The following is a 72,089-nucleotide window of genomic DNA, read 5'->3' as shown; positions in this document are numbered from 1 at the left end:
ATTCAGCTAAAAACTCAAAATGGAGAAGATTTTGTGTCCATTTGGAAAAAAGTCCCCATTTTAGACACTTTAATGGCTACTGGGAGCAAACCTATAAAATCTCAAATGCTCTTTAAGGGGTTGTGAGTTCTTGAGGTTTGATGAGGGATAAGGGGCCAATATAAGGGCCAAGCACCAGCTCCCATCGCACATCATGTCCACACACCCCTCGGCCCCCCCAATCGTCGGAACCCCTAATGTCGTCGGTTAGGTTCTCTGACGATGCTCTGACGATGGTGCCCCGGGTTAAAAAAATGTGGCACCAGCACATGCCCGAGCCCAGCATGTGCATCGTGGCTCAAAATCAAACTTCGGCCAAGGCCTCGACCATCAATGGCACATGATGGTGCATGGTGATGGCACATGATGGTGCATGGTGATGGCACATGCATCGACCATCATCGGCACAGGCTGCCCTTTGGTATGGGCACTTGCCTCAACCGCCATCGACACAAGCTGGGCCCTGGTGTGGGCAGTTACCTTGATCACCATCGGTACATACCGACCCTTGGTGCGGGCGATTGCCTCGACCACCATCGGCACAAGATGGCCTCTGGTGCGGGTGGTTGCATCGAACACCATCGGCACATGTTGGGATGTGGTGCGAGCGATTGCCTCGACCACCATCAGCACATGCTGAGCCCCGATCGGCCCCCGAAATGAGCGTACGAGCCCTGAACTGACCGTTAGGGGTGGGATGCGCGAGCCGACCAAGGATCCGGCTGCTGGTCCCCCTCGGTTGTTGCCACAAATGTCGTCGATAACCTCTGGCCCTTGGTTGGTCGAGACCAAGAATGCACTACGTATGCCTAAGTCAACCCATGAAATGAACGTGTGGGCGCTTAGTCGGTCTAAGAGCCAGAATGCACAAGCCGAGGTTTGACCTGATCCCCCTTTGCGTGCTGTCGATCCTGCTGTAGGTCTCTCGGTCCAGTTGGGGCTTAGATCAGGAATGAACTCTGCATGCCTATGTCAATCGACGAAACGAGCGTGTGGGCACTCAACCGACAGGAAAGGCAGGATGCGTAAGCCGAGGATCAGCCCGGTCCCCCTCTGCTTGCTGCTGTCGGTTTGATCTTAGACTAAGAATGAACTCTGTATGCTTAGACTGGGAATGAACTCCGTATGCCTAAGTCAACCCACGAAACGAGCATGCAGGTGCTAAGTAGGCCAGAGAGGCATGGTCCCCCTCTACGTGCTGTCGGTCCCGCTACCACAACCCACGGTCTGGCTGGGGCTTAGACATGGAATGAACTCTGTACGCCTAAGCCAGCTGATGAAATGAGCATGCAGGGGCTCAACCGACCGGAGAGGCAGAATGCGCAAGTCGGGGATCGACCCAATCCCCCCCTGTGTGCTGCCGATCCTGCTGTCGCAACCCTCGATCCGGTCCGATCTTAGACTGGAATGAACTTCGTATGCTTAGACTGGGGATGAACTCTGTATGCCTAAGTCAACCCATGAAATGAGCGTACTACTGTAGGTCCTACTGTGGTAACCTTCGGTCCGGTCTGATCTTAGACTGGGAGTGCACTACGTATGCCTAAGTCAACCCACAAAACGAGCATGTGGGCACTTAGCCGGCTGGAGAGACGGGATGTGCAAGTCATGGATCGATCGAGTGGTAGGTGGGTTCAGGCACATCTTCATATTTCTTCCCTGCCAATGCCATTTTTATGGCTTGTAAATTCATACAATGGGCCCCTAAGCCTTCTTGTGAAGTTTCGTGGCAAGACGACCCGTTTTCTATTTTTCATGATTTTTGAAACTTTTTACGGTTCGGGATTTTTTAAAATTTTTTTAGAAAGAGTTTTGGCCCCAAATTTGGTAGACGTGATTATTTTTGTTGGCATGCACAAACAAATTCAACTAAAAACTTGAAGTGGAGAAGATTTTGTGATCGATTGAAAAAAATGTCCCCATTTCAGACACTTTAATGGCTACTGGGAGCAAACCTATAAAATCTCAAATGCTCTTTAAAGGGGTGTGAGTTCTCAAGGTTAATGAGGGATAGGGGGCCAATATAAGGGCCAAGTACCAGCACCCATTGCATATCATGTGGGCACACCCTAATCATCAGAACCCCCAATGTCGTCGGTTAGGTTCTCCGGCGATGCTCTGACGATGGTGCCTCGAGTGAAAAAAATGTGGTACTAGCACATGCCCGAGCCCAGCATGTGCACCCTGCCTCAAAATCGAACTTCGACCAAGGCCTCAACCATCAATGGTACATGATGGCACTTGGTGATGGCACATGCATCGATCATCATCGGCACATGCTGCCTTTTGGTACGGGCACTGGCCTCGACCACCATCGGCACAAGCTGGGCCCTATTGCGGGCTGTTGCCTCAATCACCATCAGCACATGCCGTCCCTTGGTACGGGTGATTGCGTCGACCACCATCGGCACAAGATGGCCCCTGGTATGGACGGTTACATCGAATGCCATCGGCACATGCTGGGCCATGTCTGGGCGGTTGCCTCAACCACCATCGGCACATACCGAGCCCTGGTCGACTCTCGAAACGCGCATCCGGGCATTGAACCGACCGCTAAGGGTGGGATGCGTGAGCCAACCAAGGATTCTACTACTGGTCCCCCTTGGTTGTTGCCCCAAATGTCGTCGATAGCCTCTGGCCCTTGGTTGGTCGAGACTGGGAATGCACTATGTATGCCTAAGTCAACCCATGAAATGAGCGTGCGGGCACTCAATCGACCGGAGAGCCAGAATGCACAAGCCGAGGATCGGCCCGATCCCCCTCTGCGTGCTGTCGATCTCACTGCGGGTCCCTCAATCTGATTGGGGCTTAGACCAAGAATGAACTCCATATGCCTAAGTCAACCCATGAAACAAGCGTGCAGGTGCTCAACCGATCGGAGAGGCAAGATACGTAAGTTGAGGATCAGCCCGGTCCCTTTCTGCGTGCTACTGTCAGTCCGATCTTAGACTGGGAATGAACTCCATATGCCTAGACTGGGAATGAACTCCGTATGTCTAAGTCAACCCACGAAATGAGCGTACGGGTGCTGAGCTGGCCAGAGAGGCATAATGCGTAAGCCGATGATCGGCCCGGTCCCCTTCCGCATGCTGTAGGTCCCGCTGCCACAACCCTCGGTCTGATTGGGGCTTAGACATTGAATGAACTCCGTATGCCTAAGCCAACCCACGGAATGAGCGTACGGGTGCTCAACCGATCGGGGATGTAGAATGCGTAAGCCGAGGATCGGCCCGATCCCCCCTACGTGCTGTCGATCCTACAGCTGGTCCTGCTACCGCAACCCTCAGTCCGGTCTGATCTTAGATTGGCAATGAACTCCGTATGCTTAGACTGGGGATGAACTCCGTATGCCTAAGTCAACCCATGAAACGAGCATACGGGCAGTCAGTCGACAAGAGAGGTAGAATGTGCAAGCCGGGGATCAACCCGATCCCCTCTGCATGCTGCCGATCCCACTGCGGGTCCTACTATCACAACCCTCGGTCCAGTCCAATCTTAGACTGGGAGCGCACTACGTATGCCTAAGTCAACCCACGAAACGAGCGTGCGGGCACTTAGCCGGCTAGAGAGGTGGGATGTGCAAGTCGTGAATCGATCGAGTGGTAGGTGGGTTCAGGCACATCTTCATATTTCTGCCATGCCAATGCCATTTTTATGGCTTGTAAATTCATACAATGGTCCCCTAAGCCTTCATGTGAAGTTTCATGGCAAGACGACCCGTTTTCTATTTTTCACGATTTTTGAAACTTTTTACGATTCGAGATTTTTTTAAATTTTTTTAGAAGGAGTTTTGGCCCCAAATTTGGTAGACATGTTCCCTGTATTTTTTTTGGCATGTACAAACAAATTCAGCAAAAAACTCGAAGTGGAGAAGATTTTGTGACCATTTGAAAAAAATGTCCCCATTTCAGACATTTTAATAGCTACTGGAGCAAACCTATAAAATCTCAAATGGTCTTTAAGGGGGTGAGAGTTCTCGAGGTTTGATGAGGGATAGGGGGCCAATATAAGGGCCAAGTACCAGCACCCATAGCACATCATATGCCTACACCCCTCGACCCCCCCAATCACCAGAAGCCCGAATGTCGCCGGTTAGGTTCTTTAGTGATGCTCCGGTGATGGGGCCTCGAGCACAAAAAATGTGGCACCAGCACATGTTTGAGCCCAGCATGTGCACCGTGGCTCAAAATTGAACTTCGGCCAAGGCCTCGACCATCAATGGCACATGATGGCACATGGTGATGGCACACGCATCGACCATCATCGGCACAGGCTACCCTTTGGTACGGGCACTTACCTCGACCGCCATCGGCACAAGATGGCCAATTGCATTAAACACCATCGGCACATGCTGGGCCGTGGAGCAGGCAGTTGCCTCAACCACCATCGGTACATGTTGAGCCTCAGTCGGCCCTCGAACCTAGCGTGCGAGCACTGAACCGATCACAAAAGGCAGGATCCACGAGCTGACCAGGGATCCTGCTGTTGGTCCCCTTCGGTTGTTGCCCTAAACATCGTCGATAGCCTCTGGCCCTTGGTTGGTTGAGACTGGGAATGCACTACGTATTCCTAAGTCAACCCATGAAACGAGCGTACGGGCGCTCAGCCGGTCGGACAGCCAGAATGCGCAAGCTGAGGATCAACTCGGTTCCCCTCTACGTGCTGCCAATCCCGTTACGGGTCCCTCAGTCTAGTTGGGGCTTAGACTAGGAATGAACTCTGTATGCCTAAGTCAACCCACGAAACGAAAGTACAAGCACTCAGCCGACAGGAGAGAAAGATGCATAAGTCGAAGATCGGCCCGATCCCCCTCTACGTGCTTGCTGTCTATCCGATATTAGACTGGGAATGAACTCCGTATGCTTAGAGTGGGAATGAACTCCATATGCCTATGTCAACCCACGAAACGAGCGTGCAGGTGCTGAGCCAGCTAGAGAGGCATAATACGCAAGCTGGGGATCGGCCCGGTCCCCCTCTGTATGTTGTCGGTCCCATTACCACAACCCTCGATGCGGCTAGGGCTTAGACATGGAATGAACTCCGTATGCCTAAGCCAACACACGAAACAAGTGTACGGCCGCTCAACCGGTCGGAGAGGCAGAATACGCAAGCCAGGGATCGACCTGGTCCCTCCCTACGTGCTGCCAATCCTGCTACTGGTCCTCCTGTCGCAACCCTCAGTCCGGTCTGATCTTAGACTGAGAATGAACTCCGTATGCCTAAGTCAACCCACGAAACGAGCGTACGGGCGCTCAGCCGGCTAGAGAGGCAGGATGCGTAAGCCAGGGATCGACCCTGTCCCCTCTGCATGCTGCCAATCTTACTGCAGGTCCTACTGTCAGAACCCTCAATCCGATTTGATCTTAGACAGGGATCGCACTATGTATGCCTAAGTCAACCCATGAAATGAGCGGGCGGGCACTTAGCTGGTCGGAGAGGCGGGATGCGCAAGTCGTGGATCGATCGAGTGGTAGGTGGGTTCAGGCACATCTTCATATTTCTGTTGTGCCAATGCCATTTTTATGGCTTGTAAATTCATACAATGGTCCCCTAAGCCTTCATGTGAAGTTTCGTGGCAAGACGACCCATTTTCTATTTTTCACAATTTTTCAAACTTTTTACGGTTCGGGATTTTAAAAATTTTTTTAGGAGTTTTGGTCCCAAATTTGGTAGACGTGATCCTTGTATTTTTGTTGGTACGCACAAACAAATTCAGCTAAAAACTCGAAGTGGAGAAGATTTTCTGACCATTTCAAAAAAATGTCCCCATTTCAGACACTTTAATGGCTTCTGGAGCAAACCTATAAAATCTCAAATGCTCTTTAAGGGGGTGTGAGTTCTTGAGGTTTGATGAGGGATAGGGGGCCAATGTAAGGGCCAAGTGCCAGCACCCATCACACGTCATGTGCGCACACCCCCCGGCTCCCCCAATCACCGGAACCCCCAATGCCACCGGTTAGGTTCTCCGGCGATGCTCCGACAATGGTGCCTTGGGCGAAAAAAATGTGGCACCAGCACATGCCCGAGCCCATCATGTGCACCGTGGCTCAAAATCAAACTTCCGCCAAGGCCTCGACCATCAATGGCACATGATGGCGCATGGTGATGGCACATGCATCGACCATCATCGGCACAGGCTGCCCTTTGGTACGGGCACTTGCCTCAACCACCATTGGCACAAGATGGCCCCTGGTGTGAACGGTTGCATCGAACACCATCGACACATGTTGGGCCGTCGTACGGGCGGTTGCCTCGACCACCATCGGTACAAGACGAGCCCCAGTCGGCCACCGAAATAAGCGTACGAGCATCGAACCAACCTCTAGGGGCGGGATGCGTGAGCCGACCAAGGATCCCGCTGCTGGTCCCCATCGGTTGTTGCCCCAAATGCCATCGATAGCCTCTGGCCTTGGTTGGTCGAGACTGGGAATGCATTACGTATGCCTAAGTCAACTCATGAAACGAGTGTGCGGGCGTTCAACCGGTCGGAGAGCCAGCATGCGCAACCTGAGGATCAGCCCGATCCCCCTCTGCGTGCTGTCAATCCCGTTGCGGGTCCCTCGATCCAGTTAGGGCTTACACTAGGAATGAACTCCATATGCCTAAGTCAACCCACGAAACGAGCGTGCGGTCCCGAAGAGGTAGGATGTGCAAGTCGAGGATCGGCCCGGTCCCCCTCTGCGTGCTGGTGTCGGTCCGATATTAGACTAGGAATGAACTCCGTATGCTTAGACTGGGAATGAACTCCATATGCCTGAGTCAACCCACGAAATGAGCATGCGGGTGTTGAGCTGACCAGAGAGGCATAATGCACAAGCCAGGGATTAGCCCGGTCCCCCTCTGCATGCTGCCAGTCCCACTGCCACAACCCTCGGTCCGGTTGGAGCTTAGACATGGAATGAACTTCGCATGCCTAAGCCAACCCATGAAACAAGCGTGCGGGCGCTCAACCGACCGGAGAGGCAGAATGCGCAAGCCGGGAAACGGCCAGGGGCCCCCCTACGTGCTGTTGATCCTGCTCCTAGTCCTGCTATCGCAACCCTCGGTCCGGTCTGATCTTAGATTGGGAGTGCACTATGATGCCTAAGTTAACCCACAAAACGAGCGTGCGGGCACTTAGCCGGTCGAAAAGGCGAGATGCATAAGCCGGGGATCGATCGGGTGGTAGGTGGGTTCAGGCACATCTTCATATTTTTGCCCTGCCAATGCCATTTTTATGGCTTGTAAATTCATACAATGGTCCCCTAAGCCTTCATGTGAAGCTTCGTGGCAAGACGACCCGTTTTTTATTTTTCATGATTTTCAAAACTTGTTACGGTTTGAGATTTTTTAAATTTTTTAGAAGGAGTTTTGGCCCCAAATTTGGTAGACGTGATCCTTGTATTTTTGTTGGCATGCATAAACAAATTCAGCTAAAAACTCGAAGTGGAGAAGATTTTACGACCGTGTGAAAAAAATGTCCCCATTTCAGACACTTTAATGGCTACTAGGAGCAAACCAATAAAATCTCAAATTCTCTTTAAGGGGGTGTGAGTTCTCGAGGTTTGATGAGGGATAGGGGGCCAATATAAGGGCCTAGTACCAGCACCCATTGCACATCATGTGCGTACACCCCCCGGCTCCCTAATCACCGAAACCCCCAATGCCGCTGGTTAGGTTCTCCGACGATGCTCCAGCAATGGTGCCTCAGGCGAAAAAAATGTGGCACCAGCACATGCCCGAGCCCAGCATGTGCACCATGGCTCAAAATTGAACTTCGGCCAAGGCCTCAACCATCAATGGCACATGATGGCGCAGAGTGATGGCACATGTATCAACCATCATCGGCACAGGTTACCCTTTGGTATGGGCACTTGCCTCGATCGCCATCGGCACAAGCTGGTCGTTGCTGTGGGCGGTTGCCTCGATCACCATCGGTACATGCCAGCCCTTGGTGTGGGCGGTTGCCTCGACCACCATCGGCACAAGATGGCTCCTGGTGCGAACGGTTGCCTCGACCACCATTGGCACATGTCGAGCCCCGATCGACCCTCGAAATGAGTGTACGGGCACTGAACCGACCGCTGTGGGTGGGATGCATGAGCCGACCAAGGATCCCGTTACTGGTCCCCCTCGGTTGTTGCCCCAAACGCCATCGATAGCCTCTAGCCCTTGGTTGGTCGAGATCAGGAATGCACTATGTATGCCTAAGACAACCCATGAAATGAGCGTACGAGCGCTCAACCGGTTGAAGAGCCAGAATGCGTAAGCCGAGGATCGACCTGGTCCCCCCTGTGTGCTGTCGATCCCACTGTGGGTCCCTCGGTCCGATTGGGGCTTAGACTGGGAATGAACTCTGTATGCCTAAGTCAACCCACGAAAGGAGCATGTGAGGGCACAGCCAATCGGAGAGGCAGGATGCGAAAGTCAAGGATCAGTCCGGTCCCCCTCTGCGTGCTACTATCGGTCTGATCTTAGAGTAGGAATGAACTCCATATGTTTAGACTGGGAATGAACTTCGTATGCCAAAGTCAACCAACGAAACGAGCGTGCTGGTGCTGAGCAGGCCGGAGAGGCATAATGCACAAGCTGAGGATCGGTCCGGTCCCCCTCTGTGTCTTACCAGTCCCGTTACCACAACCCTCGGTTCGGCTGGGGCTTAGACATGGAATGAACTTCGTATGCCTAAGCCAACCCATGAAATGAGCGTGCGGGGGCTCAATCGATCGGTGAGGCAGAATGCGCAAGCCAAGGATCGGCCCGATCCCCCCTACGTGCTATCGATCCTGTTGCTGGTCCTACTACCACAACCCTCGGTCTAATCCGATCTTAGACTGGGAATGAACACCATATGCTTAGACTAGGGATGAACTTCGTATGCCTAAGTTAACACACAAAACGAGCTTGCGAGTGCTCAGCCAGCCAAAGAGGCAAGATATGCAAGTCGAGGATCAACCCGATCCCCTCTGCGTGCTGTCGATCCCGCTGCGGGTCCTGCTACCGCAACCCTTGGTCTGGTCCAATCTTAGACTGGAAGCACACTACGTATGCCTAAGTCAACCACGAAATGAGCATGCGAGCACTTAGCCGACCGGAGAGGCAGGATACGCAAGTCATGGATCGATCTAGTGGTAGGTGGGTTCAAGCACATCTTCATATTTCTACCGTGCCAATGCCATTTTTATGATTTGTAAATTCATACGATGGTCCCCTAAGCCTTCATGTGAAGTTTCGTGGCAAGACACCCATTTTTTATTTTTCACGATTTTTGAAACTTTTTACGGTTCGAGATTTTTTAAAATTTTTTAAGAAGGAGTTTTGGCCCCAAATTTGGTAGACATGATCCTTGTATTTTTGTTGGCACGCACAAACAAATTCAGCAAAAAACTTGAAGTGGAGAAGATTTTGTGACCGTTTGAAAAAAATGTCCCCATTTCAGACACTTTAATGGCTACTGGGAGCAAACCTATAAAATCTCAAATGCTCTTTAAGGGGGCGTGAGTTCTTGAGGTTTGATGAGGGACAGGGGGCCAATATAAGGGCCAACTACTAGCACCCATCGCACATCATGTGCGCACACCCCCCGGCCCCCCAATCGTCGGAACCCCTAATGTCGTCAGTTAGGTTCTCTGATGATGCTCCGGCGATGGTACCCCGGGCGAAAAAAATATGGCACCAGCACATGCCCAAGCATAGCATGTGCACCATGGCTCAAAATTGAACTTCGGCCAAGGCCTCGACCATCAATGGCACATGATGGCGCATGGTGATGGCACATGCATCAACCATTATCGACACAGGCTACCCTTTGGTACGGGCACTTGCCTCAACCGCCATCAACACAAGCTAGGCCCTGGTGCAGACGGTTGCCTCGACCACCATCGGCACAAGATGGCCCCTAGTGTGGGCGGTTGCATCGAACACCATCGGCACATGCTGGGCCATGGTGCGGGCGGTTGCCTCAACAACCATCGGCCCATGTCGAGCCCCGGTCGACCCCTAAAACGAGCATACGAGCACCGAACCGACTGCTGGGGGTGGAATGTGTGAGCCGACCAAGGATACCACTGCTGGTCCCCCTTGATTGTTGCCCTAAACTCCGTTGATAGCCTCTGACCCTTGGTTGTCGAGACTGGGAATGCATTATGTATGCCTAAGTCAACCCATGAAATGAGCGTGTAGGCGTTCAGCCGACCGGAGAGCCAAAATGTGCAAGTCGAGGATCGGCCCGGTCTTCCTCTACGTGCTATCGATCCCGCTGTGGGTCCCTAGGTCCAGTTGGGGCTTAGACCGAGAATGAACTCCGTATGCCTAAGTCAATCCATGAAATGAGCGTACGGATGCTCAACCGGTCGGAGAGGCAGGATGCACAAGTCGAGGGTTAGCCCGGTCCCCCTTTGAGTGCTGCTGTCGGTCCGATCTTAAACTAGGAATGAACTCTGTATGCTTAGACTAGGAATGAACTCCGTATGCCTATGTTAACCCATGAAACGAGCGTACAAGCGCTGAGCCGACTGGAGAGGCATAATGCGCAAGCCAGGGATCAGCCCGATCCCTCTTTGTGTGCTGTCGATCCCACTGCCACAACCCTCGATCCGACTAGGGCTTAGAGATGGAATGAACTCCGTATGCCTAAGCCAACCCACGAAATGAGCATGCGGGCACTCAACCGACCGGATAGGTAAAATACGTAAGCCAGGGATCGGCCCGGTCCCTCCTGCATACTGTCGATCCTACTACTGGTCTTGCTATCGTAACCCTCAGTCTAATTCGATCTTCGACTGAGAATGAACTCTATATGCTTAGACTTGGTATGAACTCTGTATGCCTAAGTCAACCCACAAAATGAGCGTGAAGGCGCTCAGCCGGCCAGAGAGGTAGGATACGCAAGTCGAGGATCGACTCGATCCCTTCTATGTGCTGTCAATCCCGTTACGGGTCCTGCTACCACAACCCTCGGTCTGGTCTGATCTTAGATTGGGAGCACACTACGTATGCCTAAGTCAACCCATGAAATGAGCGTGCTGGCACTTAACCGACCGGAGAGACGGGATGCGCAAGCCGTGGATCGATCGAGTGGTAGGTGGGTTCAGGCACATCTTCATGTTTTTGCCATGCCAATGCCATTTTTATTACTTGTAAATTCATACAATGGTCCCCTAAGCCTTCATGTGAAGTTTCGTGGCAAGACGACCTGTTTTCTATTTTTCATGATTTTTGAAACTTTTTACGGTTTGAGATTTTTTAAAATTTTTTTAGAAGGTATTTTGGCCCCAAATTTGGTAGACGTGATCCTTGTATTTTTGTTGGCACGCATAAAAACATTCAGCAAAAAACTCGAAGGGGAGAAGATTTTGTTATCGTTTGAATAAAATGTCCCCATTTCATACACTTTAATGGCTACTGGGAGTAAACCTATAAAATCTCAAATGCTCTTTAAGGGGGTGTGAGTTCTCGAGGTTTGATGAGGGATAGGTGGCCAATATAAGGTCCAAGTACTAGTACCCATCGCACATCATGTGTGCACACCCCCCGGCCCCCCCAATCACTGGAACCCCCAACGACGCCGGTTAGGTTCTCTGACGATGCTCCAACGATGGTGCCCCGGGCGAAAAAAATGTGGCACCAGCACATGCCCGAGCCCAGCATGTGCATCATGGCTCAAAATCAAACTTCGGCCAAGGCCTCAACCATCAATGGCACATGGTGGCGCATGGTGGTGGTACATGCATCGACCATCATCGGCACAGGCTGCCCTTTGGTACGGGCACTTGCCTTGACCGCCATCGGCACAAGTTGGGCCCTGGTGCGGGAGGTTACCTTGATCACCATCGTTACATGCTGACCCTTGGTGCGGGCGATTGCCTCGACCACCATCGGCATAAAATGGCCCCTTTTGCAGGCGGTTGCATCGAACACCATCGGCACATGCTAGGTCGTGGAGTGAACGGTTGCCTCGACCACCATCGGCACATGTCGAGCCTCAGTCGACCCCTGAAATGAGCGTGCGAGCACTGAACCAACTGTTGGGGGTGGGATGCACGAGCCGACCGAGGATCCTGCTACTGGTCCCCCTCGATTGTTGCCCGAAATACCGTCGATAGCCTCTGGCCCTTGGTTGGTTGAGTCCGCGAATGCACTACGTATGCCTAAGTCAACCCATGAAATGAGCATACGGGCGCTCAGCCAGCTGGAGAGCCAGAATGCACAAGCTGAGGATCAGCCTGGTCCTCCTCTACGTGCTACCGATCCCATTAATAGTTCATCGGTCTGGTTGGGGCTTAGATCGGGAATGAACTCTGTATGCCTAAGTCAACCCACAAAATGAGTGTACGAGTGCTCAGTCGATTGGAGAGGCAGGATGCGCAAGTCGAAGATCGGATCGGTCCCCCTCTGCGTGCTACTGTCAATCTGATCTTAGACTTGGAATGTACTCTATATGCTTAGACTAGGAATGAACTCCGTATGCCTAAGTCAACCCACTATGCTGAGTGTGCAGACGCTGAGCCAGCCGGAGAGGCATAATGCACAAGCTGAGGATCGGCCCGATCCCCCTCTACGTGCTATCGGTCCCGCTGCCACAACCATCTATCCAGCTGGGGCTTAGACATGGAATGAACTCCATATGCCTAAGCCAACGCATAAAACGAGCGTGCTGGTGCTCAGCCAAGTAGAGAGGTAGATTGCACAAGTCGGGGATCAACCTGGTCCCTTCCTGCGTGCTATCGATCCTGGTCCTAGTCCTGCTATCGCAACCCTCGGTCCGGTCCGATCTTAGATTGGGAATGAACTCCGTATGCTTAGATTGGGGATGAACTCCGTATGCCTAAGTCAACCCATGAAACAAGCGTGCAGGCGCTCAGCCGACCAGAGAGGTAGGATCTGCAAGTCGGGGATCGACCTGAAACCCTCTATGTGCTATGTGCTGTCGATCCCACTATGAATTCTGCTGCTGCAACCCTTGGTCCGGTCTAATCTTAGACTGGGAGTGCACTAAGTATGCCTAAGTCAACCCACGAAACGAGCGTGCGAGCACTTAGCCGGCTGGAGAGGCGGGATGAGCAAGCCGTAGATCGATCAAGTGGTAGGTGGGTTCAGGCACATCTTCATATTTCTGCTATGCCAATGCCATTTTTATGGCTTGTAAATTCATACAATGGTTCCCTAAGCTTTCATGTGAAGTTTCGTGGCAAGATGACCCATTTTCTATTTTTCATGATTTTTGAAACTTTTTACGGTTCGAGATTTTTTAAAATGTTTTTAGAAGGAGTTTTGAACCCAAATTTGGTAGACGTGATCCTTGTATTTTTGTTGGCACGCACAAAAAAATTCAGGTAAAAACTCGATGTGGAGAAGATTTTGTGATCGTTTGAAAAAAATGTCCCCATTTCAGACACTTTAATGGCACTGGGAGCAAACATATAAAATCTCAAATGCTCTTTAAGAGGGTGTGAGTTCTCAAGGTTTGATGAGGGATAGGGGGCCAATATAAGGGCCAAGTACCGGTACCCATCGCACATCATGTGCGCACACCCCCCGACCCCCCCAATCGTCAGAACCCCTAATACTGCCGGTTAGGTCTCCGATGATGCTCCAACGATAGTGCCCCGGGCGAAGAAAATGTGGCACCAACACATGCTCGAGCCCAGCATGTGCACCATGGCTCAAAATCAAAATTCGGCCAAGGCCTCGACCATCAATGGCACATGATGGTGCATGCATCGACCATCATCGGCACAAGCTGCCCTTTGGTACAGGCACTTACCTCGATCGCCATCGATACAAGCTGGGCCTTGGTGCAGGTGGTTGCCCGATCACCATCGGCACATGCCGACCCTTGGTGTGGGCGATTGCCTTGACCACCATCGGTACAAGACAGCCTCTGGTGCGGGCGGTTGCATCGAACACCGTCGGGACATGCTGGGCCATGGTGGGGTGGTTGCCTCGACCACCATCGGCACATGCTGAGCCCTGGTCGGCCCCCAAAATGAGTGTGTGGGCACCGAACCGACCGTTGGGGGTGGGATGCGCGGGCTGATCAAGGATCCCGCTGCTCGTCCCCCTCGGTTGTTGCACCAAACGCCATCGATAGCCTCTGGCCCTTGGTTGGTCGAGACCGGGAATGCACTAAGTATGCCTAAGTCAACCCATGAAATGAGCGCACGAGCTCTCAACCTATCAGAGAGCTAGAATGTGCAAGCTGAGGATCGTCTCTGTCCCCCTCTGCTTGCTGTCGATCCCGTTACGGGTCTCTCACTCCGATTAGGGCTTAGACCGGGAATAAACTCCGTATGCCTAAGTCAACCCATGAAACGAGCGTGCGAGCGGTCAGCCGACTGGAGAGGCAGAATGCACAAGTCGAGGATCGGCTCGATCCCCCTCTGCGTGCTGCTGTCGATCCGATCTTAGACTGGGAATGAACTCCGTATGCTTAGACTGGGAATGAACTCCGTATGCCTAAGTCAACCCATGAAACGAGCATGCGGGCACTGAGCAGGCTGGAGAGGCATAATGCACAAGTCGGGGATCGACCTGATCCCCCTCTGCGTGTTGCCAGTCCCGCTACGATAACCCTCGGTCCGACTGGGGCTTAGACATGGAATGAAACTCCGTATGCCTAAGCTAATCAACAAAATGAGCGTGCGGGGGCTCAGCCGTCCGGAGAGGTAGAATGCATAAGTCGGGGATCGGTCTGGTCCCCCCTATGTGCTGTCGATCCTACTGTTGGTCCTGTTGCCACAACCCTCGATCCGGTCCGATCTTAGACTGGGAATGAACTCCGTATGCTTAGACTAGGGATGAACTCCGTATGCCTAAGTCAACCCACGAAACGAGCGTACGGGTGCTCAGTCGGCCAGAAGAGCAGGATGCATAAGCCGAGGATCGATCCGGTCCCCTCTGCATGCTGTCGATCCCGTTATGTGTCTGCTATCGCAACCCTCAGTCCGGTCCAATCTTAGACTGGGAGCGCACTATGTCACGCCCTGGGCTGGCGCGCCAGGCACATCAAGCAGACTAGCAGGCGAGCCAGAGGTTAAGGCCCGCAGACTAGGTGTGCTGGCGGGTATCTATGCGCAAAGTCTAGCTAATGAGTTCAAAACACCCGCCCAACTTGCAGGCCAGCCTGTAAGACCAAGGCCTGGCATACAAGCCGCCCGTACCACATCCAAAAGGGCCCAAGGTGCTGCACACACAAGAGAAGCTTCTGGAAGCAGGCAGGATCAGTAGAAGCATCCTGGCAGATTTGGTTGACCTTGAAAATCAGGAGTTAGCATCCTGATTAATTATAATCCCATGATTTTAGCCTTTATTCTAGGGACATTGCCATTAAGTTGTAGCTGGAGCCTCAACTATAAATAGAGGGTTGCACCACCCTCATTTGTACATCATCAAACACTTCTGTTTCAGTGAATACAAGAGCATTTCCAGAATTCTGTCTTGTTATCCTGTTTCTCTTTAACTTGCGTAATCAGCCCTTCCCATTGTTCTAGTGCCTGCACGCTTGTGTTTTAGGCTAACTTAGGAATAAAGGAAGAGATTCCAAGCCTAAGGCCGCATGAATTCTGAGTCTAAGGTCAAAGCCCATGACAGTTGGTATCAGAGCTAGTTCGATTCTGCGTGTTTGTGTTATGTATGTTAGATCGTGATTGAAGAGATGGCATCCAAAGTGATGTTGCTAGCCAACAACCAGAGGCCTAGGAGCATGGGCATGGAAGAGACAAGAAAGCCAATTCTAGAGATATCTGGTCTACCATGGATGGTAGGCCAGCCAAGGTGGAGGTGATCGTGGGTGACATGGGGGAGAAGCTTGAAGAAGTAGAGACTCACATTGCATCACTAGACTCCATGGGGGAGGAGATCTAAAGTGAGCTGGAAGCTGCTGTCAACAAAGGCATGGACGTGATCACCCAAAAGAATAAGGCCTTGGAGGCTGAAGCGCTGACCTTGCATGATGGCATGGAGGCCATGCTCCAGCAGATGGAAAAGCTTACTAGTGAGTTCATTGCTTGCAAGACTGCCATTGGGAATGGCATGTTTGTCAGAGTGTCCAAATCTAGATTGGAGGTCCCCAAGCCTAAGGAGTTTAAGGGGACTAGGGCAACCAAAGAAGTAGACAACTACCTTTGGGGTACGGAGCAGTACTTCCAGGCCATAGGCATGCAAGACGAGGCGATAAAGGTAAGCACCGTTGCTATGTATCTCACTGATGTAGCCTTATTATGGTGAAGGCATAGGTGTGATGATGTCAGGCATGGGAATGCCAAGATTGGAACCTGGGCAGAGTTCCAAAAGGAGTTTAGAGAATAATTTTACTTGGAGTATGTCGATGATGAGGCACAGGCAAAGTTGCATAGGCTGAGCCAACAAGAGGACATAAGGGAGTATGTCTAGAAATTCTCTGAACTGATGCTACAAATCTAGGATCTAGGTGAGAAGGATGCCTTATTTGCTTTCATGGATGGGCTGAAGTCGTGGGTTAAGCATGAGCAACAAAAGAGGGGAGTTCATGACTTGGCTAAAGCCATGACTACTGCCGAGGCCTTGATAGAGTTCAAGCCTCTGAACAAGTTCGAGTCTACCAAGCCCAAGGGTAAGGGTAGGGATGATAAGGACCGGAAGAAACAGTCCAAGGGAAAGGACCGTGACTGGGAGTCCAAGGATGGAGATCGAGACCGTTCAACCAAGGATGACGAGAGGAAGCCACCAGCAGGCAAGTGGAAAGCAAAGGGGGACCGAAAGCCACTAGCATGTTACCTATGTGGAGGGAGCCACATAGCGCGCAATTGCCCATAAAAAGGCAAGCTGGCTGCTGTAGACAAGGAGTCTGATGAGGAGCCAGAGTTAGAGGCAGCAAAGCTTGGGTCGTTGGTGCTCAATGCTATCCAGAGTAAGGGTAGCCGCAAGCCAAAGGGCTTGATGTTTACGGATCTGATGGTTACGAGTCAGAAGGTGAGCGCACTGGTGGACACAAGTGCCTCACATCTTTTTATTTTAGGTGATGGAGCCTGAAAGCTCAGACTAAAGGTGCTGAAAGGGACTGGTACCATCAAAATGGTGAACTCCAAAGAGGTTTCAGCCATTGGAGTAGCGCGAGAAGTGGAGTTAGAGCTTGGAGACTGGAAAGGCAAGGAAACCATAGAGGTAATACCCCTTGACGACTATGAGTTTGTGATTGGGTTGGATTTTCTTGTTCAGATTAACGCCCTCTTTGTGCCTTTTGTCGATTATGTTTGCATCTTGGATGCACGGTGCCAATGCCTAGTACCATTGAGGAGAGAGTCTGGAGTTGGGTCACGGGTGGTGTCAGCCATCCAATTTGCCAAGGCGGTAAGCAAACAAGAAGACACTTTCTTGGCAACCCTGAAATATGATGAGCCAAGGGGCAAAGAGATCGTGTCACCGTTGGAGGTGCTAAAGGTGCTGAAGACTTTTAGTGATGTGATGCTCGTAAAGCTACCTAGCAAGCTACCACCTAAGAGGGAGGTGGACCATAAGTTAGAGCTGGTGTCCGAGGCCAAGCCACCAGCTAGAGCCCCTTACCGAATGTCTCCACCAGAGTTGGAAGAGTTGAGGAAGCAGCTCAAAGAGTTAGTTGATACTAGCTTCATCAGGCCATCGAAGGCACCCTATGGTGCACCGGTTCTATTCTAGCGTAAGCATGATAGGTCGTTACGGATATGCATAGACTACCGGGCTTTGAACAAGCTGACCATCAAGAACAAGTACCCCATCCCACTCATTATGGACTTGTTCGATCAACTTGGAAGCGCAAGGTGGTTCACCAAGTTGGATTTGAGGTCAGGCTACTATCAAGTCAAGATTACGGAGGGAGATGAGCCAAAGACAACATTTGTCACTCAGTATGGTTCGTATGAGTTCTTGGTGATGCCTTTCGGACTCACAAATGCCCCAGCAACATTCTGCACCCTTATGAACAAGGTACTTCAGTCATTTTTTGATTAGTTTGTTGGGTTTATTTGGATGACATTGTGATCTACAGCCAGACTTTAAGAGAGCATGTAGACCACTTGAGACAAGTGTTTGAGGTGTTGCAGGTGCACAAGCTATTTTTCAAGAGGGAGAAGTGCTCATTCGCCCAGTAGGAGATCCCGTTCCTTGGCCACATAGTGGGAGGTGGCAGGATACGCATGGATAAAGGCAAGATACACGCTATCCTGGAATGGCAACCACCAGCCAACGTCATTGAGTTGAGATCGTTCCTTGGGCTAGTTAACTACTATTGGCACTTCATCAAAGGTCACTCAGCAATAGCCACGCCATTGACTGACTTGCTCAAGAAAGGGAGAGCATGGGAGTAGAGCGCAGGGTGCCAGGAAGCCTTTGACAGGTTGAAGCGGGCTGTGATCGAGGAGCCAGTCTTGGCCTTGCCAGACCATACCAAGCCGTATGAGGTGCATACAGATGCATCAGACTTTGCCATAGAGGGCATGTTGATGCAAGAGGGACGTCCAGTCACGTTCGAGAACAGGAAGCTGAATGAGACTGAACGTAGATACACGGTCCAAGAGAAGGGATGACTGTAGTGGTGCACTGCTTGCGCACTTGGCACCATTACCTGTTGGGGTTGAGGTTCGTAGTGAGGACAGACAATGTGGCGACCAGCTACTTCCAAATGCAGAAGAAGTTGTCCCCCAAGCAGGCGAGATGGTAAGATTTTCTTATAGAATTTGATTTCCAGATAGAGTACAAGCTAGGATGGGCGAACCTAGTGGTAGATGCCCTGAGCAGGAAGCTTAACCTTGCTGTCATTAGCCAACCAGAGGGGTCACTGGTGCCGCGCATCAAGGAGGGACTTACGCATGATCCTACAGCCAAGGCTTTGATGGAGTACACCTAGTAAGGTAAAACTAGGCTGTTTTGGTTATAGGATGGCTTGCTGTACACCAGAGGTAGTAGACTATTTGTGTCACAGCACGAGAAGCTCCACAACGAAGTTTTGCAAGAATGCCATGATTCAAGGTGGGTTGGACATCCCGGAGTGAGCTGTACTTTGGCACTGATCGAGGATCGATACTACTGGCTGCACATGAGGGACGATGTGGAGGCCTATGTGAAAACTTGTCTTGTGTGCCAACAGGACAAGGTGGAGGCGGTCTCTTGTAGCCATTGCCAGTGCCAGAGTGACCATGGGAGAGTGTTTCTTTGGACTTTATAGTCGGTCTACCCAAAGCAGAAGGGTTTGAAAGCATCATGGTAGTGGTGGATAGGTTTTCCAAGTATGGAATCTTCATTCCAACAACCAAGGAGTTTTCAGCCAAGGAGGCAGCTCGATTGTTCCTGAAGAACATGGTCAAGTACTGGGGAGTGCCGAGGACCATTGTTAGTGATCGGGATGGGCGGTTCACGGGCAGGTTCTGGACTAAGTTGTTCAAGCTGTTGGGGTTAGACTTGAACTTTTCCACCAGCATGCATCTGCAGACCGATGGGCAGATAGAACAAGTGAATGGACTATTGGAGGTCTACCTCAGGCACTATATGAGGGCCATACAAAGGGACTGGCCAAAGCTGCTAGATATTACGCAGTTTTCCTACAACTTGCAAAGGAGTGAAGCAACGAACCAGAGCCCATTTGAGGTTGTGATAGGGCAACAACCACTAACACCCGGTTCGATGTCTGTAGGTTATACAGGGCCGAATCCAGCAGTATACAAGTTTGCCAAGGCATGGCAGGAGCAAACTGATTTGGCCAGAGTCTGTCTACACAAGGTGACCAAGAGGTTGAAGAAGTGGGCAGACCAAAAGAGGCGAGATGTGTAGTTTCAGGTTGGAGACTTGGTGTTGGTGAAGCTGCATCCCATTGTACGCCATAGGGGGCTACACAAAGGCCTAGTCTGGAAGTATGAGGGACCTTTTCGAGTAGTCAAGAGGGTAGGCAAGGTTGCCTACAAGCTAGATATGCCACCCAAGCTGAGGGTACACCCGATGTTCCATGTGAGCATGCTCAAGCCGTTCCATGAGGATGAGGAAGATCCAAGATGGGCAGAGTCAAAGCGTGTGCCATTAGAAGTAAGGGCCTCATATGAGAAGGAGGTCCATAGCATCATAGCTGATCGGGAGGTGAGACGGAAGAACTATCAACCAAGACATGAGTACTTGGTGTGCTGGAAGGGACTTCCAGACAGTGAGGTAAGCTGGGAACCAGCAGAGGACTTATAGCAGTTCAGGGACCAGATCAGGTAGTACCATGCAGAAGACATAACGAGGGCATTGCACAATCAGGTGAGGGAGAATGTGACACCCTGGGCAAACACGCCAGGCACATCAGGCGGACCAGCAGGCGAGCTAGAGGTTGAGGCTCGCAGACCAGGTGTGCTGGCGGGTATCTGTGCACAAAGCCTAGCAAACGAGTTCAGAATGCCCGCCCAACTTATAGGCTAGCCTATGAGACCAAGGCCTAGCATACAAGCTGCTCGCACCACATCCAGAAGGGCCCAAGGTGCTGAACATGCAAGGGAAGCTTCTAGAAGCAGGCAGGATTGGCAAGAGCATCCTGGCAGATTTGGTTGACCCTGAAAATCAGGAGTTAGCATCCTGATTGATTATAATCCCATGATTTTAGCCTTTATTCTAGGGATATTGCCATTAAGTTGTAGCTTGAGCCTCAACTATAAATAGAGGGCTGCTCCACCCTCATTTGTACATCATCAAACACTTTTATTTCAGTGAATACAAGAGCATTTCTAGAATTCTATCCTGTTATCCTCTTTCTCTTAAACTTGCGTAATTAGCCCTTCCCATTGTTTTAGTGCCCGTACGCTTATGTTTTAGGTTGACTTAGGCATAAAGGAGGAGATCCAAGCTAAGGCCGCATGGATTCTGAGTCTAAGGTCAAAGCCCGTGACACACTATGTATGCCTAAGTCAACCCATGAAACGAGCGTCCGGGCACTTAGCCGGTCGGAGAGGCGGGATGCGCAAGCCATGGATCGATCGAGTGGTAGGTGGGTTCAGGCACATCTTCATATTTCTGCCATGCCAATGCCATTTTATGGCTTGTAAATTCATACAATGGTCCCCTAAGCCTTCATGTGAAGTTTCATGGCAAGACGACCCGTTTTCTATTTTTCATGATTTTTGAAACTTTTTACGGTTTGGGATTTTTTAAAATTTTTTTAGAAGGATTTTTGGCCCCAAATTTGGTATACGTGATCCTTGTATTTTTGTTGGCACACACAAAAACATTCAGCTAAAAACTCGAAGTGGAGAAGATTTTGTGACCGTTTGAAAAAAATGTCCCCATTTTAGACACTTTAATGGCTACTATGAGCAAACCTATAAAATCTCAAATGCTCTTTAAGGGGGTGTGAGTTCTTGAGGTTTGATGGGGGATAGGGGGCCAATATAAGAGCCAAGTACCAGCACCCATGGCACATCATGTGCGCACACCCCCCGACCCCCCCAATTGTCGGAACCCCCAATGCCGCCGGTTAGGTTCTCCGACGATGGTGCCTCAGGCAAAAAAAATGTGGCACCGGCACATGCACGAGCCCAGCATGTGCACCGTGGCTCAAAATTGAACTTCAGCCAAGGCCTCGACCATCAATGGCACATGATGGCGCATGGTGATGGCACATGCATCGACCATCATCGACACAGGTTGCCCTTTGGTATGGCACTTGCCTTGACCGCCATCGACTCAAAATGGGCCCCCGTGGGGGCGGTTGCCTCAACCACCATTGGCACAAGATGGCCCCTAGTGCAGGCGGTTGCATCGAACAGCATCGGCACATGCTGGGTTGTGGTGCAAATGGTTGCCTCGACCACCATCAGCACATGCCGAGCCCTGGTTGGCCCCTGATACGAGCATGCGAGCACCGAACCTACCGCTGGGGGTGGGATGCGTGAGGTGACCAAGGATCCCACTACTGGTCCCCCTTGGTTGTTGCCCCAAATGCCATCGATAGCCTCTGGCCCTTGGTTGGTTGAGATCAGGAATACACTATGTATGCCTAAGTCAACCTAAAAATTGAGCGTACAGGCGCTCAGCCGGTCGGAGAGCCAGAATGCGTAAGCCGAGGATTGACTCGATCCCCTTCTAGGTGCTGCCAATCCCGTTGTGGGTCCCTCAGTTCGGTTGGGGCTTAGATCGGGAATGAACTTCGTGTGCCTAAGTTAACCCATGAAACGAGCGTACGGGCGTTCAACCGACCGGAGAGGCAAGATGCATAAGCCGAGGATCGACCTGGTCCCCCTCTATGTGCTGCTATGGTACGATCTTAGACTGGGAATGAACCTCGTATGCTTAGAGTAGGAATGAACTCCGTATGCTTAAGTCAACCCACGAAACGAGCGTGTGGGCACTGAGCCAGTCGGAGAGGCATAATGCGTAAGCCGGGGATCGACCCGATCCCCCTCTACGTGCTATCAGTCCCGCTACCACAACCCTCGGTCTGGCTGGGGCTTAGACATGGAATGAACTCCGTATGCCTAAGCCAACCCACGAAATGAGCGTATGGGGACTCAGCCGACCAGAGAGGCAGAATGCGCAAGTCGAGGATCGACTTGGTGCCCCCTGTTTCATGTCGATCCTGCTGCTAGTCTTGCTACCACAACCCTCGATCTGGTCCAATCTTAGACTAAGAATGAGCTCCGTATGCTTAGATTGGGGATGAACTCCGTATGCCTAAGTCAACCCACGAAACGAGCGTGCGGGCGCTCAACCGACCAGAGAGGCAGAATGCACAAGTCGGGGATCGACTCGGTCCCCTCTGCATCCTGTTGATCTCACTGCTTGTCCTACTTAGACTGGGAGCACACTACGTATGCCTAAGTCAACCCACGAAATGAGCGTGCGGGCACTTAGCCGACCGGAGAGGCAGGATGTGCAAGTCGTGGATTGATTGAGTGGTAGATGGGTTTAGGCACATCTTCATATTTCTGCCATGCCAATGCCATTTTTATGGTTTGTAAATTCATAAAATGGTCCCTTAAGCCTTCATGTCAAGTTTCATGGCAAGACGACCCGTTTTTTATTTTTCATGATTTTTGAAACTTTTTACGGTTCGGGATTTTTTAAAATTTTTTTAGAAGGTGTTTTCACCCTAAATTTATTACACGTGATCCTTGTATTTTTGTTGGCATGTATAAAAAAATTCAGCTAAAAACTCAAAGTGGAGAAGCCGAAGTGGTAGGATGCGTAAGCCGAGGATCAGCTCGGTCCCCCTCTGCGTGCTACTACCGATATGATCTTTGACTGGGAATGAACTTCGTATGCTTAGAGTAGGAATGAACTCCGTATGCCTAAGTCAACCCGTGAAATGAGCGTGCAGGTGTTGAGTCGATCGGAGAGGCATAATGCGCAAGTCGAGGATCGGCCCGATCCACCTCTTTGTGTTACCGATCTCACTGCCACAACCATCAGTCCGACTGGGGCTTAGAGATGGAATGATCTCCGCATGCCTAAGCCAACCCACGAAACGAGCATATGGGCGCTCAACTGGCCGGAGAGGCAGAATGCGCAAGCCAGGGATCGGCACGATCCCCCCCTGCGTGCTACCGATCCTACTGTCACAACCCTCGATCCGGTTTGATCTTAGACTGGGAATGAACTCTGTATGCTTAGACAGGGGATGAACTCCGTATGCCTAAGTCAACCCATGAAACGAACGTGCAAACGCTCAGTCAGCCAGAGAGGCAGGATGCACAAACCGGGGATCGACCGATCCCCTCTGTGTGCTGTCGATGCCGTTACGGGTCCTACTGTCGCAACCTTTGGTCCGGTCCGATCTTAGACTGGGAGTGCACTACGTATGCCTAAGTCAACCCAAGTAAGAGCGCGCGGGCACTTAGCCAGTAGGAGAGGGGGGATGCGTAAGCCATGGATCGATCGAGTGGTAGGTGGGTTCAGGCACATCTTCATATTTCTGCCATGCCAATGCCATTTTTATGGCTTGTAAATTCATACAATGGTCCCCTAAGCCTTCATGTGAAGTTTCGTGGCCAGACGACCCGTTTTCTATTTTTCATGATTTTTGAAACTTTTTGCGGTTCGAGATTTTTTAGAATTTTTCTAAATGGAGTTTTGGCCCTAAATTTGGTAGCAGTGATCCTTGTATTTTTGTTGGCATGTACAAAAACATTCAGCTAAAAACTCAAAGTGGAGAAGATTTTGTGACCATTTGAAAAGAATGTCCCCATTTCAGACACTTTAATTGCTACTGGGAGCAAACCTATAAAATCTCAAATGCTTATTAAGGGGGTGTGAGTTCTCGAGGTTTGATAAGGGATAGGGGGCCAATATAAGGGCCAAGTACCAGCACCCATCGCACATCATGTGCGCACACCCCCCGAGCCCCCCAATCGTCGGAACCCCCAATGCCGTCAGTATGGTTCTCTGGCGATGCTCCAGCGATGGTGCCCCGGGCGAAAAAAATGTGACACCAGCACATGCTCAAGCCCAGCATGTGCATCGTGGCTGAAAATCAAACTTCGGCCAAGGCCTCGACCATCAATGGCACATGATGACGCATGGTGATGGCACATGCATCGGCCATCATCGGCATAGGCTGCCCTTTGGTACGGGCACTTGCCTCGACTACCATCGGCACAAGCTGGGCCCTGGTCTAGGTGGTTGCATCGAACACCATCGACACATGCTGGGTCATGGTGCGGGTGGTTGGCTCGACCACCATCGGCACATGCCGAGCCTCGATCGACCCTCGAAACGGGCATACGAGCATCGAACCCACCGCTAGGGGCAGGATGTGTGAGCCAACCAAGGATCCCACTGCTGGTCCCCCTTGGTTATTACCCCAAATGCCATCGATAGCCTCTAGCCCTTGGTTGGTCGAGATCGGGAATGCACTAAGTATGCCTAAGTCAACCCATGAAACGAGCGTTCGGGTGCTCAGCCGATCGGAGAGCCAGAATGCATAAGTCGAGGATCAGCTCGATCCCCCTCTACGTGCTGTCGATCCCACTATGGGTCCCTCATTTTGATTGGGGCTTAGATCGAGAATGAACTCCGTATGCCTAAGTCAACCTAGGAATCGAACGTGCGGGCACTCAGCCGGTCGGAGAGGCAGGATGCGCAAGCCGAGGATCGACCCGATCCCCTCTGCGTGTTGTTATCGATTCGATCTTAGACTGGGAACGAACTCTGTATGCTTAGACTGGGAATGAACTTCGTATGCCTAAGTCAACCCACGAAACAAGCGTGTGGGTCCTGAGCCGACCGAAGAGGCATAACGCACAAGCCGAGGATCGGCCCGATCCCCCTCTGTGTGCTGCCGATTTCACTGCCACAACCCTCTGTCCGACTGGGGCTTAGACATGGAATGAACTCCGTATGCCTAAGGCAACCCATGAAACGAGCGTGTGGGGGCTCAGCCGATCGAAGAGGCAGAATACGAAAGCTGGGGATCGACCCGGTCCCCCTTACGTGCTGTTGATCCTGCTACTAGTCCTACTGCTGCGACCCTCGGTCCGATCTGATCTTATACTGGGAATGAAGTCCGTATGCTTAGACTGGGGATGACCTTCGTATGCCTAAGTCAACCCACGAAATGAGCGTGCGGGCGATTAGCCGGCCGAGAGGTAGGATGCGCAGCCAAGGATCGACCCGATCCCCTCTGCGTGCTGTCGATCCCGCTACGGGTCCTGCTACCACAACCCTCAGCCTAGTCTGATCTTAGATTAGGAGCGCACTACGTATGCCTAAGTCAACCCACGAAACAAGCGTGCAGGCACTTAGCCCGTCGGAGAGACGGGATGCGCAAGCCGTGGATCAATCGAGTGGTAGGTGGGTTCAAGCACATCTTCATATTTCTACCGTGCCAATGCCATTTTTATGGCTTGTAAACTCATACAATGGTCCCCTAAGCCTTCATGTGAAGTTTCGTGGCAAGATGACCCATTTTTTATTTTTCACGATTTTCGAAACTTTTTACGGTTCGAGATTTTTTAAAACTTTTTTAGAAGGAATTTTGGCCCCAAATTTGGTAGATGTGATCCTTGTATTTTTGTTGGCACGCACAAAAACATTCAGCTAAAAACTCGAGGTGGAGAAGATTTTGTGATCGTTCGAAAAAATGTCCCCATTTCAGACACTTTAATGGCTACTGGGAGCAAACCAATAAAATCTCAAATGCTTTTTAAGGGGGTCTGAGTTCTCAAGGTTTGATGAGGGATAGAGGGCCAATATAGGGGCCAAGTACCAGCACCCATTGCACATCATGTGCGCACACCCCCGACCCCCCATTCGTCAGAACCCCCAATGCTGCTGATTAGGTTCTCCGATGATGCTCCGACGATGGTGCCCCAGGTGAAAAAAATGTGGCACCAGCACATGCCCGAGCCCAACATGTGCACTGTTGCTCAAAATCAAACTTCAGCCAGGGCATCGACCATTAATGGCACATGATGGCGCATGGTGATGGCACATGCATCGACCATCATCGGTACAGGCTACCCTTTGGTACGGGCGCTTGCCTCGACCGCCATCGACACAAGTTGGGCCCTGGTAGGGGTGGTTGCCTTGACCACCATCGGCACAAGATGGCCCCTGGTGTGGGCGGTTGCATCGAACACCATCGGCACATACTGGGCCGTGGTGTGGGCGGATGCCTCACCACCATCGACACATGTCGAGCCCTGATACGAGCGTGCGAGCAACAAATCGACCGTTGGGGGTGGGATGCACGAGCCGACCAAGTATCCCGCTGCTGGTCCCCTCGATTGTTACCCCAAATGTCATCGATGGCCTCTGACCCTTGGTTGGTTGAGATCGAGAATGAACTACGTATGCCTAAGTCAACCCATGAAACGAGCGTGCGGGCGCTCAGCCGATCGGAGAGCCATAATGCGTAAGTCAAGGATTGGCTTGATCCTTCTCTGCATGCTACTAATCCTGCTATGGGTCCCTTGGTCCGGTTGGGGCTTAGACCGAGAATGAACTCCGTATGCCTAAGTCAACCCATGAAACGAGTGTACGGGCGCTCAACCAGTCGGAGAGGCACATCTTCATATGCCGTGCCAATGCCATTTTTATGTCTTGTATAATCATACAATGGTCCCCTAAGCCTTCATGTGAAGTTTTGTGGCAAGACGACCCGTTTTCTATTTTTCACGATTTTCAAAACTTTTTGCGGTTCGGGATTTTTTAAAATTTTTTTAGGAGTTTTAGCCCCAAATTTGGTAGGCGTGATCCTTGTATTTTTGTTGGCACGCACAAACAAATTCAGCTAAAATCTCGAAGTGGAGAAGATTTTGTGACTGTTTGAAAAAAATGTCCCCACTTCAGACACTTTAATGGCTACTAGGAGCAAACCTATAAAATCTCAAACGCTCTTTAAGGGTGTGCGGGTTCTCGAGGTTTGATGAGGGATAGGGGGCCAATATAAGGGCCAAGTACCAGCACCTATCGCATATCATGTGCACACACCCCGGCCCCCCAATCATCAGAACCCCCAATGCCGTCGGCTAGGTTCTCCAGCGATGCTCCGGTGATGGTGCCCCGGGAGAAAAAAATGTGGCATCTGCACATGCTCGAGCCCAGCATGTGCACCGTGGCTCAAAATTGAACTTCGGCCAAGGCCTCAACCATCAATGGCCCATGATGGTGCATGGTGATGGCACATGCATCGACCATCATCGGCACAGGTTACCCTTTGGTACAGGCACTTGCCTCGACCGCCATTGACACAAGCTAGGCCCTGGTACGGGCGGTTGCCTTCACCACCATCAGCACAAGATGACCCCTGGTGCGGGCGGTTGCCTCGACCACCATCGGTACATGCCGAGCCACGGTTGGCCCCCGAAATGAGCATGCGAGCATCGAACCGACCGCTGGGGGTGGGATGCGCAAGCCGACCAAGGATCCTGCTGCTGGTCGCCCTTGATTGTTGCCCTAAACGCCGTCGATAGCCTCTAGCCCTTGGTTGGTCGAGATCGGGAATGCACTACGTATGCCTAAGTCAACCCATGAAATGAGCATGCGGGCGCTCAACCGGCCGGAGAGCCAGAATACGTAAGCTGAGGATCGGCCTGATCCACCTCTACATGCTATCGATCCCGTTACGGGTTCCTCATTCTGATTGGGGCTTAGACTAGGAATGAACTCCATATGCCTAAGTCAACCCAGGAAACGAGCGCGAGGGCGCTCAGTCGACCGGAGAGGCAGGATGCGCGAGCTGAGGATCGACCCGGTCCCCCTCTGCATGCTGCTGTCGGTTCGATCTTAGACTGGGAATGAACCCCGTATGCCTAGACTGGGAAAGAACTCCCTATGCCTAAGTCAACCCACGAAACAAGCGTACGGGTCCTGAGCCAACCGAAGAGGCATAATGCACAAGTCAGGGATCGACCCGGTCACTCTTTGCGTACTGCCAGTTCTGCTGCCACAACCCTCGGTTCGGCTGGGGCTTAGACATGGAATGAACTCCGTATGCCGAAGCCAACCCATGAAATGAGTGTGCGGGGGCTCAACCGACCGGAGAGGCAAAATGCACAAGCCAGGGATCGACCCGATCCCCCTTGCGTGCTATCAATCCTACTACTGGTGCTGCTGTTGCAACCCTCGGTTCGGTCCGATCTTAGACTGGGAATGAAGTCCGTATGCTTAGATTGGGGATGAACTTCGTATGCCTAAGTCAACCCATGAAACGAGCATGCGGGCGATCAGCCGGCCAGAGAGGTAGGATGCGTAAGCCGGGGATCGACCCGATCCCCTCTATGTGCTGTCAATCCTGCTACGGGTCCTACTCCTTAACCCTCGATCTGGTCCGATCTTAGACTGGAAGTGCACTATGTATGCCTAAGTCAACCCACGAAACGAGTGTGCGGACACTTAGCCGATCGGAGGGACGGGATGCGCAAGTCATGGATCGATCGAGTGGTAGGTGGGTTCAGGTACATCATCATATTTCGGCAGTGCCAATGCCAATTTTATGGCTTGTAAATTCATACAATGGTCCCCTAAGCCTTTATGTGAAGTTTTGTGGCAAGATGACCTATTTTCTATTTTTCACAATTTTCGAAACATTTTGTGTTTCAAGATTTTTTAAAATTCTTTTAGAAGGAGTTTTGGGCCCAAATTTGGTAGATGTGATCCACGTATTTTTGTTGGCATGCAAAAAAAAATTCAGCTAAAAACTCGAAGTGGAGAAGATTTAGTGACCATTTGAAAAAAATGTCCCCATTTCAAACACTTTAATGGCTACTGGGAGCAAACCTATAAAATCTCAAATTCTCTTTAAGGGGGTATGAGTTCTCGAGGTTTGATGAGGGATAGGGGGCCAGTATAAGGGCCAAGTACCAGCACCCATCGCACATCATGTGCGCACACCCCTCGACCCCCCCAATGCTGCCGGTTAGGTTCTCCGGCGATGCTCCGACGATGGTGCCCCGGGCGAAAAAAATGTGGCACCAGCACATGCCCTAGCCTAGTATGTGCACTGTGGCTCAAAATCAAACTTCGGCCAAGGCCTCGACCATCAATGGCACATGATGGCGCTTGGTGATGGCACACACATCGACCATCATCGGCACAGGCTGCCCATTGGTACAGGCACTCGCCTCGACGGCCTTCAACACAAGTTGGGCTCTGGTACGGGCGGTTGGGTCAACCACCATCGACACAAGATGGCCGTTGGTGTGGGCGATTGCATCGAGCACCATCGGCACATGTTGGGCCGTGGTACGGGCGGTTGCCTCGACCACCATCGGCACAAGCTGAGCCCTGGTCGGCCACTGAAACGAGCGTGCGAGCATCGAACCGACCGTTGGGGGTGGATGCGTGAGCCGACCAAGGATCCCACTGCTGGTCCCCCTCAGTTGTTGCCCCAAACGTCGTCGATAGCCTCTGGCCTTTGGATGGTCGAGACCGATGCACTATGTATGCCTAAGTCAACCCATGAAATGAGCGTGTGGGCGCTCAACCGGTCGGAAAGCCAAATGCACAAGCCAAGGATCGGCTCGGTCCCTCTCTACGTGCTGTCGATCCAGCTACGTGTCCCTCGATCCAGTTGGGGCTTAGATCAGGAATGAACTCTGTATGCCTAAGTCAACCCATTAAACAATTGTGTGGGCACTCAGCTGGTCGGAGAGGTAGGATGCGCAAGCCAAGGATCGACCCAGTCCCCCTGTGCGTGCTGCTGCCGGTCCGATCTTAGATTGGGAATGAACTCCGTATGCTTAGACTGGGAATGAACTTCGTATGCCTAAGTCATCCCGTGAAATGAGCGTGCGGGCGCTCAGCCGACCGGAGAGGCAGGATGCGCAAGTGATGGATCGATCTGTCCCCCTCTGCGTGCTGCTACCCTTTGGTACGGGCACTTGCATCGATCGCCATTAGCACGAGCTAGGCCCTGGTGTGGGTGGTTGCCTCGATCACCATCGGCACATGTTGACCCTTGGTGCGGGCAATTGCCTCTACCACCATCGGCACAAGATGGCCCCTGGTACGGGCGGTTGCATCGAACACCATCGGCACATGCTGTGCCATGGTGCGAGCGGTTGCCTCAACCACCATCGACACATGTCGAGCCCCGGTCAGCCCCCGAAAGGAGCATACGGGCACCAAACCGATCACTAAGGGCAGGATGCGTGAGCTGACCAAGGATCCCGCTGCTTGTCACCCTCGATTATTGCCCCAAATGCCGTCGATAGCCTCTGGCCCTTGGTTGGTCGAGATCGGGAATGCACTACGTATGCCTAAGTCTACCCATAAACAGAGCGTGTGGGCACTCAACCGACCGAAGAGCCAGAATGCGCAAGCCAAGGATCGGCCCGATCCCCCTCTGCGCGCTATCGATCCCGCTGTAAGTCCCTCGATCCGGTTCAAGCTTAGACCGAGAATAAACTCCGTATGCCGAAGTCAACCCATAAAACGAGTCTATGGGCGCTCAGCCAGTCAGAGATGCAGGATGCGCATGCCGAGGATCGACTTGGTCTCTCTCTGCGTGCTGCTACCAGTCTGATCTTAGACTGGGAAAGAACTCCTTATGCTTAGACTATGAACGAACTCCGTATGCCTAAGTCAACCCACAAAATGAGCGTACGGGCACTGAGCAGGCCGGAGAGGCATAATGCGCAAGTCGGGGAGTGGCCCAATCCCCCTCTGCATGCTGTCGATCCCGCTGCCATAACCCTCAGTCCGGCTGGGGCCATGGATCGATCGAGTGGTAAGTGGGTTCAGGCATATCTTCATATTTATGCCATGCCAATGCCATTTTTATGGCTTGTAAATTCATACAATGGTCCCCTAAGCCTTCATGTGAAGTTTCATGGCAAGACGACCCGTTTTCTATTTTTCACGATTTTTGAAACTTTTTACGGTTCGAGATTTTTTAAAATTTTTTTAGAAGGAGTTTCAACCCCAAATTTGGTAGTCATGATCCTTGTATTTTTGTTCGCACGCACAAACAAATTCAGCTAAAAACTCGAAGTGGAGAAGATTTTGTGACTGTTTGAAAAAAATGTCCCCATTTCAGACACTTTAATGGCTACTGGGAGCAAACCTATAAAATCTCAAATACTCTTTAAGAGGGTGTGAGTTCTTAAGGTTTGATGAGGGATAGGGGGCCAATATAAGGGCCAAGTACCAGCACCCATCGCACATCATGTGCGCACACCCCCCGACCCCCCAATCACCAGAACCCCCAATGCCGCCGGTTAGGTTCTCCGACGATGCTCCGATGATGGTGCCCCGGGTGAAAAAAATGTGGCACCAGCACATGCTCGAGCCCATCATGTGCACCATGGCTCAAAATCAAACTTCGGCCAAGGCCTCGACCATTAATGGCACATGATGGTGCATGGTGATGGCACATGCATCGACCATCATCGGCACAGGCTGCCTTGTGGTACGGGCCCTTGCGTCGACCACCATCGGCACAAGCTGGGCCCTGGTGCAGGTGGTTGCCTCGACCACCATTGGCACAAGATGCCCCTGCTGCTGGCGGTTGCATCAAACACCATTGACACATGCTAGGCCGTGGTGCGGGCGGTTGCCTCGACCACTATCAGCACATGTCGAGCCTCGGTCTACCCCCAAAACGAGCATGCGAGCATCGAACTGACTGCTGGGGGTGGGATGCGTGAGTCGACCAAGGATCCCACTGCTGGTCCCCCTCGGTTGTTACCCCAAATGCCATCGATAGCCTTTGACCCTTGGTTGGTCGAGAACAAGAATGCACTACGTATGCCTAAGTCAACCCATGAAACGAGCGTGCGAGCACTCAACCGGTCGGAGAGCCAGAATGCGCAAACTGAGGATCAGCCCTGTCCCCCTCTGCGTGCTACCGATCCCACTGTGGATCCCTTAGTTTGGTTGGGGCTTAGACCAGGAATGAACTCCGTATGCCTAAGTCAACCCACGAAACGAGCATGCGGGTGCTGAGTCGGTCGGAGAGGCATAATGCGCAAGCTGAGGATCGACCCGGTCCCCCTCTGCGTGCTGTCGGTCCCGCTGCCACAACCCTCAGTCTGGTTGGGGCTTAGACATGGAATGAACTCCGTATGCCTAAGCCAACCCACGAAACGAGCGTGCGGGCGCTCAGCCGGTCGGAGAGGTAGAATGCTTAAGCCGGGCATCTGCCCGATCCCCCTTGCATGCTATCGATCCTACTGCTGGTCCTGCTACTGCAACCCTCGGTCCGATCTGATCTTAGACTGGGAATGAACTCCCTATACGTAGACTGGGGATGAACTCTGTATGTCTAAGTCAACCCATGAAATGAGCGTACGGGCGCTCAGTCGGCCAGAGAGGCAAGATGCGCAAGCCAGGGATCAACCCGGTCCCTTCTGCGTGCTGTCGATCCCGTTACGGGTCCTGTTGCCGCAACCTTCAGTCTGGTTCTATCTTAGCCTAGGAGCACACTACGTATGCCTAAGTCAACCCACAAAACGAGCGTACGGGCACTTAGCCGATCGGAGAGGCGGGATACGCAAGTCGTGGATCAATCGAGTGGTTGGTGGGTTCAGGCACATCTTCATATTTCTACTGTGCCACTGCCATTTTTTTGGCTTGTAAATTCATACAATGGTCCCCTAAGCCTTCATTTGAGGTTTCGTGGGAAGACGACCCGTTTTCTATTTTTGATGATTTTTGAAACTTTTTATGGTTCGAGATTTTTTAAAATTTTTTTAGAAGGAGTTTTGGCCCCAAATTTGGTAGACGTGATCCTTGTATTTTTGTTGGCACGCACAAACTAATTCAGCTAAAAACTCAAAGTGGAGAAGATTTTGTAACCGTTGGAAAAAAATATCCCCATTTCAGACACTTTAATGGCTGGGCCCTGGTGTGGGCGGTTGCCTCGACCACCATCGGCACAAGATGGCCCCTAGTGCTGGTGGTTGCATCGAACACCATCGGTACATGCTGGGCCATGGTGCGGGCAGTTGCCTAGACCACCATCGACACATGTCAGCCCCGATCTACTACTGAAATGAGCATGCGAGCATCGAACCGACTGCTGGGGGCGGGATGCACGAGCCAACCAAGGATCCCGCTTCTAGTCCCCCTCGGTTGTTGCCCCAAACGCCGTCGATAGCCTCTGGCCCTTGGTTGGTCGAGATCGGGAATGCACTATGTATGCCTAAGTCAACCCATGAAATGAGCGTGTGGGCGTTCAGCCAGCTGGAGAGCCAGAATCTGTAAGTTGAGGATCGATCCTCTGCGTGCTGCCGATCCCGTTACGGGTCCCTTAGTCTGGTTGGGGCTTAGACCGGGAATGAACTTCGTATGCCTAAGTCAACCTATGAAATGAGCGTACGACGCTCAGTCGGCCAGAGAGGCAGGATGCGCAAGTCGAGGATTGGTTTGGTCCCCCTCTGCGTGCCGCTGCTAGTTCGATCTTAGACTGGGAATGAACTTCGTATGCCTAAGCCAACCTATGAAATGAGCGTGCGGGCGTTGAGCAGCCTGGAGAGGCATAATGTGCAAGCCGAGGATCGGCCCGATCCCCCTCTGTGTGCTACCGACCCCACTACCGTAGCCCTCGGTCCAGTTGGGGCTTAGACATGGAATGAACTCCGTATGCCTAAGCCAACCCATGAAATGAGCGTGCGGGGGCTCAACAGGCTGGAGAGGTAGAATGCGTAAGCCGGGGATCCATCTGATCCCCCTTTACCTGCTGTCGATCCTGCTGTTGGTCCTACTACCGCAACCCTTAGTCTGGTCTGATCTTAGACTGGGAATGAACTTCGTAAGCTTAGACTGGGGAAGAACTCCCTATGCCTAAGTCAACCCATGAAACGAGCATGCGGGCGCTCAGCCGGCCAAAGAGGCAGGATGCGCAAGCTGAGGATCGACCTGGTCTCCTATCTGTGCTGTCGATCCTGTTGCGGGTCCTGCTGCTGCAACCCTCGGTCCAGTCTGATCTTAGACTGGGAGCGCACTACGTATGCCTAAGTCAACCCACGAAACGAGCGTGCGGGCACTTAGCCAACCGGAGAGGTGGGATGCGCAAGCCATGGATCGATCGAGTGGTAGGTGGGTTCAGGCACATCTTCATATTTCTGCTGTGCCAATGCCATTTTTATGGCTTGTAAATTCATACAATGGTACCCTAAGCCTTCATGTGAAGTTTCGTGGCAAGATGACCCGTTTTCTATTATTCATGATTTTCAAAACTTTTTACGGTTTGAGATTTTTTACAATTTTTTTAGGAGTTTTGGCCCCAAATTTGGTAGACGTGATTCTTGTATTTTTGTTGCCACGCACAAACAAATTCAGCTAAAAACTCGAAGTGGAGAAGATTTTGTGACCGTTTGAAAAAAATGTCCCCATTTCAGACACTTTAATGGCTACTGAGAGCAAAGCTATAAAATCTCAAATGCTCTTTAAGGGGGTGTGAGTTCTCAAAGTTTGATGAGGGATAGGGGGCCAATATAAGGGCCAAGTACCAGCACCCATCGCACATCATGTGGGCACACCCCTCGGCCCCCCCAATCGTCGGAACCCCCAATGTCGTAGGTTAGGTTCTCCGACGATGCTCTGGTGATGGTGCCTCGGGTGAAAAAAAATGTGGCACCAGCACATGTTTGAGCCCAACATGTGCACCAAGGCTCAAAATCAAACTTCAGCCAAGGCTTTGACCATCAATGGCATATGATGGCGCATGGTGATGGCACATGCATCGACCATCGTCGGCACAGGCTACCCTTCGGTACGGGTACTTGCCTCGACCGCCATCGGCACAAGCTGGGCCCTGGTGCGAGTAGTTGCCTCAACCACCATCGGTACAGAATGGCCCCTGGTGTGGGCGGTTGCATTGAACACCATCGGCACAAGCTGGGCAGTGGTGTGGGCGGTTGCCTCGACCACTATCGGCACATGTCGAGCCCCGGTCGGCCCCCAAAATGAGCGTGTGGGCATCGAATCGACTGCTAGGGGTGGGATGCGTGAGCCGACCAAGGATCTCGTAACTGTTCCCCTTTGGTTGTTACCCCAAATGCCATTGATAGCCTCTGGCCCTTGATTGGTCAAGACTGGGAATGCACTACGTATGCCTAAGTTAACCCACGAAATGAGCGTACGGACGTTCAACCGATCGGAGAGGTAGAATGCGTATGTCGAGGATCAACCCAATCCCTCTCTTCGTGCTGTCGATCCCGCTATGGGTCCCTTAGTTCGATTGGGTCTGAGACCAGGAATGAACTCCGTATGCCTAAGTCAACCCACGAAATGAGCGTGCGGGCACTCAGTCGATCAGAGAGGCAAGATGCACAAGCTGAGGATCAGTTTGGTCCCCCTCTGCGTGCTATTGCCGGTTCGATCTTAGACTGGGAATGAACTCCGTATGCTTAGACTGGGAATGAACTTAATATGCCTAAGTCAACCCGCGAAACGAGCTTGCGGGTGCTGACCCGATCGGAAAGGCATAATGCGTAAGCCTGGGATCAGCCCAGTCCCCCTCTGCGTGCTGCCAGTCCCGTTGCCACAACCCTCGGTCTGGTTAGGGCTTAGACTTGGAATGAACTTCGTATGCCTAAGCCGACCCACGAAACGAGCGTGCGGGTGCTCAGTCGGTCGGAGAGGCAGAATGCGCAAGTCGACGATCGACCCGGTCCTCCCTGCATGCTGTCGATCCTATTGCTGGTCCTACTGCCGTAACCCTCGGTCCGATCTGATCTTAGACTGGGAATGAACTCCGTATGCTTAGACTGGGGATGAACTCCATATGCCTAAGTCAACCCATGAAACAAACGTGCGAGCACTTAGCCGATTAGAGAGGCGGGATGCGCAAGCCGTGGATCGATCGAGTGGTAGGTGGGTTCAGGCACATTTTCATATTTCTGCCATGCCAATGCCATTTTTATGGCTTGTAAATTCATACAATGGTCCCCTAAGCCTTCATGTGAAGTTTTGTGGCAAGACGACCCATTTTCTATTTTTTATGATTTTTGAAACTTTTTACGGTTTGAGATTGTTTAAAATTTTTTTAGAAAGAGTTTTGGCCCCAAATTTGGTAAATGTGATCCTTGTATTTTTGTTGACATGCAAAAAAAAATTCAGCTCAAAACTCGAAGTGGAGAAGATTTTGTGACCATTTGAAAAAAATGTCCCCATTTCAGACACTTTAATGGCTACTGGGAGCAAACCTATAAAATCTCAAATGCTCTTTAAAGGGGTGTGAGTTCTCGAGGTTTGATGAGGGATAGGGGGCCAATATAATGGCCAAGAACCAGCACCCATCACACATCATGTGCGCACACCGCCTGGCCCCCCAATTGCCGGAACCCCCAATGCCGTCGATTAGGTTCTCTGGTGATGCTCCGGCGATGGTGCCCCGGGTGAAAAAAATGTGGCACCAGCATATGCTCAAGCCGAGCATGTGCACCGTGGCTCAAAATCAAACTTCAGCCAAGGCCTCGACCATCAATGGCACATGATGGTGCATGCTGATGGCACATGCATCGACCATCATCAGCACAAGCTGCCCTTTGGTACAGGGCACTTGCCTCGACTGCCATCCACACAAGTTGGGCCTTGGTGTGGTCAGCTAACCTTATCACCATTGGCACATGTCAGCCCTTGGTGCGAGCGATTACCTCGACCACCATCGCCACAAGATGGCCTCTGGTGCGCGCAGTTGCATCGAACACCATTGGCACATATTGGGTCGTGGTGCGGGCAGTTGCCTTGACCACCATCGGTACAATCGAGCCTCGATCAGCCCTCAAAATGAGTGTGTAGGCATCAAACCGACCAAGGATCCCACTGCTGGTCCCCCTCGGTTGTTGCCCCAAATGCCGTCAATAGCCTCTGGCCCGTGGTTGGTCAAGACCCGGAATGCACTATGTATGCCTAAGTCAACCCATGAAACAAGCGTGGGGGCGTTCAGCCGGCTGGAGAGCCAGAATGCGCAAGTCGAGGATCGACCCGATCCCCCTTTACGTGCTGCTGCTGATTTGATCTTAGATTGGGAGTGAACTCCGTATGCTTAGACTGGGAATGAACTTCGTATGCCTACGTCAACCCACGAAACGAGCGTGCGGGCGCTGAGCCGGCCGGAGAGGCATAATGTGCAAGCCGAGGATCGGCCCGATCCCTCTCTGCGTGCTATTGGTCCCGCTGCCACAACCCTCGGTCCGGCTAGGGCTTAGACATGGAATGAACTCTGTATGCCTAAGCCAACCCAAGAAATGAGCGTGCGGGTGTTCAGCCCGTCGGAGAGGCAGAATGTGCAAACCGGGGCTCGACCCTGTCCCCTTCTACGTGCTACTGATCCTGCTGCTGGTCCTGTTATTGTAACCCTCGATCCGATCTGACCTTACACTGGGAATGAACTCCGTATGCTTAGACTGGGGATGAACTTCATATCCCTAAGTCAACCCATGAAATGAGCGTGCAGGTGTTCAACCGACCATAGAAGTAGGATGCGTAAGTCAGGGATCAACTCGGTCCCCTCTATGTACTGCTGATCCTGCTACAGGTCCTGCTGCCAGAACCCTCAGTCTGGTCTGATCTTAGACTGGGATCGCACTACGTATACCTAAGTCAACCCACGGAACGAGCGTTTGGGCACTTAGCCGGCCGGAGAGGTAGGATGCGAAAGTCATGGATCGATCGAGTGGTAGCTTGGTTTAGGCACATCTTCATATTTTTGTCATGCCAATGCCATTTTTATGGCTTTTAAATTCATACAATGGTCCCCTAAGCCTTCATGTGAAGTTTCGTGGCAAGACGACCCGTTTTCTATTTTTCACGATTTTTGAAAATTTTTACGGTTTGGGATTTTTTAAAATTTTTTTAGAAGGTGTTTTGGCCCCAAATTTGGTAGACGTGATCCTCGTATTTTTGTTGGCACGCACAAACAAATTCTGCTAAAAACTCCAAGTGGAGAAGATTTTGTGATCGTTTGAAAAAAATGTCCCCATTTAAGACACTTTAATGGCTACTGGGAGCAAACCTATAAAATCTCAAATGCTCTTTAAGGGGATGTGAGTTCTCGAGGTTTGATGAGGGATGGGGGGCCAATATAAGGGCCAAGTACCAGCACCCATCGCACATCATGTGTGCACACCCCCAGCCCCCCCAATCACCGGAACCCCCAGTGCCGTCGGATGAGTTCTCTGGTGATGCTCCGACGATGGTGCCCCGGGCAAAAAAAATGTGGCACCAGCACATGCCCGAGCCCAGCATGTGCATCATGGCTCAAAATCAAACTTCGGCCAAGGCCTCGAACATCAATGGCACATGATGGCGCATAGTGATGGCATATGCATCGACCATCATCGGCACAGGCTGCCCTTTGGTATAGGCACATGCCTCGACTGCCATCGGAACAAGCTGGGCCCTAGTGCGGGCGGTTACCTCGACCACCACCGACATAAGATGGCCTCTGGTGTGGGCGATTGCATCGAACACCATCGGCACATGCTGGGCTGTGGTGCGGGCGGTTGCCTCGACCACCATCAACACATGTCGAGCCTCGATCGACCCCCGAAACAAGCTTGCGGGCACCAAACCTACCGTTGGGGGCGAGATGCATGAGGTGACCAAGGATCCCACTGCTGGTCCCCCTCGGTTGTTGCCCCAAATGCTGTCGATAACCTCTAGCCCTTGGTTGGTTGAGACTGAGAATGCACTACATATGCCTAAGTCAACCCATGGAACGAGCGTTCGGGTGCTCAGCCAGCCAGAAAGCTAGAATACGTAAGTCGAGGATCGACCCGATCCCCCTCTGTGTGCTGTCGATCCCGCTGTGGGTCCCTTGGTCTGGTTGGGGCTTAGACCTGGAATGAACTCTGTATGCCTAAGTCAACTCACAAAACGAGCGTACGGGCGCTCAACCGACTGGAGAGGTAGGATGAGTAAGCTGAAGATCGACCCGATCCCCCTTTGCGTACTACTGCCAATCCTGCTGTCGGTTTGATCTTAGACTGGGAATGAACTCCATATGCTTAGACTGGGAATGAACTCCGTATTCCTAAGTCAACCCACGAAACGAGCGTACGGGCATTGAGCCGGCCAGAGAGGCATAATGCGCAAGCCGGGGATCGACCTGATCCCCCTCTGCGTGCTGTCGATCCCGCTGCCACAACCATCGGTACGACTGGGGCTTAGACATGGAATGAAGTCCGTATGCCTAAGCCAACCCACGAAACAAGCATGCGGGTGCTCAGGCAGCCGGAGAGGCAGAATGTGCAAGCCAAGGATCGGCCTGGTCCCCCCTTGTGTGCTGCCGATCCTGCTGCCACAACCTTCAGTCCAGTCAGATCTTAGGCTGGGAAAGAACTCTGTATGCTTAGACTGGGGATGAACTCTGTATGCCTAAGTCAACCCACGAAACGAGCGTACGGGCGTTCAGTCGGCCAGAGAGGCAGGATGCGCAAGCTGAGGATCGACCCGATCCCCTCTGCATGCTGTCGATCCCGCTACGGGTCCTACTACTGTACCCTTCGGTCCGGTCCGATCTTAGACTGGGAGCGCACTACGTATGCCTAAGTCAACCCACAAAACGAACGTTCAGGCACTTAGTCGGTCGGAGAAGCGGGATGAGCAAGCCGTGGATCGATCGAGTGGTAGGTGGGTTCAGGCACATCTTCATATTTCTGCTGTGCAATGCCATTTTTATGGCTTGTAAATTCATGCAATGGTCCCCTAAGCCTTCATGTGAAGTTTCATGGCAAGACGACCCATTTTCTATTTTTCACGATTTTTGAAACTTTTTACGGTTTGGGATTTTTAAAATTATTTTAGAAGGAGTTTTAGCCCTAAATTTGGTAGACGTGATCCTTGCATTTTTGCTGGCATGCGCAAAAAAATTCAGCTAAAAACTCGAAGTGGAGAATATTTTGTGACCGTTTGAAAAAAATGTCCTCATTTCAGACACTTTAATGGCTACTGGGAGTAAACCTATAAAATCTCAAATACTCTTTAAGGGGGTGTGAGTTCTCGAGGTTTGATGAGGGATAGGGGGCCAATATAAGGGTAAAGTACCAGCAGCCACCGCACATCATGTGCGCACACCCCCCGGCCCCCCAAATCGCCGGAACCCCCAATGCCACCGGTTAGGTTCTCCGACGATGCTCCGGTGATGGTACCCCGGGCGAAAAAAATGTGGCACCAGCACATGCCTGAGCCCAACATGTGCACCGTGGCTCAAAATCAAACTTCGACCAAGGCCTCAACCATCAATAGCATATGATGGTGCATCAATGGGAATCAGCCTGGTCCTCCCTTGCGTGCTATCGATCCTGCTGCTAGTCTTGCTACCGCAACCCTCGGTCCAATCCGATCTTAGATTGGGAATGAACTCAGTATGCTTAGACTGGGGATTAACTCCGTATGCCTAGGTCAACCCACAAAACGAGCGTACGGGTGCTCAGTCGGCCAGAGAGGCAGGATGCGTAAGTCGAGGATCGACCTGGTCCCCTCTGTGTACTATCGATCCTGCTGTGGGTCTTGCTACCGCAACCCTCGGTCTGGTCTGATCTTAGACTGGGAGTGTACTACCTATGCCTAAGTCAACCCACGAAATGAACGTGCGGGCACTTAGCCGGCCGAAGAGGCGGGATGCGCAAGCCGTGGATCGATCGAGTGGTAGGTGGGTTTAGGTATATCTTCATATTTCTATCATGTCAATGCCATTTTTATGGATTGTAAATTCATACAATGGTCCCCTAAGCCTTCATGTGAAGTTTCGTGGCAAGACAACCCGTTTTCTATTTTTCATGATTTTCGAAACTTTTTATGGTTCGAGATTTTTTTAAATTTTTTTGGAAGGAGTTTTGGCCCCAAATTTGGTAGACGTGATCCTTGTATTTTTGTTGGCATGCATAAAAAAATTCAGCTAAAAACTCGAGGTGGAGAAGATTTTGTGACCGTTTAAAAAAAATGTCCCCATTTCAGACACTTTAATGGCTACTGGGAGCAAACCTATAAAATCTCAAATGCTCTTTAAGGGAGTGTGAGTTCTCCAGGTTTGATGAGGGTTAGGGGGCCAATATAAGGGCCAACTACCAGCACCCATCGCACATCATGTGCGCACACCCCCTGGCCCCTCCAATCATCGGAACCCCCAATGTCGTCGATTAGGTTCTTCGACGATGCTCCGACGATTGTGTCTCGGGCAAAAAAAATGTGGCACCAGCACATGCCTGAGCCCAGCATGTGCACCGCGGCTCAAAATTGAACTTCGACCAAGGCTTCGACCATCAGTGGCACATGATCGCTCATGGTGATGGCACATGTATCGACCATCATTGGCACAGGCTGCCTTTCGATACGGGCACTTGCCTCGACTGCCATCAGCACATGCTGGGCCCTGGTGTGGGTGGTTGCCTCGATCACCATCAGCAGATGCTAGCCCTTGGTGCGGGCAATTGCCTCGACCACCATCGGGACAAGATGGCCCCTGATGCGGGTGGTTGCATCGAACACCATCAGCACAAGCTAGGCTATGGTGCGGACGGTTGCCTCGACCACCATCGGCACATGCCGAGCCCCAATCGGCCCCCAAAACAAGCTTACGGGCACTAAACCTACCGCTAGGGGTGGGATGCATGAGCTGACCAAGGATCCCGCTGCTGGTCCCCTCAGTTGTTGCCCCAAATGCCGTCGATAGCCTCTGGCCCTTAGTTGGTCAAGACCAAAAATGCACTATGTATGCCGAAGTCAACCCATGAAATGAGCGTACGGGCGTTCAGCCGATCGGAGAGCCAGAATGCACGAGGCAAGGATCGACCCGATCCCCTTCTGCGTGCTATCGATCCCGTTGTGGGTCCCTTGGTCCGGTTGGGGCTTAGACCGAGAATAAACTCCGTATGCCTAAGTCAACCCATGAAACGAGCATGCAGGCGCTTAGTCAACCGGAGAGGTAGGATGCGTAGGTCGAGGATCGGCTCGATCCCCCTCTGCGTGCTGCTGCCAGTCCGATCTTAGACTAGAATGAACTCTGTATGCTTAGACTGGGAATGAACTCCATATGCCTAAGTCAACCCATGAAACGAGCGTACGGGCGTTGAGCCGGTCGGAGAGGCATAATGCACAAGCCGGTGATCGGCTCGATCCCCCTCTGCATGCTACCGATCCCGCTGCCACAACCCTCAGTCTGGCTGGGGCTTAAACATGGAGTAAACTCCGTATGCCTAAGCCAACCCACGAAATGAGCGTGTGGGTGCTCAACCGACCTGAGAGGTAGAATGCACAAGCCGAGGATCGGCTCGGTCCCCCCTGTGTGCTGTCGATCCTGCTACTGGTCCTACTACCGCAACCCTCAGTTCGGTCTGATCATAGACTGGGAATGAACTCCGTATGCTTAGACTGGGGATGAACTTTGTATGCCTAAGTCAACCCATGAAATGAGCGTGCGGGCACTCAATCGGCCAGAGAGGCAAGATGCGTAAGCCGGAGATCGACCCGATCCCCTTTGCGTGCTACCGACCTCGCTACGGGTCTTGCTGCCACAACCCTTAGTCCGATCCGATCTTAGACTAGGAGCGCACTACGTATGCCTAAGTCAACCCATGAAACAATATTTCTGCCATGCCAATGCCATTTTTATGGCTTGTAAATTCATACAATGGTCCCCTAAGCCTTCATGTGAAGTTTCGTGGCAAGACAACCTGTTTTCTATTTTTCATGATTTTCAAAACTTTTTGCGGTTAGAGATTTTTTAAAATTTTTTTAGATGGATTTTTGACCCTAAATTTGGTAGACACGATCCTTGTATTTTTTTTGGCATGCACAAAAAAATTCAGCTAGAAACTCGAAGTGGAGAAGATTTTGTGACCGTTTGAATAAAATGTCCCCATTTCAGACACTTTAATGGCTACTGGGAGCAAACCTATAAAATTTCAAATGCTCTTTAAGGGGGTGTCAGTTCTCGAGGTTTGATGAGGGATAGGGGGCCAATATAAGGGCCAAGTACCAGCACCCATCGCACATCATGTGCGCACACCGCCCGGCCCCCTCAATCGCCAGAACCCCCAATGCCGTCGGTTAGGTTCTCCCGTGATGCTCTAGTGATGGTGCCCCGGGCAAAAAAAATGTGGCACCAGCACATGCCCGAGCCCAGCATGTGCACTGTGGCTCAAAATCAAACTTCGGCCAAGGCCTCGACCATCAATGGCACATGATGGTGCATGGTGATGGTGTCACGGGCTTCGACCTTAGACTCAGAAACCGTGTGACGTTAGGCTTGGAATCTCCTCCTTTATGCCTAAGTCAGCCTAAAACACAAGCGTACGGGCACTAGAACAATAGGAAGGGCTGATTACACATGTTAAAGAGAAACAGGATAAGAAGGCAAAATTCTGGAAATGCTTTTGTATTCACTGAAACAAAAGTGTTTGATGGTGTACAAATAAGGGTGGACCAGCCCTCTATTTATAGTTGAGGCTCCAGCTACACTTATTGGCAATATCCCTAGAACAAAGGCTAAAATCAAGGGATTATACAGATTACAATCAATCAAGATGCTAACTCCTAATTTTCAGGGTCAACCAAATCTGCCAGGATGCTCTTGCTGATCCTGCCTGCTTCCAGAAGCTTCCCTTACGTGTCCAGCACCTTGGGCCCTTCTGGATGTGGTGCGGGTAGCTTGTATGCCAGGCCTTGGTCTCACGGGCTGGCCTACAAGACTTGGGTGGGCGTTCTGAACTTGTTTGCTAGGCTTTTCGCATAGATACCCGCCAACACGCCTGGTCTGCGGGCCTCAACCTCTGGCTCACCTACTGGTGCGCTTGATGTGCCTGGCGCCCCCGCCCAGGGTGTGACATTCTCCCCCACCTGATTTTGTGATGCCCTCGTTGTGTCTTCTGCATGGTACTACCTGATTTGGTCCTCGAATTGCCATAAGTCCTCTACTAGTTCCCAGCTCGCCTCACTGTCTGAAAGTCCCTTACAGCGCACCAAGTACTCATGTCTTGGTTCATAGTTCTTCTGTCTCACCTCTCGGTCAGCTATGATGCTATGGACCTCCTTCTCATATGAGGCCCTTGCTCTCAATGGTGCACGCTTTGACTCTACCCGTCTTGGATCTCCCTCATCCTCATGGAACGGCTTGAGCATGCTCACATGGAACACCGGGTGTACCTTAAGCTTGGGTGGCATATCCAGCTTGTAGGCAACCTTGCCTACCCTCTTGACTAGTCGTAAAGGTCCCTCATACCTTTGAACTAGGCCTTTGTGCAGCCCCCTATGGCACACAATGGGATGCAGCTTCACTAACACTAAGTCTTCAACCTAGAACTACATATCCTGCCTCTTCTGGTCTGCCCACTTCTTCGACCTCTTGGCTGCCTTGTGTAGATAAACTCTGGCCAAGTCAGTTTACTCCTGCCATGCCTTGGTAAACTTGTATGCTACTAGATTCAACCTTGTATAACTTGCAACAATCGAACCGGGTGTTAGTGGTTGTTGCCCTGTCACAACCTCAAATGGGCTCTGGTTCATTGCCTCGCTCCTTTGCAAGTTGTAGGAAAACTGTGCAATATCTAGCAGCTTTGGCCAGTCCCTTTGTGTGGCACTCACATAGTGCCTGAGGTAGACCTCCAATAGTCCATTCACTCATTCTGTCCGCCCATCGGTCTGCGGATGCATGTTGGTGGAAAAGTTCAAGTCTGACCCTAACAGCTTGAACAACTCAGTCCAGAACCTGCCCGTGAAATGCCCATCCTGATCACTAACAATGGTGCTCGGCACTCCTCAATACTTAACCATGTTCTTTAGGAACAATCGAGCTGCCTTCTCGGCTGGGCACTCATTGGTTGCTGGAATGAAGATTCCATACTTGGAAAACCTGTCCACCATTACCATGATGCTTCCAAACCCTTCTGCTTTGGGTAGACCGACTATAAAGTCCAGAGAAACACTCTTCCATGGTTGCTCTAGCACTGGCAATGGCTCCAAGAGACTGCCTGGTTTCTTGAGCTCCATCTTGTCCTGTTGGCACATAAGACAAGTCTTCACATAAGCCTTCACATCGTCCCACATGTGCAGCCAGTAGTACCGATCCTGGATCAATGCCAAGGTGCGGCTCATTCCGGCGTGTCCAACCCACCTTGAATCATGGCATTCTTGCAAAACTTCCTTGCAGAGCTTCCCATGCTGCGGCATAAACAGTCTATTGCCCCTGGTGTATAGCAACCCATCCTGCAACCAAAACTGCCTAGTCTTACCTTGCTAGGCGTACTCTATCAAAGCCTTGGCTGTAGGATCATGCGTAAGTCCCTCCTTGATGCGTGGCACCAGTGACCCCTCTGGTTGGCTAATGGCAGCAAGGTTAGCCATTCTGCTTAGGGCGTCTGCCACTAGGTTCGCCCGTCTTGGCTTGTACTCCATCTAGAAATCAAATTCTACAAGAAAATCTTGCCATCTCACCTGCTTGGGGGATAGCTTCTTCTGTGTCTAGAAGTAGCTGGTCGCCACATTGTCCATCCTCACCATGAACCTCGACCCCAACAGGTAATGGCACCAAGTGCGCAAGTAGTGCACCACTGCAGTCATCTCCTTCTCTTGGACCGTGTACTTACGCTCAGTCTCGTTCAGCTTCCTACTCTCGAACGTGACTGGATGTCCCTCCTGCATCAACAAGCCCCCTATGGCAAAGTCTGATGCATCTGTATGCACCTCATACGGCTTGGCATGGTTTGGCAAGGCCAAGATTGGCTCCTCGGTCACAACCCGTTTCAACCTGTCAAAGGCTTCCTGGCACCCTGCACTCCACTCTCATGCTCTCCCTTTTTTGAGCAAGTCAGTCAATGGCATGGCTATTGCTGAGTGACCTTTGATGAAGTGCCTGTAATAGTTAACCAGCCCAAGGAACAATCTCAACTCAGTGACCTTGGCTGGCGGTTGCCACTCTAGGATGGCTTGTATCTTGCCTTCATCCATGCTTATCCTGCCACCTCCCACTATGTGGCCAAGGAACGGGATCTCCTGTTAGGTGAATGAGCACTTCTCCCTCTTGACAAAAAGCTTGTGCACCCGTAACACCTCGAACACTTATCTCAAGTGGTCTACATGCTCTCCCAAAGTTTGGCTATAGATCACAATGTCATCCAAATAAACCACAACAAACCGATCAAGGAATGACTGAAGTACCTTGTTCATAAGGGTGCAGAATGTTGCTGGGGCATTCGTGAGTTCGAAAGGCATCACCAAGAACACATACAAACCATACCAAGTGACACATGCTGTCTTTGGCTCATCTTCCTCCGTGATCCTGACTTGGTAGTAGCCCGACCTCAAATCTAGCTTGGTGAACCACCTTGCACTCCCAAGTTGATCGAACAAGTTCGCAATGAGTGGGATGGGGTACTTGTTCTTAATGGTCAGCTTGTTCAAAGCTCGGTAGTCTATGCACAGCTGCAACGACCCATCATGCTTGCACTGGAATAGAATCGATATACCATAGGGTGCTTTCGATGGCCTGATGAAGCCAGCATCAACTAACTCTTTGAGCTACTTTCTCAACTCCTCCAACTCTGGTAGAGACATTCGGTAAGGGGCTCTGGCTGGTGGCTTGGCCTCGGACACCAGTTTGATCTTATGGTCCACCTTCCTCTTAGGTGGTAGCTTGCTAGGCAGCTTTGCGGGCATCACATCACTAAAGGTCTTCAACACCTTTAGCACCTTCAATGGTGACTCGGTCTCATTCTCCCTTGGCTCATCATATTTTAGGGCTGCTAAGGTGTCTTCTTGTCTGCTTATCGCCTTGGCAAATTGGATGGCTGACACCACCTGTGACCCAACTCTAGACCTCTCCTAAATGGCACTAGGCATTGGCACCGTGCATCCAAGATGCAAACACAATCAGCAAAAGGCACAAAGAGGGCATTAATCCGAACAAAGAAATTTAACCCAATCACAAACTCATAGTCATCAAGGGGTATTACCTCAATGGTCTCCTTACCTTTCCAGTCTCCAAGCTGTAACTCCACTCCCCGTGTTACTCCAATGGCTGGAACTTCCTTGGAGTTCACCGTTTTAATGGTACCAATCCCTTTCTGCACATTTAGTTTGAGCTTTTGGGCTCCATCACTTGAAATAAAAAGATGTGAGGCACCTGTGTCCACCAATGCGCTCACTTTCTGACCCTCAACCATCAAATCCACAAACATCAAGCCCTTTGGCTTACGGTTCCCCTTACTCTGGATAGCATTGAGCACCAACGACCCAAGCTTTGCTACCCCTGACTTAGGCTCCTCGTCAAACTCCTTATCTACAGCAACCAGCTTGCCCTTCTATGGGTAATTGCGTGGTATGTGGTTCTCTCCACATAGGTAACATGCTAGTGGCTCTCGGTCCCCCTTTGCTTTCCACTTGCATGCTGGTGGCTTCTTCTCACCATCCTTGGTTGAACGGTCTTGGTCTCCATCCTTGGACTCCCTGTCACAGTCCTTTCCCTTAGACTACTTCTTTCGGTCTCTATTGTCCCTGCCCTTACCCTTGGGCTTGGAAGACTCAAACTTGTTTAGAGGCTTGAACTCTATCAAGGCCTCGACAGTAGTCATGGCTTTAGCCAAGTCATAAACTCCCCTCCTTTGTAGCTCATGCATTACCCACGACTTCAGCCCATCCATGAAAGCAAATAAGGCATCCTTTTCGCCTAGATCTGAGATCTGTAGCATCAGTTTAGAGAATTTCTGGACATACTCCCTTATGTCTCCTTGCTGGCTAAGCCGGCGTAACTTTGCCTGTGCCTTATCATCGGCATACTTCGGGTAAAATTGTTCTCTGAACTCCTTTCGGAACTCTGCCCAGGTTCCAATCTTGGCACTTCCACGTCTGACATCATCACACCTGCGCCTCTACCACAATAAGGTTACATTAGTGAGATACATAGCAGCGGTGCTTACCTTTATCGCCTCATCTTACATGCCCATGGCTTGGAAGTACTACTCCATACCCCAAAGGTAGTTGTCTACTTCCTTGGCCGCCCTAGTCTTCTTGAACTACTTAGGCTTGGGGATCTCCAATCTGGATTTGGACACTCTAGCAAACATGCCATTCCCAGTGGCAGTCTTGCAAGCAACGAACTTATCGGTAAGCTCTTCCATCCGCTGGCGCATGGCCTCCATGCCATCTTGCAAGGTCAGCATTTCAGCCTCCAAGGCCTTATTCTTCTAGGTGATCACGTCCATGTCTTTGTTGAGAGCAGCTTCCAGCTCACTTTGGATCTCTTCCCCCAAAGAGTCTAGTGATGCAATGTGAATCTCTACTTCCTCAAGCTTTTCCCCTATGTCACCCATGGTCACCTTCACCTTGGCCAGCCTACCGTCCATGGTAGACCAGATATCTCTAGAACTGGCTTTCTTGCCTCTTCCACGCCCATGTTCCTGGGCCTTTAGTTGTTGGCTAGCAACGTCACTTTGGGATGCCAACTCTTCAATCACGATCTAACCTGCACAACACAAACACGTAAAATCAAACTTGCTTTGATACCAACTGTCACTGGCTCTAACCTTAGACTCAGAAATCGTACGGCCTTAGGCTTGGAATCTCTTCATTTATGCCTAAGTCAGCCTAAAACACAAGCGTGCGGGCACTAGAACAATAGGAAAGGCTGATTATGCAAGTTAAAGAGAAACAGGATAAGAAGGCAGAATTCTGGAAATGCTCTTGTATTCACTGAAACAGAAGTGTTTGATGGTGTACAAATGAGGGTAAAGCAGCCCTCTATTTATAGTTGAGGCTCCAGCTACACTTAATGGCAATATCCCTAGAATAAAGGCTAAAATCAAGGGATTATACGGATTACAAACAATCAGGATGCTAACTCCTGATTTTCATGGTCAACCAAATCTGCCAAGATGCTCCTACTGATCCTGCCTGCTTCCAAAAGCTTCCCTTGCTTGTCCAGCACCTTGGGCCCTTTTGGATGTGGTGCGAGCAGCTTGTATGCCAGGCCTTGGTCCCACGGGCTGGCCTGCAAGTTGGGTGGGCGTTCTGAACTCGTTTGCTAGGCTTTACGCACAGATACCCGCCAGCATGCTTGGTTTGCGGGCCTCAACCTCCGGCTTGCCTGCTGGTGCGCTTGATGTGCCTGACGCACCCGCCCAGGGCATGACAATGGCACATGCATCGACCATTATCGGCATAGGCTGCCCATTGGTACGGGCACTTGCCTCGATCACCATCGGCACAAGCTGGGCCCTGGTACGGGCGATTACCTCGACCACCATTAGCACAAGATGGCCTCTGGTACGGGCAATTGCATCGTACACCATCGGCACATGCTGGACCATGGTGCGGGTGGTTGCCTCGACCACCATCGGCACATGTTGAGCTCCGATCGGACCCCAAAACGAGCGTGCGAGCACCAAACCAACCACTGGGGGCAGGATGCACGAGTCGACCAAGGATCCCACTGCTGGTCCCCCTCGGTTGTTACCCTAAACGCAGTCGATAGCCTATGGCCCTTAGTTGGTTGAGACTGGGAATGCACTACGGATGCCTAAGTCAACCCATGAAACGAGCGTGCGGGTGCTCAGCTGATTGGAGAGCCAGACTGTGCAAGCTGAGGATCGGCCCGATCCCCCTCTGTATGTTGTCAATCCTACTGCAGGTCCCTCGATCTGGTTGGGGCTTAGACCAAAATGAACTCTGTATGCCTAAGTCAACCCATGAAATGAGTGTGTGGGCACTCAGCCAACTGGAGAGGTAGGATACGTAAGCCGAGGATCAGCCCAGTCCCCCTCTACGTGCTGCTGTCGATCCCGCTGCCCGTCCGATCTTAGACTGGGAATGAACTCCATATGCTTAGATTGGGAATGAACTCCGTATGCCTAAGTCAACCCATGAAACGAGCGTGCGGGCACTGAGCTGGCTGAAGAGGTATAATGGGCAAGCTACGGATCGGCCTGATTCCCCTCTACGTGCTGTCGATCCCGCTGCCACAACCCTCAGTTCGACTGGGGCTTAGACATGAAATGAACTCCGTATGCCTAAGCCAACCTCGAAATGAGCGTGCGGGCACTCAGCCGGCCGGAGGGGCAGAATGCGCAAGCCGGGGATCGACTCGGTCACCCCCTACGTGCTGTCGATCCTACTGCTGGTCCTACTACCACAATCCTCGATCCGATCTGATCTTAGACTGGAAATGAACTCCGTATGCTTAGACTAGGGATGAACTCCGTATGCCTAAGTCAACCCACGAAACGAGCGTACGGGTGCTCAATCGGCCAGAGAGGTAGGATGTGTAAGCCGAGGATCGACCCAGTTCCCTCTGGGTGTTGTCGATCCTGTTGTGAGTCCTGCTATCGTAACCCTCGGTCCGATCCGAACTTAGACTGGGAGTGCGCTACGTATGCCTAAGTGAACCCACGAAACGAGCGTACGTGCACTAAATAGACCAGAGAGGCGGGATGCACAAGCCATGGATTGATCGAGTAGTAGGTGGGTTCAGGCACATCTTCATATTTCTACCATGCCATTGCCATTTTATGGCTTGTAAATTCATACAATGGTCCTCTAAGCCTTCATGTGAAGTTTCGTGGCAAGACGACCCATTTTCTATTTTTCATGATTTTTGAAACTTTTTGCAGTTCAGGATTTTTTAAAATTTTTTTACAAGGAGTTTTGGCCCCAAATTTGGTAGATGTGATCCTTATATTTTTTATGTCATGTACAAAAAAATTCAACTAAAAACTCGAAGTGGAGAAGATTTTGTGACCGTTTGAAAAAAATATCCCCATTTTAGACACTTTAATGGCTACTGGGAGCAAACCTATAAAATCTCAAATGCTCTTTAAGAGGGTGTGAGTTCTCGAGGTTTGATGAGGGATAGGGGGCCAATATAAGGGCCAAGTACCAGCACCCACCGCACATCATTTGTGCACACCCCTGGCCCCCCCAATCGTCAGAACCCCCAATGCCTCCGGTTAGGTTCTCCGATGATGCTCTAACAATGGTGCCCCGAGCGAAAAATTTGGGGCACCAGCACATGCTCGAATGCAGCTTGTGCACCGTGGCTCAAAATCGAACTTCGACCAAATCCTCGACCATCAATGGCACATGATTGTGCATGGTGATGGCACTTGCATTGACCATCATCGGCACAGGCTGCCCTTTGGTATGGGCACTTGCCTCGACCGTCATCGGCACAAGCTGGGCCCTGGTACGAGCGGTTGCCTCGATCACCATCGACACATGGGCGATTGCCTCGACCACCATCGGCACAAGATGGCCCCTGGTGCGGGCGGTTGCATCGAACACCATCGGTACCTACTGGGCCGTGGTGCGGGTGGTTGCCTCGACCACTATCGGCACATGCCGAGCCCTAATCAGCCCCTGAAATGGGCATGCGGGCACCTAACCGATTGCTGGGGGTGGGATGCACGAGCCGACCAAGGATCCTATTGCTGGTCCCCTTCGGTTGTTGCCCCAAACGCTATCAATAGCCTCTGGCCCTTGGTTGGTCGAGATCGGGAATGCACTACGTATGCCTAAGTCAACCCATGAAATGGCTTGCGGGCGCTCAACCGATCGGAGAGCCAGAATGCGCAAGGCGAGGATCGACCCGATCCTCCTCTGCGTGTTGTCGATCCCGCTATGGGTCCCTCGATCTGGTTGGTGCTTAGACCGAGAATAAACTCCGTATGCCTAAGTCAACCCATGAAACAAGCGTACGGGTGCTCAGTCAGCCAGAGAGGCAGGATGCACAAGCCGAGGATCGACTCGATCCCCCTCTGGGTGCTGCTATCGGTCTGATCTTAAATTGAGAATGAACTCCGTATGCTTAGACTGGGAATGAACTCCGTATGCCTAAGTCAACCCACGAAACGAGCGTGCAGGCGCTGAGCCAGTCGAAAAGGCGTAACGCGCAAGCTGGGGATCAACCCGATCCCCCTCTGTATGCTGTCGATCCTGCTACCACAACCCTCGGTCCGGCTGGGGCTTAGACATGAAATGAAGTCCGTATGCCTAAGCCAACCCACGAAACGAGCGTGCAGGCACTCAGTCGACCGGAGAGGCAGAATGCGCATGCCGAGGATCCACCCGATCCCTCCCTACGCGCTACCGATCCTACTACTGGTCTTGCTATCGCAACCCTCAGTCCGGTCTAATCTTAGACTAGGAATGAACTTCGTATGCTTAGACTGGGAATGAACTTCATATGGTTAGACTGGGGATGAACTCAGTATGCCTAAGTCAACCCACGAAACGAGCGTGTGGGCGCTCAGTTGGCCAGAAAGGGATGCGCAAGATGAGGATCGACCCGATCCCCTCTGTGTGCTGCCAATCCCACTGTGGGTCCTACTATCGCAACCCTCGATCCGGTCTGATCTTAGATTGGGAGCGCACTACGTATGCCTAAGTCAACCCATGAAATGAGCATGTGGGCACTTAGCCGACTGGAGAGGCGGGATGCGCAAGCCGTGGATCGATCGAGCGGTAAGTGGGTTCAAGCGCATATTCATATTTCTACCATGCCAATGCCATTTTTATGGCTTGTCAATTCATACAATGGTCCCCTAAGCCTTCATGTGAAGTTTCGTGGCAAGACGATCCATTTTCCATTTTTCATGATTTTTTAAACATTTTACGGTTCGAGATTTTTTAAAATTTTTTTAGAAGGAGTTTTGGCCCCAAAATTGGTAGACGTGATCCTTGTATTTTTGTTCACATGCATAAAAAAATTCAGCTAAAAGCTCGAAGTGGAGAATATTTTGTGACCGTTTGAAAAAAATGTCCCCATTTCAGACACTTTAAGGGCTACTCAGAGCAAACCTATAAGATCTCAAATGCTCTTTAAGGGGGTGTGAGTTCTCGAGGTTTGATGAGGGATATGTGGCCAATATAAGGGCCAAGTACCAGCACCCATCGCGCATCATGTGCGCACACCCCCTGGCCCCCCCAATCGCCAAAACCCCTATTGCCGTCGGTTAGGTACTCCGACAATGCTCCGGCGATGGTGCCCCAGGTGAAAAAAATGTGGCACCAGCACATGCCCGAGCCCATCATGTGCACCATGGCTCAAAATCAAACTTCGGCCAAGGCCTCAACCATCAATGGCACATGATGGCGCATAGTGATGGCACATGCATCGACCATCATTAGCACAGGCTGCTCTTTGGTATGGGCACTTGCCTTGACCGCCATTGGCACAACCTGGGCCCTGGTGTGGGCGGTTGCCTCGATCACCATCAGCACATGTCAAGCCTCAGTCAGCCTATCGGCACATGACTGTTGGGGGGATGCACAAGCCGACCAAGGATCCCGCTGCTGGTCCCCCTCGATTGTTGCCCCAAACGCTGTCGATAGCCTCTGGCCCTTGGTTGGTCGAGACTGGGAAAGCAGTACGTATGCCTAAGTCAACCCATGAAACGAGCGTACGGGTGTTCAATCGATCGGAGAGCCAGAATGCGTAAGCCGAGGATCGAGTCAGTCCCCCTCTGCGTGCTGTCGATCTCGCTGTGGATCCCTCGGTTTGGTTAGGGCTTAGACTGGTAATGAACTCCGTATCCCTAAGTCAACCCACAAAACGAATGTCCGGGCGTTGAGCTGGCCGGAGAGGCATAATGCATAAGCCAGGGATCGGCCCAGTCCTCCTCTACCTATTGCCGGTCCCGCTGCCACAACCCTCGATCTGGCTGGGGCTTAGACATGGAATGAACTTCGTATGTGTAAGCCAACCCATGAAACGAGCATGTGGGCGCTCAACCGACCGGAGAGGCAGAATGCGCAAGCCAGGGATCAGCCCGGTCCCCCCCTGTGTGCTGCTGATCCTACTGTTGGTCCTGCTGTCGCAACCCTCAGTCCAGTCTAATCTTAGACTGTGAATGAACTCCATATGCTTAGATTGGGGATGAACTCTGTATGCCTAAGTCAACCCACGAAACGAGCGTGCGGGCGCTCAACTGGCTAGAGAGGTAGAATGCGTAAGTCAGAGATCGACTCGATCCCCTCTGTGTGCTGTCTATCCCACTACGGGTCCTGCTACCGCAACCCTCGATCCAGTCCAATCTTAGACTGGGAGCACACTACATATGCCTAAGTTAACCCATGAAACGAGCGTGCGGGCACTTAGCCGATCGGAGAGGCAGGATGCACAAGCCGTGGATCGATCGAGTGATAGGTGGGTTCTGGCACATCTTCATATTTCTGCCGTGCCAATGCCATTTTTATGGCTTGTAAATTCATACAATGGTCCCCTAAGCCTTCATGTGAAGTTTCGTGGCAAGATGACCCGTTTTCTATTTTTCATGATTTTTGAAACTTTTTACAGTTCAGGATTTTTTAAAATTTTTTTAAGAGTTTTGGCCCCAAATTTGGTAGACGTGATCCTTGTATTTTTGTTGGCATGCACAAACAAATTCAGCTAAAAACTCGAAGTGGAGAAGATTTTGTGACCGTTTGAAAAAAATGTCCCCATTTCAGACACTTTAATTGCTACTGGAAGCAAACCTATAAAATCGCAAAAATGCTCTTTAAGAGGGTGTGAGTTCTCGAGGTTTGATAAGGGATAGGGGGCCAATATAAGGGCCAAGTACCAGCACCCATCGCACATCATGTGCGCACACCCCCCGGCCCTCCCAATCACCGGAACCCTCAATGTCGCCGGTTAGGTTCTCTGACGATGCTTCGGTGATTGGGCCCCGGGCGAAAAAAATGTGGCACCAGCACATGGCCAAGCCCAGCATGTGCACCATGGCTCAAAATCAAACTTCGGCCAAGGCCTCGACCATCAATGGCATATGATGGCGCATGGTGATGGCACATGCATCAACCATCATCGGCACAGGTTGCCCTTTGGTACGGGCACTTGCCTCGACCACCATCGGCACAAGCTGGGCCCTGGTGGTTGCCTTGACCACCATCAGCACAAGATGGACCCTGGGGTGGGTGGTTGCATCAAACACCATCGACACATGCTAGGCCGTGGTGCGGACGGTTGCCTCAACCACCATCAGCATATGTTGAGCCTCGATCGACCCCCGAAACGAGCGTGCAAGCACCGAACCGACAGCTGCGGGTGGGATGCGTGAGTCGACCAAGGATCCCACTGCTGATCCCCCTCGGTTGTTGAACCAAACGCTGTCGATAGCCTCTGGCCCTTGGTTGGTCAAGATCGGGAATGCACTATGTATGCCTAAGTCAACCCATGATACGAGAGTGTAGGCGTTCAGTCGGCCTGAGAACCAGAATGCACAAGTTGAGGATCGGCCTAATCCCCCTCGTCATGTTGTTGATCCCGCTATGGGTCCCTCGATCCGGTTGGGGCTTTGACAAGGAATGAACTTCGTATGCCTAAGTCAACCCATGAAACAAGCGTACGGGTGCTCAGCCGACCGGAGAGGTAGGATGCGCAAGTCGAGGATCGACTCGATTCCCCTCTACGTGCTGCTGTCGATCCCGTTGCAGGTCCCTCGATCCGGTTGGGGCTTAGACTGGGAATGAACTCCATATGCCCAAGTCAACCCATGAAATGAGCATGGGGGTGCTGAGCCGGTCGAAGAGGCATAATGCGCAAGTCGGGGATCGACTCGATCACTCTCAGCGTGCTGTCGGTCCCGTTGCCACAACCCTCGGTCTGGCTGGGGCTTACACATGGAATGAACTTCGTACGCCTAAGCCAACCCGTGAAAATAGTGTATGAGCGCTCAACTGATCAAAGAGGCAGAATACGCAAGCCGGGGATCAACCCGGTCCCCCTTGTGTGTTGTCGCAACCCTCGGTCCGATCCGATCTTAGACTAGGAATGAACTCTATATGCTTAGATTGGGGATGAACCCCGTATGCCTAAGTCAACTGATGAAACGAGCGTGCGGGCGCTCAGTCGGCCAAAGAGGCAGGATGGCAAGCCGAGGATCAACTCGATCCCCTCTGCGTGCTGTCGATCTCACTGCGGGTCCTACTGTCACAACCCTTGGTCCGGTCTGATCTTATACTGGGAGCACACTATGTATGCTTAGATTGGGGATGAACTCCGTGCGCCTAAGTCAACCCACGAAACGAGCGTGTGGGTGCTTAACAGGCCAGAGAGGCAGGATGCACAAGTTGGGAATCAACCCGATCCTCTCTGCATGCTGTCGATCCCACTGCGGGTCCTACTACCGCAACCCTTGATCCGATCTGATCTTAGACTGGGAGCGTACTACGTATGCCTAAGTCAACCCATAAAACGAGTGTGTAGGCACTTAGTTGGTAGAGAGGCAGGATGCGCAAGCTGTGGATCAATCGAGTGATAGGTGGGTTCTGGCACATCTTCATATTTCTGTTGTGCCAATGCCATTTTTATGGCTTGTAAATTCATACAATGGTGCCCTAAGCCTTCATGTGAAGTTTCGTGGCAAGACGACCCGTTTTCTACTTTTCATGATTTTTGAAACTTTTTACGGTTTAGATTTTTTAAAATTTTTTTAGAAGGAGTTTTGGCCCCAAATTTGGTAGACATGATCCTTGTATTTTTGTTGGCATGCATAAATAAATTCAGCTAAAAACTCGAATTGGAGAAGATTTTGTGACCGTTTCAAAAAATTATCCCCATTTCACACACTTTAATGGCTACTGGGAGCAAACCTATAAAATCTCAAATGCTCTTTAAGGGCGTGTGAGTTCTCGAGGTTTGATGAGGGATAGGGGGACAATATAAGGGCCAAGTACTAGCACCCATCGCACATCATGTGCGCACACCCCCTGGCCCCCCAATCACCGGAACCCCCAATGCCGCCAGTTAGGTTCTCCGGGGATGCTCCGGTGATGGTGCCCTGAGCAAAAAAAATCTGGCACCAGCACATGCCCAAGCCCAACATGTGCACCATGGCTCAAAATTGAACTTCGACCAAGGCCTCAACCATCACTGGCACAAGATGGCGCATGGTGATGGCACATGCATCGACCATCATCGACACAGGCTGCCCTTTGGTACGGGCACTTGCCTCGACGCCATCGGCACAAGTTGGGCCCTGGTGCGGGCGGTTGCTTTGACCACCATCGGCACAAGATAGCCCCTAGTGTGGGCGGTTGCATCAAACACCATCGGCACATGTTGGGTCCTGGTGCGAGCGGTTGCCTCGACCACCATCGACACATGTCGAGCCCCGATCGACCCTTGAAACGAGCGTGTGAGCATCGAACTGACTGCTGGGGGCCGGATGCACGAGCCGACTAGGGATCCCACTGTTGGTCTGCCTCAGTTGTTACCCTAAACACCGTCGATAGCCTTTGGCCCTTGGTTGGTCGAGATCGAGAATGCACTACGTATGCCTAAGTCAACCCATGGAAAAAGCATGTGGGCACTCAACCGATTGGAGAGCCAGAATGCATAATCCGAGGATGGCCCGATCCCCCTCTACGTGTTGCCAATCCCGCTGTAGGTCCCTTGGTCTGGTTGGGGCTTAGATCGAGAATGAACTCCGTATGCCTAAGTCAACCCACGAAACGAGCGTACGGGTGCTCAGCCAACCGATAGGCAGGATGCGCAAGCTGAGGATCGACCCGGTCCCCCTCTACGTGCTGCTACCGATTCTGCTACCGATCTGATCTTAGACTGGGAATGAACTCCGTATGCTTAGACTGGGAATGAACTCTGTATGCCTAAGTCAACCCACGAAATGATCATGCGGGCGCTGAGCCGATCGGAGAGGCACAATGTGCAAGCGAGAGATCGGCCTGGTCCTCCTCTGCGTGCTGCCAGTCCCGCTACCACAACCCTCGATTCGGCTGGGGCTTAGACATGGAATGAACTCCGTATGCCTAAGCGAACCCACGAAATGAGCCTGCGGGCGCTTAGCCGACCGGAGAGGCAGAATACGCAAGCCGGGGATCAGTTCGACCCCCCCTGCATGCTGCCGATCCTGCTGCTGGTCCTGCTACCGCAACCCTCGGTCCGGTCTGATCTTAGACTGGGACTAAACTTCGTATGCTTAGACTAGGGATGAACTCTATATGCCTAAGTCAACCCACGAAATGAGCGTACGAGCGCTCAGCCGGCCAGAGAGATAAGATGCGTAAGTCGGGGATCGACCCGATCTCCGTTGCGTGCTGCCAATCTTAATGCGGGTCCTACTACCGTAACCCTCGATCCGATCTGATCTTAGACTAGGAGCGCACTACGTATGCCTATGTCAACCCACGAAATAAGCGTACGGGCACTTAGCCGACCGGAGAGGCGGGATGCGCAAGCCGTGGATCGATCGAGTGGTAGGTGGGTTCTGGCACATCTTCATATTTCTACCATGCCAATGCCATTTTTATGGCTTGTAAATTCCTACAATGCTCCCCTAAGCCTTCATGTGAAGTTTCGTGGCAAGACGACCCGTTTTCTATTTTTCATGATTTTTGAAACTTTTTGCGGTTCGAGATTTTTTTAAATTTTTTTAGAAGGTGTTTTGGCCCCAAATTTGGTAGACGTGATCCTTGTATTTTTGTTGGTGCGCACAAACAAATTCAGCTCAAAACTCGAAATGGAGAAGATTTTGTGACCGTTTGAAAAAAATGTCCCCATTTCAAACACTTTAATGGCTACTGGGAGCAAACCTATAAAATCTCAAATGCTCTTTCAGGGAGTGTGAGTTCTCGAGGTTTGATGAGAGATAGGGGGCCAATGTAAGGGCCAAGTACCAGCACCTATCGCACATCATGTGCGCACACCCCCCGGCCCCCCAATTGTCGGAACCCCAAATACCGCTGGTTAGGTTCTCTGATGATGCTTCGACGATGGTGCCCCAGGTGAAAAAAATGTGACACCAGCACATACTCGAGCCCAGCATGTCCACCGTGGTTCAAAATTTAACTTCAACCAAGGCCTCGACATCAATGGCACATGATGGCGCATGGTGATGGCACATGCATCGACCATCATCGGCACAGGTTGCCCTTTGGTACTGGTACTTGCCTCGACTGCCATCGGCACAAGCTGAGCCCTAGTGCGGGCGATTGCCTTGATCACCATCGACACATGCCGGCCCTTGGTATAGGCGATTGCCTCGACCACCATAGGCACAAGATGGCCCTTGGTGCGGGTGGTTCCATCGAACACCATTGGCACATGCTGGGCCATGGTGCAGGTGGTTGCCTCGACCACCATCGGCACATGCCGAGCCCTGATCGGCCCCCAAAATGAGTGTGCGAGCATCGAATCGACCGCTGGGGATGGGATACGCGAGCCGACCAAGGATCCCACTGCTGGTCCCCCTCGGTTGTTGCCCCAAACGCCGTTGATAGCCTCTGGCCCTTGGTTCGTCGAGAGCGAGAATGCACTACGTATGCCTAAGTCAACCCATGAAATGAGTGTGTGGGCGCTCGCCGGCCAGAGAGCTAGAATGCGTAAGTCGAGGATCGGCCTGATCCCTCTCCGCGTGCTGTCGATCCCGATGTGGGTCCTTCGATCCGGTTGGGGCTTAGACAGGGAATGAACTTCGTATGCCTTAGTCAACCCAGAAACGAGCGTACAGGCACTCAGTCGATCGGAGAGATAGGATGCGCAAGTCGAGGATCAGCTCGATCCCCCTCTGCGAGCTACTGCCAGTCTGATCTTAGACTGGGAATAAACTCTATATGCGTAGATTGGGAATGAACTCTGTATGCCTAAGTCAACCCATGAAAAGAGCGTACAGGCGCTTAGCCGGCTGGAAAGGTATAATGGGCAAGCTGGGGATCGACTCGGTCCCCCTCTGCGTGCTACCAATCCCACTGCCACAACCCTCGTTCCGACTGGGCTTTAGACATGGAACGAACTCCGTATGCCTAAGCTAACCCACGAAACGAGCTTGCGGGCGCTCAGCCGACCGGAGAGGTAGAATGCGCAAGCTGGGGATCAGCCTGGTCCCCCCTGCATGCTACCGATCCTGCTACCGTAACCCTCGGTTCGATCTGATCTTAGACTGGAAATGAACTATGTATGCTTAGACTGGGAATGAACTCTGTATGCCTAAGTCAACCCACGAAATGAGCGTTCGGGCGCTCAGCCAGCCAGAGAGGTAGGATGCGCAAGCCAGGGATCAACCCTATCCCCTATGCGTGCTGTCGATCCTACTGCGGGTCTTGCTGCTGCCACCTTCGGTCTAGTCCAATCTTAGACTGGGAGCACACTACGATGCCTAAGTCAACCCACGAAACGAGCGTGCTAGAACTTAGCCGGTCAGAGAGGTGGGATGTGCAAGCCGCGGATCGATCGAGTGGTAGGTGGGTTCAGGCACATCTTCATATTTCTACCGTGCCAATGCCATTTTTATGGCTTGTAAATTCATACAATGGTCCCCTAAGCCTTCATGTGAAGTTTCATGGCAAGATGACCCATTTTCTATTTTTCACAGATTTTGAAACTTTTTACGGTTCGAGATTTTTTAAAAATTTTTTTGGAAGGAGTTTTGGCCCCAAATTTGGTAGACGTGATCCTTGTATTTTTGTTGGCACGCACAAACAAATTCTACTAAAAACTTGAAGTGGAGAAGATTTTGTGATCGTTTGAAAAAAATGTCCCTATTTCAGACACTTTAATGGCTACTGGGAACAAACTTATAAAATCTCAAATGCTCTTTAAGGGGGTGTGAGTTCTTGAGGTTTGATGAGGGATAGGGGGCCAATATAAGGGCCAAGTACCAGCACATGTGCGTACACCCCCCGGCCCCCCAATCGTCGTAACCCCCAATGCCACCGGTTAGGTTCTCCGACGATGGTGCCCCGGGCGAAAAAAATGTGGCACCAAAACATGCTCGAGCCCAGCATGTGCTCCGTGGCTCAAAATCAAACTTCGGCCAAGGCCTTGACCATCAATGGCACATGATGGTGCATGGCGATGGTGCATGATGATGGCGTATCGACCATCATCGGCACAGGCTACCCTTTGGTATGGGCACTTACCTCGACTACCATCGACACAAGTTGGGCCCTGGTGTAAGCGGTTGCATCGAACACCATCGGTAGATGCTGTGTCATGGTACGGGCGGTTGCCTTGACAGTCATCGGCACATGCCGAGCCCCAGTTGGCCCTCGAAACGAGCTTTCGAGCGCCGAACTGACCGCTGGGGCCGGGATGCGTGAGCCGACCAAGGATCTCGCTGCTGGTCCCCCTCGGTTGTTGCCTCGAACATCATCGATAGCCTCTAGCCCTTGGTTGGTCGAGACCGGGAATGCACTACGCAAGGCTAAGTCAACCCATGAAACGAGCGTGCAGGTGCTCAACCGACTGGAGAGCCATAGTACGCAAGCCGAAGATCGACTTGGTCCCCCTCTGCATCCTATCGATCCCACTATGGGTCCCTCGATCTGGTTAGGGCTTAGATCGAGAATGAACTTCATATGCCCAAGTCAACCCACGAAACGAGCGTGCAGGTGTCACGGGCTCCAACCTTAGACTCAAAAATCATGCGACCTTAGGCTTGGAATCTCTTCCTTTATGCCTAAAACACAAGCGTGTGGGCACTAGAACAATAGGAAAGGCTGATTGCGCAAGTTAAAGAGAAATAGGATAAGAAGGTAGAATTCTAGAAATGCTTTTGTATTCACTGAAACAGAAGTGTTTGATGGTGTACAAATGAGGGTGGAGTAGCGCTCTATTTATAGTTGAGGCTTCAGCTACACTTAATGGCAATATCCCTAGAATAAAGGCTAAAATCAAGGGATTATACAGATTACAATCAATCAGGATGTGAACTCCTGATTTTCATGGTCAACCAAATCTGCCAGGATGCTCCTACTAATCCTGCCTACTTCCAGAAGCTTTCTTTTCATGTCCAGCACCTTGGGCCCTTCTGGATGTGGTGCGGGCAGCTTGTATGCCAGGCCTTGGTCTCACGGGCTGGTCTGCAAGTTGGGTAGGTGTTTTGAACTCGTTTGCTAAGCTTTGCACCTAGATACCTGCCAGCACGCCTGGTCTGCGGGCCTTAACCTCTGGCTCACCTGCTGGTGCGCCTGATGTGCTTGGCACGCCCGCCCAGGGCATGACATTCTCACTCACCTGATTACATAATGCCCTTGTTACGTCTTCTGCATGGTACTGCCTGATCTGGTCCTCGAACTACCATAAGTCATCCACTGGTTCCCAGCTAACCTCACTATCTGGAAGTCCCTTCCAGCACACCAAGTACTCTTACCTTGGCTGATAGTTCTTCTGTCTCACCTCTCGGTCAGCTATGATACTGTGGACCTCCTTCTCATATGAGGCCCTTGCTCCCAATGGTGCACGCTTTGACTCTGCCCATCTTGAATCTCCCTCATCCTTATGGAACGGCTTGAGCATGCTCACATGGAACATCGGGTGTACCCTCAGCTTAGGTGGTATATCCAGTTTGTAGGCAACCTTGCCTACCCTCTTGACTACTCGGGAAGGTCCCTTATACCTCTGAACTAGGCCTTTGTGCATCCTCCTATGGCACACAATGGGATGCAGCTTCACCAACACCAAGTCTCCAACCTGGAACTACACATCCCGCCTATTCTGGTCTGCCCACTTCTTCGACCTCTTGGTCACCTTGTGTAGAAAAACTCTGGCGAATGAGCACTTCTCCCTCTTGACAAACAGCTTGTGCACCCACAACACCTTGAACACCTGTCTCAAGTGGTCTACATGCTCTTCCAAAGTCTGGCTGTAGATCACAATGTCATCCAAATAAACCACAACAAACCAATCAAGGAATGACTGAAGTACCTTGTTCATAAAGGTGCAGAATGTTGCTGGGGCATTTGTGAGTCTGAAAGGCATCACCAAGAACTATTACGAACCATACCGAGTGACACATGCTGTCTTTGGCTCATCTCCCTCTGTGATCCTGTCTTGGTAGTAGCCCGACCTCAAATCTAGCTTGGTGAACCACTTTGTGCTCCCAAGTTGATCGAACAAGTCCGCAATGAGTGGGATGGGCTACTTGTTCTTGATGGTCAGCTTGTTCAAAGCCTGGTAGTCTACGCACAGCCACAACGACCCATCATGCTTGCGTTGGAATAGAACCGGTGCACCATAGGGTGCTTTCGATGGCCTTATAAAGCTAGCATCAACCAACTCCTTGAGCTGCTTCCTCAAATTCTCTAACTCTGGTGGAGACATTCGGTAAGGGGCTTTGGTTGGTGGCTTAGCCTTGGACACCAGCTCGATCTTGTGGTCCACCTCCCTCTTAGGTGGTAGCTTGCTAGGCAGCTTTGTGGGCATCACATCACTAAAGGTCTTCAGCACCTTTAGCACCTTCAAGGGTGACTCGATCTCCTTCTCCCTTGGCTTATCATATTTCAGGGCTGCCAAGAAGGTGTCTTCTTGTCTGCTTACCGCTTTGGCAAATTGGATGGCTGACACCACCCGCGACCCAACTCTAGCCCCTCTCTTCAATGGCACTAGGCATTGGCACCATTCATCCAAGATGCAAACACAATCGGCAAAAGGCACAAGGAGGGCGTCAATCCGAACAAGGAAATCCAACCCAATCACAAACTCATAGTCGTCAAGGGGTATTACCTTAATGGTCTCCTTGCCTTTCCAATCTCTAAGCTGTAACTCCACTCATACTACTCTAATGGTTGGAACTTCCTTGGAGTTCACCGTTTTAATGGTACCAGTCCCTTTCTGCACCTTTAGTCTGAGCTTTCGGGCTCCATCACCTGAAATAAAAAGATGTGAGGCACATGTGTCCACCAGTACACTCACCTTCTGACCCATAACCATCAAATCCACAAACATCAAGCCCTTTGGCTTGCGACTCCCCTTACTCTGGACAGCATTGAGCACTAACGACCCAAGCTTTGCTACCCCTGACTCTGGCTCTTCGTCAGACTCCTTGTCTATAGCAGCCAGCTTGCCTTTTTGTGGGTAATTGTGCGCTATGTGGCTCCCTCCACATAGGTAGCATGCTAGTGGCTCTCGGTCCCCCTTCACTTTCCACTTGCCTACTGGTGGCTTCTTCTCGCCATCCTTGGTTGAATGGTCTCGGTCTCCATCCTTGACTCTCGGTCATGGTCCTTCCCCTTGGGCTTGGAAGACTCGAACTTGTTCAGAGGCTTGAACTCTATCAAGGCCTTAGCAGTAGTCTTGGCTTTAGCCAAGTCATGAACTCCCCTCCTTTGTAGCTCATGCTTCAACCACGACTTTAGCCCATCCATGAAAGCAAATAAGGCATCCTTCTCACCTAGATCCGAGATCTGTAACATCAGTTTAGAGAATTTTTGGACATACTCCCTTATGTCTCTTTGCTGGCTAAGCCGATGTAACTTTGCCCGCACCTCATCATCGGCATACTCTTGGTAAAATTGTTCTCTGAACTCTTTTTAGAACTCTGCCCAAGTTCCAATCTTGGCGCTCCCATGCCTGACATCATCACAACTGCACCACCACCACAATAAGGCTACATCAATGAGATACATAGCAGCGGTGCTTACCTTTTATCGCCTCGTCTTGCATGCCCATGGCCTGGAAGTACTGCTTCATACCCCAAAGGTAGTTGTCTACTTCTTTGGCCACCCTAGTCCCCTTGAACTCCTTAGGCTTAGGGACCTCCAATCTAGATTTGGACACTCCGGCAAACATGCCATTCCTAATGGCAGTCTTGCAAGTAACGAACTCACTGGTAAGCTCTTCCATCCGCTGGTGCATGGCCTCCATGCCATCGTGCAAGGTCAGCACTTCAGCCTCCAAGGCCTTATTCTTCTGGGTGATCACATCCATGCCTTTGTTGAGAGCAGCTTCCAGCTCACTTTGGATCTCCTCCCCCATGGAGTCTAGTGATGCAATGTGAGTTTCTACTTCTTCAAGCTTTTCCCTCATGTCGCCCATGGTCACTTCCACCTTGGCCAGCCTACTGTCCATGGTAGACCAGATATCTCTAGAACTGGCTTTCTTGCCTCTTTCACGCCCATGTTCTTGGGCCTTTGGTTGTTGGCTAGCAACGTCACTTTGGGATACCATCTCCTCAATCACGATCTAACCTGCACAACACAAACACGCAGAATCGAACTTGCTCTGATACCAACTATCATGGGCTCTGACCTTAGACTCAGAAACCGTGTGGTTTTAGGCTTGGAATCTCTTCCTTTATGCCTAAAACATAAACGTGCGGGCACTAGAACAATAGGAAGGGCTGATTACGCAAGTTAAAGAGAAACAGGATAAGAAGGTAGAATTCTGGAAATGCTCTTGTATTCACTGAAACATAAGTGTTTGATGGTGTACAAATGAGGTTAGAGCAACCCTCTATTTATAGTTGAGGCTCCAGCTACACTTAATGGCAATATCCCTAGAATAAAGGCTAAAATCAAGGGATTATACAGATTACAATCAATCAGAATGCTAACTCCTGATTTTCAAGGTCAACTAAATCTGCCAGGATGATCCTGCTGATCCTGCCTACTTCCAAAAGCTTTCTTTGTGTGTCCAGCACCTTGGGCCCTTCTGGATGTGGTGCGGGTAGGTTGTATGCCAGGCCTTGGTCTCACGGGCTGGCCTGCAAATTAGGCGGGCGTTCTGAACTCGTTTGCTAGGCTTTGCGCATAGATACCCGCCAGTACACCTGGTCTGCAGGCCTCAACCTCTAGCTCGCCTGCTGGTGCGCCTAATGTGCTTGGCACGCCCGCCCAAGGCGTGGCACAGGTGCTCAGCCAATCGAAGAGGTAGGATGCACAAGCTAAGGATCAGCCCGGTCTCTTTCTGCATGCTGCTGTCGATCTCGCTGTCGATCCGAACTTAGACTGGGAATGAACTCCGTATGCTTAGACTAGGAATGAACTTCGTATGCCAAAGTCAACCCACAAAATGACCGTACGGACGTTGAACCGGTCGAAGAGGCATAATGCGTAAGTCGAGGATTGACCCGATCCCTTTCTACGTCTTGTCGGTCCAGCTGCCACAACCCTTGGTTAGACTGGGGCTTAGACATGGAATGAACTCCGTATGCCTAAGCTCCACGCACGAAATGAGCGTGCGGGCGCTCAGCCAATCGAAGAGGTAGAATGCGTAAGCCGAGGATCGGCCTGGTCCCTCCCTGCGTGATACCGATCCTACTGCTAGTTCTCCTACCGCAACCCTCGATCCGATCCGATCTTAGACTGGGAATGAACTCTGTATGCTTAGACTGGAGATGAACTCCGTATGCCTAAGTCAACCCATGAAACGAGCGTGCGGGTGCTCAGCCGGCCAGAGAGGCAGGATGCGCAAGCCGGAGATTGACCCGATTCCCTCTACGTGCTGTCGATCCTATTGCGGGTCCTGCTACCGTAACCCTCGGTCTGGTTCGATCTTAGACTGGGAGCGCACTACGTATGCCTAAGTCAACCCACGAAATGAGAGTGTAGGCACTTAGCCGACCAGAGAGGCAGGATGCGTAAGCCGTGGATGGATCGAGTGGTAGGTGGGTTCAGGCACATCTTCATATTTCTGCCGTGCCAATGCCATTTTTATGGCTTATAATTTCATATAATGGTCCCTTAAGCCTTCATGTGAAGTTTCGTGGCAAGACGACCCATTTTTTATTTTTCACGACTTTGGAAACTTTTTACAGTTGAGGATTTTTTTAAATTTTTTTAGGTGTTTTGGCCCTAAATTTCGTAGACATGATCCTTGTATTTTTGTTCACATGCACAAAAATATTCAGCTAAAAACTCGAAGTGGAGAAGATTTTGTGACCGTTTGAAAAAAATGTCCCCATTTCAGACAATTTAATGGCTACTGAGAGCAAACCTATAAAATCTCAAATGCTCTTTAAGGGGGTGTGAGTTCTCAAGGTTTGATGATGGATAGGGGGCCAATATAAGGGCCAAGTACCAGCACCCATCGCACATCATGTGCGCACAGCCCCCGACCTCCCCAATCGTCGGAGCCCCAATGCCGCCCGTTAGGTTCTTCGACGATGCTTCGACGATGGTGCCCCGGGCAAAAAAAATGTGGCACCAGCACATGCCCGAGCCCAGCATGTGCACCGTGGCTTAAAATCAAACTTTGACCAAGGCCTCGACCATCAATGGCATCTTATGGCGCATGGTGATGGCACATGCATCGACCATTATCGGTATAGGTTGCCCTGTGGTATGGGCACTTGCCTCGACCGCCATCTGCACAAGCTGGGCCCTGGTGAGGGCGGTTGCCTTCATCACCATCGACAAATGTTGACCCTTGGTGCAAGCGATTGCTGTAACAACCATCGGCATGAGATGGCCCCTGGTGCGAGCGGTTGCATCAAACACCATCAACACATGCTGGGCCGTGGTGCAGGCGGTTGCCTCGACCACCATCGACACATGTCAAGCCCTGGTCGACCCCCGAAATGAGCGTCCTGGCATCGAACCAACCGCTAGGGGTGGGATGCACGAGCCGACCAAGGATCTCGCTACTAGTCCCCTTCGGTTGTTGCCCCAAACACCGTCGATAGCCTCTGGCCCTCGGTTGGTCGATACCGAGAATGCATTAGTATGCCTAAGTCAACCCATGAAACAAGCGTGTGGGTGCTCAACTAGTCAGAAAGCTAGAATGGGTAAGCCAAGGATCAGCCCGATCCCCCTCTGCGTGCTGTCAATCCCGCTGTAGGTCCCTCGGTCCAGTTGGGGCTCAGACCGAGAATGAACTCCGTATGCCTAAGTCAACCCATGAAATGAGCGTGTGGGCGCTCAACCGATCAGAGAGGTAGGATGCGTAAGCCGAAGATCGGCCCGATCCCCCTCTGCGTGCTGTTGCTAGTCCGATCTTAGACTTGGAATGAACTCCGTATGCTTAGACTGGGAATAAACTCCGTATGCCTAAGTCAACCCATGAAACGAGCGTGTGGGCACTATGCCGACCAAAAAGGTAGAACGTACAAGCCGAGGATCGGCCCGGTCCCCCTTGCTTGCTACCGATCCTGCTGTTGGTCCTGCTGCTGCATCCTTCAGTCCGATCCGATCATAGACTGGGAATGAACTCCGTATGCTTAGACTGGGGATGAACTCCGTATGCCTAAGTCAACCCACGAAATGAGAGTGCGGGTGCTCAGCCGGCCAGAGAGGCAGGATGCGTAAGCCAGGGATCGACCCAGTCCCCTCTGCGCGCTGTCGATCCCGCTACGGGTCCTACTACCATAACCCTTGGTCCAGTCCAATCTTAGACTGGGAGCACACTACGTATGCCTAAGTCAACCCATTAAATGAGCGTGCGGGCACTTAGTCGATCGGAGCCTAGCATGTGCCCCGTGGCTCAAAATCAAACTTCGACCAAAGCCTCAATCATCAATGGCACATGATGGCGCATGGTGATGGCACATGCATCAAACATCATCGGCACGGGCTACCCTTTGGTACGGGCACTTGCCTCGATCGCCATCGGCACAAGCTGGGCCTTGGTGGGGGCGGTTGCCTCAACCACCATCGGCACAAGATGGCCCTTGGTGCAGGCGATTACGTCGAACACCATCGACACATGCTGGGCCATGGTGTGGGCGGTTGCCTTGACCACCATCGGTACATGCTGAGCCTCGGTCGGGCCACAAAATGAGCGTGCGAGCATCGAACAGACCGTTGGGGGCGGGATGTGTGAGCCACCCAAGGATCCCGTTGCTGGTACCCCTCGGTTGTTGCCCCAAATGCCGTCGATAGCTTCTGGCCCTTGGTTGGTCGAGACCAGGAATGCACTACGTATGGCTAAGTCAACCAATGAAATGAGCGTACAGACGCTCAGTCGACCGAAGAGCCAGAATGCGCAAGCCGGGGATCAACCTGGTCCCCCTCTACGTGCTGCCAGTCCCGCTGCCACAACCCTTGGTCCAGCTGGGGCTTAGACATGGAATGAACTCTGTATGCCTAAGCCAACCCACGAAACGAGCGTGTGGGCACTCAGCTGGCCGAAGAGGTAGAACGTGCAAGCCGGGGATCGGCCCGGTCCCCCCTGCTTGCTGCCGATCCTGCTGCTGCAACCTACGGTCCAGTCCGATCATAGACTGGGAATGAACTCCGTATGCTTAGACTGGGGATGAACTTCGTATGCCTAAGTCAACCCACGAAATGAGAGTGCTGGTGCTCAGCCGACCAGAGAGGCAGGATGCGTAAGCCAGGGATCGACCCAGTCCCCTCTGTGTGCTGTCGATCCCACTACGGGTCTTACTACTGCAACCCTTGGTCCGGTCCGATCTTAGACTGGGAGCGCACTACGTATGCCTAAGTCAACCCATGAAATGAGCGTGCGGGCACTTAGTCGACCGGAGCCTAGCATGTGCACCATGGTTCAAAATCAAACTTCGGCCAAAGCCTCAACCATCAATGGCACATGATGGCTCATGGTGATGGCACATGCATAAACCATCATTGGCACAGGCTGCCCTTTGGTACGGGCACTTGCCTCGATCGCCATCGGCACAAGCTGGGCCCTGGTGGGGGCGGTTGCCTCGACCACCATCGGCACAAGATGGCCCTCGATATGAGCGGTTGCATCGAACACCATCGACACATGCTAGGCCATGGTGCGGGCGGTTCCCTCGACCACCATCGGTACATGTCAAGCCTCGGTCAGGCCCTGAAATGAGCTTGTCAGCACTGAACAGACCGTTGAGGGCGGGGTGCGCAAGCCGCCCAAGTATCCCGTTGTTGGTCCCCCTCGGTTGTTACCCCAAATGCCATCGATAGCTTCTGACCCTTGGTTGGTCGAGACCAGGAATGCACTACGTATGGCTAAGTCAACCAATGAAATGAGCATGCAGGCACTCAGTTGGTCAGAGCGCCAGAATGCGTAAGTTGAGGATCGGCCTTGTCCCCCTCTGCATGCTACCGATCTCACTACGGGTCCCTCGATCCAGTTGGGACTTAGATCGGGAATGAACTTTGTATGCCTAAGTCAACCCACGAAACGAGTGTACGGGCATTCAGTCGGTCGGAGAAGTAGGATGCGCAAGTCGAGGATCAACCCAGTCCCTCTCTGCGTGCTGTTGTCGATCCCGCTGTCGGTCTAATCTAAGACTGGGAATGAACTCCGTATGCTTAGACTAGAAATGAACTTCGTATGCCTAAGTCAACCCACGAAATGAACGTGCAGGCATTGAGCCGGTCGGAGAGGCATAATGCACAAGCTGGGGATTGACCCGGTCCCTCCCTACATGCTGTCGATCCTACTGCTGGTCCTGCTGCTGCAACCCTCAGTTTGGTTCGATCTTAGACTGGGAAAAAACTCATATGCTTAGACTGGGGATGAACTCTGTATGCCTAAGTAAACCCACGAAACGAGCATGCAGGTGCTCAGTCGGCCAGAGAGGCAAGATGCATAAGCTGGGGATCGACCCGATCCACTTTACGTGCTCTCGATCCCGCTACGGCTCCTGCTGTCACAACCCTCAGTCTGGTTCGATCATAGACTGGGAGCGCACTACGTATGCCTAAGTCAACCCACGAAATGAGCGTGCGGGCACTTAGCCGACCGAAAAGGCGGGCTGCGCAAGCCGTGGATCGATCGAGTGGTAGGTAGGTTCAGGCACATCTTCATATTTCTGCCATACCAATGCCATTTTTATGGCTTGCAAATTCATACAATGGTCCCCTAAGCCTTCATGTGAAGTTTCATGGCAAGACGACCCGTTTTCTATTTTCCACGATTTTCAAAACTTTTTTACGGTTCTGGATTTTTTTTAAATTTTTTTAGAAGGAGTTTTGGCCCCAAATTTGGTAGACGTGATCCTCGTATTTTTGTTGGCACGCACAAACAAATTCAGCTAAAAACTCGAAGTGGAGTAGATTTTGTGACCGTTTGAAAAAAATGTCCCCATTTCAGACACTTTAATGGCTGGTGGGAGTAAACCTATAAAATCTCAAATGCTATTTAAGGGGGTGTGAGTTCTCGAGGTTTGATGAGGGATAGGGGGCCAATATAAGGGCCAAGTACCAGCACCCATCGCACATCATGTGCGCACACCCCTCGGCCCCCCCAATCACCGGAACCCCTAATACCGCCGGTTAGGTTCTCCGGTGATGCTCCGATGATGGTGCCCCAGGTGAAAAAATGGGGCACCAGCACAAGGCCAAGCCCAGCATGTGCACCGTGGCTCAAAATTAAACTTCGACCAAGGCCTCGACCATCAATGGCACATGAGGGCGCATGGTGATGGCACATGCATCGACCATCATCGGCACAGGCTGCCCTTTGGTACGGGCACTTGCCTCGACCGCCATTAGCACAAGCTAGGCCCTTGTGCAGGCGGTTGCCTTGACCACCGTCGGCACAAGATGGCCCCTGGTGCGAGCGGTATCGAACACCATCAGCACATGCTGGGTCGTGATACGGGCGGTTGTCTCGACCAGCATCGGCACATGTCGAGCCTCGATCGACCCCTGAAATGAGCGTGCGAGCACCGAAACGACCACTGGGGGTGGGATGCACGAGCCAACCAAGGATCCTACTGATGGTCCCCCATAGTTGTTGCCCCAAACGCCGTCGATAGCCTCTGGCCCTTGGTTGGTCGAGACCGGGAATGCACTACGTATGCCTAAGTCAACCCATGAAACGAGCATGCAGGCACTCAGCCAGTCAGAGAGCCAGAATGTGCAAGCTGAGGATTGGCCCAATCCCTTCCTGCGTGCTGTCGATCTTGCTGCTGGTCCTGCTGTCGTAACCCTCGGTCTGGTCCATCTTAGATTGGGAATGAACTCCGTATGCTTAGACTGGGGATGAACTCCGTATGCCTAAGTCAACCCACGAAACGAGCGTGTGGGCGCTCAACCGTCCAGAGAGGTAGGATGCATCGACCATCATCGGCACAGGTTGCCCTTTGGTACAGGCACTTGCCTCG

This window comes from Durio zibethinus, chromosome 2 (assembly GCF_047325235.1).
Source record: "Durio zibethinus cultivar Kanyao isolate XHJ-2024 chromosome 2, ASM4732523v1, whole genome shotgun sequence".
Taxonomy (NCBI): Eukaryota; Viridiplantae; Streptophyta; class Magnoliopsida; order Malvales; family Malvaceae; genus Durio; species Durio zibethinus.
The sequence above is the reverse complement of the archived record's forward strand: the minus strand, read 5'-3'. Positions refer to the sequence as shown.